The 72,089-nt window shown below is 45.1% G+C and overlaps 1 protein-coding gene across 1 annotated transcript; it reads left to right on the forward strand.

Moving 5' to 3' along the window:
- The first annotated feature begins 30,393 nt into the window (after positions 1-30,393).
- Positions 30,394-32,159, forward strand: LOC123091696 (cytochrome P450 94C1). Its single transcript, XM_044513296.1, has one exon. The coding sequence runs from the start codon at positions 30,468-30,470 to the stop codon at positions 31,995-31,997; it is 1,530 nt and encodes a 509-aa protein (XP_044369231.1). The 5' UTR covers positions 30,394-30,467; the 3' UTR covers positions 31,998-32,159.
- Positions 32,160-72,089: the final 39,930 nt, after the last annotated feature.

Raw genomic sequence — 72,089 nt, forward strand, 5'->3', positions numbered from 1 at the left:
TTCGTTAATGCAGAGGAATCCTAAAGATTCTAAGAGTCATTGAGTGGTTGACCAGTCTCTCGCTATATGATGACAGTCAGTTTTCGGCTTTCTCTACTGAGGTGCTCGCCTGGCCGAACCGGGGCACAATCGCAGTAGTTCTCCTCGTGCCGCCTTAGCCGATAGAGCGGAACGTAAGGCAGCAAAACACAGGAGCCGGGCAAACCCAACATTTGACCAAAGACATGATTCGAAGCTGATGCATATAAGGCCAAACTCGCGACGCCGAACACTCCCTAAGGTATTCGGTCTTTATGAAGACGGGCCGAACCAAAGCCCTTGGTAAAAAAGCCCCTGGTGTCCAGGTACGCGCAAAATTCTGGCGTGGCCACATGCCAAGACGCCAGCCTCCTCCTCGGTTATAGCGAAAACCGGGGGATATTATCAACAAGAGACAGTAAAAAAGGTTTACCCAGGGTCTTAATCTGAAAAGAATCCTTAAAACGGGTCCCTACTACACGTATGCGCCTATTTCTTCGTTGTGCCATATCCTGGACGGGCGTAGCACTGTGTTCGTCTGCGAAAGAGAGGAACTTAGTAAAAAATAATTGTGTGAGAAATCTATATTAAAATAAACAAAACATAGTACAGAGACATGAGCAAAATTGAGCCGTATTGTCTCCTGGCGTAAACACGCGGAGCCCCTTGTACAGGGTTATGCGGCTATTAAGCCTTTGTATGTTTACGCCGGACTCGTCAAGCCGTGTCCGGGATAGTAGGGCTGGATTAGTGTGCGGCTGTCCAAGCAGCCGCACCATTACCCGTACTTTGGGGATCGATTGATATTTCCCTTTAATGAGATGATGCCTCGTGGGCCGGGCATTTTGAGTGTAAGGGATGCATAATGCGGTATTGCGTTAAAGCGGGCGAAAGCTTCACGTCCCAGTAGCGCTTGATAGCGACTTGTGAATGGGGCGATGTGGAAGATTAGCTTTTCGCTTCAGAAGTTGTCGGGTGAGCCAAACGTGACTTCTAACGAAAGGGAACCCATACTCTAGGTATCTGGGACCGGCGTGACTCCTTGAAAGGAAGTGTTTCCATGGCGAATTATTGCTGGGTTTACCCCCAGTTTGTGGATTGTGTCCTGATATAACAGGTTTAGGTCACTGCCGCCGTCCATAAGGACTTGTGTAAATTGGAGTCCGTCAATAATCGGATCCAAGACCAAGGCAGTCCAGCCTGCGTTCTGGGCCCCTCTGGAGTAATCCTGATGATCGAAGGTGATTGGTTGTAACAACCAGTGGTGGTACTCCTCTGGGGCGGGCCGTATGGCGCGTATCTTTGTAAGCGCCGTTTTGTATTTCCCTTTTGTCATTTGAAGTGAATTTACTATTTTGACTTCTTGTGGGAACTTCTTTTTTTCTCCGGTGTTCTGCCTGTGGGGTGCGTCGTCATCCTCGCTTGGTGTGTCGAGCCCCTTGTGTTCGGCGTTGAGTTTGCCGGACTGCTTGAAGACCCAACAATCTCTGTGGGTGTGGTTTGCAGGTCTCCCGGGAGTACTGTGGATTTGACATATTTTGTCCAGGATTTTGTTGAGGTTGGATAGCTCGTCCCTGTCATCTTTGGGGGCGGCTTTTTCTGATTTTGCCGAGAGCTTTTGAATCCGGCATTGACTGCCATGCTCATCGGGCTGTTATCCTTGATCCGGCGTTGTTCTTTGTTACGGCGCGGTTTCCCGTTTCCATCTCTGAGTTTGGATGTACTCGGGTCGCTGGTGCTGCTTCTTGCCAACCAGCTATCCTCTCCTGCGCAAAAGCAGGTCATGAGGCTTGTTAATGTGGCCATTGTTCTTGGCTTTTCTTGGCCGAGGTGTCTGGCGAGCCATTCGTCTGGGACGCTATGTTTGAAAGCTACTAGGGCCTCGGCGTCCGGACAATCGACTATCTGATTCTTTTTAGTAAGAAATCTGTTCCAGAGTTTCCGGGCTGACTCTCCGGGTTGCTGAGTTATATGACTCAGATCATCTGCATCCGGAGGTCGGACATAGGTCCCTTGAAAATTTGCCCGGAAAGCATCCTCAAGCGCTTCCCAACTTCCCATGGTGTTTTCGGGAAGGCTTTTAAGCCAATGTCGGGCTGGCCCTTTGAGCTTAAGGGGTAAGTATTTTATGGCGTGAAGGTCATCTCCTCTGTCCATGTGTATGTGGAGGATATAATCCTCGATCCAGACTCCCGGGTCTGTTGTTCCGTCGTATGATTCTATGTTTACGGGCTTGAATCCCGCTGGAAATTCATGATCCAGTACCTCATCAGTAAAACATAGGGGATGTGCGGCGCCCCTGTATGTAGGTGTGCCGCGATGTTCGGATATTTTTTGTGTTGTATTGCTCACTGGAGCTTGCTTTCTTGGCCCATAGATGGATCTGGTTGGACCGGTTTTTTGATGCGAATCCTTGGGCGGATTGCGTGCTGTATTGAGTGCGGCGCCCTTTGTCGCTTCAGATCGATCGTGGGGTCGTCTATCCGACCTGGTGGCTTCCTTGTTTTTTGACTGTGGGGGCTCTAAGGCCTCTTCATCAAATTTCGGTAGTAATTTCTACTTCGGATAGCTCTTTGTGTGATGACTGTTGCCGTACTTGTGTGCGGTATTGAGTACTTTGCCCCATCTGATTCTGAGTGCATCTTCCGTTGTTTTGAGCTTCCGCTTCTGCTTTTTCAGGCTACGTGCAGTGGCAATGAGCCTTTGGTGGAGGTTCTGGTGTTCCAGCGACTTGTCCGGCGTGAGGTCGTCCAGACTATTATATTTCCTGGGGACGGATTGTTCGGTTTGTCCGCCCTGTTTGGACGGTTGCTCGATGGCATGTTCGTCTTCCGTTGATTCGCCCTGCTCTATGGCTGGGTTTCTTTCGAGGTGGGGCTTGGCGCGGCACTTACGCCGCCGCTTAGATTGTTTTTCGAGGGAGCGATCCCTGGTTGCGCCCTTTTGATCCTCGTCGTTGCTTCTTTTAGGTGTGTCCACCATGTATACATCGTGTGATGGGGTGGCATTCCAGTGCCCTATAGGTGCTGGTTCTTGGTCGTCTCCTTCATCGGCATCCATACCGTCGATGTCTTCGTAGTCGACGTCGAGCATGTCGGTTAGATCGTCGACAAATGCTACAAAGTGGGTGGTGGGTGGGTTTCGAATTTCTTTGTCGTCTGCATCCCAACCGTGCTGACCATAGTCCGGCCAGGGCTCTCCTGACAAAGAGAGAGACTTTAGTGAGTTCAGGATATCGCCAAAGGGCGAGTGCTGAAAGACATCCGCGGCGGTGAACTCCATGATCGGAGCCCAATCGGGTTCGATCGGAAGGGGTGCGGAAGATTTGGAGTCCGGAACGGAGTCTGGCACCTTGGAGTCATGGGCCTTGTAAAGGACTAGGCTGGTATTCGGCTCTATCGCCGAAGAGATTGCGGCTCCTGGGGTGGCGTCCAACCATCCGTCCCCGGCTGGCGCAGTCGACTCCGAGCTAATGGTCAGAGCAGGCACCCGAGCGGCGCTCTGGGTGCTGTCCGGCGGCAGAGCTAGATCATGCCCATCGTGACAGTGCGGCGCGCTCGGCTGTGGCTCGAATCCGTCGAAGATCAAGTCCCCGCGGACATCGGCCGTGTAGTTTAAGCTTCCAAACCTGACTTGATGGCCAGGGGCGTAGCTTTCGATCTGCTCCAGATGGCCAAGCGAATTGGCCCGCAGTGCGAAGCCACCGAATACGAAGATCTATCCGGCGAGGAAAGTCTCACCCTGGACCGCGCTGTGGTTGATGATCGAAGAAGCCATCGGGCCTAAAGGTGACAACACAGAGGAACTCTCAATGGAAGCACCAATGTCGGTGTCAAAACTGGCGGATCTCGGGTAGGGGGTCCCGAACTGTGCGTCTAGGCGGATGGTAACAGGAGACAAGGGACACGGTGTTTTTACCCAGGTTCGGGCCCTCTCGATGGAGGTAAAACCCTACTCCTGCTTGATTAATATTGATGATATGGGTAGTACAAGAGTTGATCTACCACGAGAACTGAGAGGCTAAACCCTAGAAGCTAGCCTATGGTATGATTGTTGTTCGTCCTACGGACTAAAACTCTCCGGTTTATATAGACACAGGAGAGGGCTAGGGTTACATAGAGTCGGTTACAATGGGAGGAGATCTTCATATCATATCGCCAAGCTTGCCTTCCACGCCAAGGAAAGTCCTATCCGGACACGGGACGAAGTCTTCAATCTTGTATCTTCATAGTCCGGGAGTCCGGCCAAAGGTCATAGTCCGGCCATCCGGACACCCCCTAATCCAAGACTCCCTCACTCGTCCTTTATTTTTTAATTTGTATATGGGTCCAAATTTGTTTCATGACATGCGGGCCCCTCGGTGTATAGTTTTTAGCACTTTAATTTGTGGGTCGAAATTTGTTCCATTCCAAGTGGACTATCGATGTGTAGTTTTGTGGCTTATTTATAATAATTAAAGAGAACAACATAGTTTTTTCAATAATACGATGGTGCGATGTTGAAGGCGAGAAAGGATGTGCGAGAGAGCGATGACCGAGCTAGAGGGAAATCAACCAGGGGAGTTGCGTGGGTTGCAACGGCGTTTGGAGTAGGTGTGGGCCAAATGCTACGAAAATATAATCTAAACCGACCGGAATAAATGCCTACACAAATTAATCCAAGGTTGGAGTGCCCCTCGCAATGTAAATAGCTCCGGCTTTGCGAGGGATGGAGAGGTAGTAGCTTCAACGCGTGGAAGATGCGGTATGAGAAAGCGAGGTCAATCGAGAGACATATAGATAGAGATACAAAGTGAGTGTGGTCTGACATTCATTGAACAAATATATATGCTCCAGAGAGATATTGTCCAACTGAGCTTTTGGTAAGGGTGAGGGCTGTAAGATAGAGCTTGAGAGATGATCCAGTCACAGACGTGTAGATATATTTTGTGCGTGGGAGGAAGCAAGGTCAACCGATCACATAGGGTAGCCGTGCGATCAAAAGAGTGAGACGGGTTGGAGAGAGTGACCTAGATAGATGATGTGCGTGAGAGAGTATACAATGTGAATAGGTCGAATTGGGATCAAACATGGGGATATATCGTTTTTGTCCGAGAAAGAGCGAGGTAAATAGAGACATGCAGAGAGAGAGAGAGAGAGAGAGAGAGAGAGAGAGAGACATTGAGTGAGCATGGCCCACCATGAGGTCGAAAGAGTGGTGGCGGTTTGGATGGACTGACCTAGATAGACAATCTGCGCGAGAGAGTATAGAGTGTGTCGATCGAGGCCCGAACAAGGAGATATATCATTTGTGTGAGAAAGAAAATGAGGTTAAACGAGACTCAGATAAAGAAAGTGAGATTGAGCGAGTGTGGCCCGCCGTGCGGAAGAAAGAGTGAGACAGTCTCGAGGGAGTGACCTAGATATACAACGTGCGTTCGTGCGCATGAGAGGTTGGGGGGCTAGATAGGCAATGCATGTATTTAGCGCGAGAGGGTGAGAGGGAGAGGGGGGGAGAGAGAGAGAGCTCGGCATGGGGTGCAATGGCGGGTGTGTGAGATAAATACATTTGGTAACAAGAGTGGAAAAGGGGGTTGTGTAGTTGAGAGACTTAGAGATTGAAACATGGAGAGAAAGAATGAATGTGTGTTGGAAACCGATAGCTTGCTAAGGTGGTTAGGAGAGGAAGATTGACCGATACAGGAAGTATGTAGCGTTTGTGCGCAGGGGGGGCTAAAAACAACATTTGAATGTACATAGTACGAGACTTAATATCGATGTTTCAATTCGGTGTACATTGTAAGATTTGAACCGAGGACCAGGCATACGGGTAATTATTTCGAATTCGTGCCATACTGAGTTTCAAAAAGTTGACATTGGCTCAATTTGTTATGCTATTTTGTAGGTCATATGTTTGAATCCATCCAAAAGTTTTCTCACTACCATGGTGTTCATCATATACATATGAATTTGTATTAAAAAAGTAGCGTGGATACAGTGAAATGCGAAATCCACGTTATAATTGGAGATCGCTACGTGACACACACTCTAATTCAAATAACTAACTACGTGACACACACTCTAATTCAAATAACTAATTATGTGACACACTCTAATCCACGTTAGCGTGCGTACCGTTTCAATTTTTTTCAAATAACTCCTCATTAATTAATTTGTGGTCCTCCCTCTGTTCACTTTTATAAGACCTTGAAGACATTTCAGACAATGTACAAAACAATTCATTTTAAGTTGTCTGAAACAACTTACAAAAGTGAACGGATGGAGTATCTCGTTTCGTATGACTAATTATTGCAAGGAAAACATGGGCATGGTAATACATACAGATTCGTTTGCAAATGAAAGAAGATTCATTTGCATTCTCAAATGTAGGTGCACCAGGCAGACCAGGGTCGTGTCGGGGTGGACGCTGCTTCGGTGCCTTAAAGGCAACCGCCCTTGGGTGACTAACATGTGGGCCAGCCACCTGTTGGGCCCACATGTCATGGACACAAAGGCAGGTGCCTTAAGGCACCAAAGCATAGTCCTGTCGGGGTGGTCGCGTGTGTCGGACGGACGCGTAGCACCCAGCCACCGATCCCCCCCCCCCAAAGGACGATGGCAATATAAGTTTGCGCTTCCACGTTTCGGATTGAAATATCTGGCGGCCCCAATTCCAGCCCTGCAAAATCTCTCTTCTCCATCGTCCCCTTCCGCGCCCAGATTGCTCAAATCCCTAATTCGCCGCCATCCCTCGAATCGCCCCTCGTATCATCTCTTTCCCCACTGTTCCCCACCTTTGTGCCGGACGACGACGACGAAGACGACGGTCGCGCTTCACCGCCGCCCCGGAGCTACCTCATCTACGCCCTCGTCCACCGCACTGGGTGGTCCACCGATAACGTCGGCCGCCGCAACCGACGTGCCTCACAGACACCGAGCTCCACCGCATCAGGTGTGCTTCACCGACGCCGTCTCCCAGCTCACCGGGGCTACTTCACCGAGCACATCATCACACCTCCACCCCCCAAGGCCATTGGGGCTTCACCAACGGTCTCGTCCACCGCATCGTAGCGCTCCACTGCCACTCAAGATCTGCATCCGTGCGTGGCCAGCCAATGCCGGCGCATCACCCTCAAAGGCTCTGAAGTGACCCACACTCAAGCATGCCCAAACGCCGGCCCGAACTAGGTATCCACACATCACTCCCTTGTGCACTGTTCCGACGATGTTTGGATATCCTTTCACTGCTCTCTTAGCTTACACGCCTATGCAACTCTAACTTTAACTCTTATTTCTTCTGGAGATATCATCTGAAACAAGCAAATCCATTTTTAGCGAAGCATGACGGGGCTACAGGACCTGGTACACATCCTGCACACCCGTATAACCTTGTAAGTATCCGTCCTACGGTACAACATCAAGGTCGATTCCTCTTATTTGATCAAAACCATTCGCCGTGTCAAAAATGCAGAGGGGGATGCAAGGAGCACAAGGAATGCACATCCAAGCAAGTGGTAACATGGACTTGTACATGGAACATCCCAAGCGCAAGCAGAGCTGCAGTGAGCATGTACAACGAGCTAGCGTAAGTCCCTGGATTTCATTAATTCGTACTGGCATTCGTGTATGATTTGTGTGCAGTGGATGATCCACGAATTCTAGTTACCAGGGGCGAACATTTAACTTAAAAAATACGAAGGCACTTGCACTCCGGAAATCAACATAACTTGAGAAATGTGAAGCTACATGCACTTTGAAAACCAGCTAATGATCCAAAGTAGTTCAGATTATAAACACTAAATGATGCAAGCACCCAAAAACACAAAATGCAACATGGTGTACAAGGACTACAAACATGGTTTGTACCTGCTTGAATTATTCGTTCTCTGGCTGAAAATATCAAAGTGTAATTGCACGTATAACCAACTACAAACATGGTCTGTACCTGCATATCAATATATCTATCCTGCACAAGTATGCCAATAGTTTCAAACAACATATTAGAAAACTATTTATGCTATGTTTTCATGATACGGGGACTTTCTGGTAGATGGCCTCGACGTTTCCTCAAGCTATGAAAATGCACTATAATTTGCTTGTCATCAATGCCTGCAAATCTCTGTCTCTCTCAACATAGTAGATCATCATTAGACACTAAATCCTTCAATGAGCTTGCAAAATGCTTGCACTAGATCCCTCATTAGACACTATATGTTCATCACCAGGAGCATGTAAAATGTTTGCATCAAATCCTTCATTAGCAGTCTGTTCATTAGACACTTCAGGCTCAAGAACAACATGAGCTTGTATGTTTGCACCGGAAACTTGATTAGATACATCAGATTTAGTCAGTTCAGTATTGATTAGGGGAGTTATAAAATAAGTAGAAATTGGTTTCATTTTATCATAGATTCCCTACATACAAGCAGTTTTACAACACCGTCAGGTTTAACTATTGGCCAGAAATTGAAGAGTTGAATTAGATATAATCAGGGATGTGATGTACCTGCTTGTTGCGCATGCTACTCTTGCAAGCTGCGACTGTCCGTTTGCGCAAGATCGATGCCATGCCCGTGCTGCCACTGCTGCCTCCCACGCAGGCTACACCCAGGGTTGGATCTTCATCTTCTTGTCCTTCCGTTCGCTTGAAGCTTGGCGACCGCCCTCCAACGAGGGCGCGAGGAAGTGCTGTGTCGGTCTGTCCAGCGGCGGCTAGGTTAGGAGCAAACCAGACTAGAGGCTGGAGCGAATGAATTGGGATTTTTCCTACTGTCGATCAATATGGGAGGCGCTCGTTTGGGCCGTGAGCCTGCTATAGGGCCTGCCTTGCACTTATGTTATTGGCCCATCCAAATTGAAACATTTTTATTCATTTTTTACATTGCCTGCTCGTGCGTTGGGACGAACAAAACTAGCATGGGCCAACCTGGACGACTCAAACTAGGTGCACACTTTCCAGCCACCTGAGGCGGCCGCCCATACCAGCCCCTATGGTGGCGTCGCCCCTTTTTGCATGTATGATTGGATAGTGAAAATATTCCAGTGGCGCTTTTGATTTACCCACAGAATGGTTGAATTGCTTATTTCTATGAACTGAGTTCGCCAATAATGTGAAGGATGCCAGTCTTTTCATCCTATTGTAGATTGCTTAGATCTCAATATGCCAAAAGTAATCGCATGAAATATACAGTAAAGGCCAGTGTGATGTGTTTGGCTACAACTAGTCTGACTACACGTCCTCATATAACATATCAAGGACGCACCATCTTACCAGATTAACCATTCGACTTACCCATGCAGTGTGGGAAGAAAGAAGTATTGGGACTGTGTATCCAAGCAATTGATGCCATGGACTCCTTTATACAACCTTGTAAGCGAAAAAGAAGTTGTAGTGTGCCTGTACAAAGAACTAGCGTAAGTTCAGTTACCTGCTTCTCGGAATTTTAGTTAGCCACTTATTGCAAAATTGTTCAATTACGTTGCTTGGCTTAATTTAGTTTGCTACTGATTACATAATGGCACAGCCTATTAATCATATTGTAGACTGCGCCTATCTATGTGTTTGATACTTACTGTTAAGAATTACCTGTTTGCCTTAACTTAAATATCTACTTGTTTGTTTAACTGCTTTGCTGCTGCAACAGCGGGTTACAATGATGTTAATATACTTTTCAGCATCCAATTGAAACTCTTTAATTCCTTGTTTGTTTAACTAGTTTGTTGTTATAACTCCCAGTTGAGATGTTTTGCTAACTTCAAATTTTCTGAATCCAATCGGAACTTTAATGGCAAAACGGGTTAGCCCAAGATCAAAGAGCGAGGTCCCCATGGACGTTGCATCATCCCACAGCAGTGGCACCGGCCCAATCGTGCATTATGAATTGCCAACTGTTGATGCTCTAGAGGCTAAACTAGTGGTAGAAAGAGATTCTGCTTCTGCACTTAGAGATGAAGTTGACATGTTGAGGAAGCAAACAGCACAATCACAAGCAGTACTCAAGACAACCATTAAATATTTGGTGGATTTCAAAACGAAGCAAGCTGAGACTGACCAGATTGTTAAGGTCCTGAAGGAAAATGGGAAATTAAATTCCTACTTGGTAAATCATAGGTGAAATGTTCTTTCCATAGTTGAATAACCTTTGTGTTGTCTGTTCATGTAATCAATCAACCATTTATTTTAGAGATCGTGTAATAATTGTTTTTTTTGTTTTTTGGTTTGTAATTTTATTTGAGCACAAGTCTGTATTAATTGATAAGACTCGGAGACATTTCATTTGGATTGCTGTGCCAGACCTACAAATGTGTCAATCGGGCTGAATGTGCATTCAGCAATAGTAGTAGTATAGATGGACCATAAGTGGCACGCATCGGAAAGGGCCAAGATGCTGGCTAAAAAAAGATGCCGTTGTAGCCAAAAAAAAGTACAACGGCCTGGCTTATGTATGTTAGTTGATATTATTGATCCATATACTCTATAAGTGTTTATATGTCTGTTAGTTCTGTACATTCTTGGTTGATTGACTCGGTATTTGAATCTTGATACATCACTTGTGTACATATCTAAATGGGAGTACACATTATAATGCGTGTGACATTTGAGTTGGACATGAAGTGTTCCAAATATTCGAATTCACCTTAAACTGGATACTAGTTTCTGAATTTGAGTATCGGCATTTGTAAACCATATTCATATATGACAGTGGAATACATCTTTGTCGTCCTTTTGATGATATATAAAAACACATAGAATGATTTATAAAGATTCATATAGGAATACAAAATGGATTCGAATTTAATTGCCAGGGTAAACGTGGATGCTTATTGTCCCAAAATTCGAAAGAAGCAGCAAAATGTCCACTCCCACGTTGGCTGCCCGAAGCCAAGTGTTTGGAAGATGGAAATTACTGTCTACCCATTACATGGACAATCCATCGACTCGATTTCCACTGCTCTAAATCGGGGTAGGTTAGTAACTTCAATTAGACGTGACACGACCGCCTCTGAGCCCATTCTGACACGATGGGCGTCAAACATGGGCGGCAAACCACATTTGATTCAAGCTCATTCGAAAGACCTCTGTTTCTCCCTCCATTCCCCATTCATACACGGTGGGCGGCAAAACAAACACGACTCGGACGAAATCGATGTACGCAAATATTTTCAATAGGGGCAGGTTTGTAACTTCACTCAGACGTGACACAACCGCCCTACCTGTCAGCCCCATTCATACACCGTGCGTGCCAACCATGGGCGCCAACCACCCTCTCCTCGGTTGAAATCGCTCTGGGCAAATATTGGCGAGATGCGAGATTACCGTCCTATCCCCAACCGACGAGACGTCCAAATTTTAAAAGGGGGCTAAGTTCGTAACTTTCCCATATTTCAGACAGGCGCGTCCCAAAAACATGGTTCCACGTACCTCTCCCTCCATTTTCCCATTCATACACCGTCCACGCTAGAACACCCCATCCCCACACCAGCCTCCGTCCGCCACCCCATCCATCGCCGCCGTCCTCCACCACATCCATCGCCACCGTCCTCCACCATGCCGGAGCGCCTACCAAGACCGCATCGTCCACTGCTAGAGATGGATGTTTCTCATCCACAGCGACGGACCAATAGCCTTGCATCGCGTCCACTCGCTTCATCGGCGCCGTCGTCCTCTTTGCCGGGGCCGCTCACACGACCTTCTCTTCCACCGCAACGGGACTTATCCCATGATGCACCCGTCTAACATCGTAGATCTGCTTCAACGCCACCGACAGCCATCGCACCCCCGATGCCTACACGGCGCCGCAAGAGAGGTGGTACTTCATATCTCCTCAACTTTTTGATCTCAACCGGAAAATAGATCTTAACTTGGTTACTCTACTTTCTTTTCAGCTCTTAGAATTTAGTTCTTAGTTCGAAGCAAACAATGGATGCTAAATATCATTTCTCCGGTTTGTAGCTTCAAATCTGCCATGGCACAGCCATAATATGGTTTAATTGATCATGCTTAGGGTTTAATTGATCATGTTGGTTCCGTGGTGGTTTCTTTAATAGAAATCGGAGGGGAAACCCTCTTTTGCTAAAAAAATATGCTTAGAGTTTCCCCCTTTTGTGATCACTATACGATCAGAATACGTGCTTCGTGTCATAATAACACTGCTCCACGCATCAAGCTAAACAAGCTTAGATGTTCAAATACGAATCTGATATTATTAAAACAGAGTTGTTTAATTGGTCAACAATGTTCCTAAATTAGTTTCGATAATGCATGTTCGCCGCTCGGGTGTGTATCTCTACAGGGTGCCCACGGTGGGCCGGCCCACCCTGGGATTTTGGGTCGTCCTAGGCCCCGATTCCCCTCTGTTCTATTGCGCGCTTCCGATCTCTACTCGCCCCCAGCCGCCTGCCTCACCGGTGACTTGCCGTCCCCGGACGGCATGACTCTAGGAGGAGATGCCGGACTAACAGGAGGCCAGGAGCCGCTCGCCCAACAGCGTCACCGCTGCCCGGGCGCGCCGCCGTGCCTACCTTCCCATTCCGTTCAGGGCTCAGGCATGCAACACCCACCAAGCCAACCCGATTTATCCTGAGATACGTCCTCAACACTCAGCAGCCATTCCTCATCACCCATTTTCTAATTGATTCATTACTCATTAGGCAGGACTGTCATTAGGGTTTGTTGTGTGCTCAGTGCTACCTACACTTAATGGTTCAGATGTATTTCGGTAATCTTTAGTACCTCTAAAGTTCACAGGGTTTTCAAAATTCCGGCCCTCGGAATAGAAACTAGTCATTTTGGATTGTTGGTCGTAGTGACATTGACCCAGATTACTACTGCAAGCCAGGTTTGTTGACAGTTTTACTTGTCTTTCTTACTCATTCGATATAATATCCAATTATTCACGTCGATTAGTTGCAAATGGCAAGTGCTAGAAAAACTTCTTCATCCAGATTTTGGACGGTCTCTTACTGCAGTTACAATTTTGCATACTTGTCCTAATAAGCTCACAAGTAAATGATTGATTCACTACATCTATGCTTGCCTTGTCATATTTGTTGTTAATATTCTTTTAGGGTGGACCACCCTGTTTCTAAATACTGGAACCGTAGACCTGAGTGAATAGTATTTCTCTATGTGATCTCTTCCATCATGTGTGGGTAAAGAACACTGCATTGTATAGAAAGAAAGTGTCATTTCCAGCTTTTACATAGGTTTCGATCTTTTACATGGAATACAATCTGCCTACTTGCTTTGTGTCGCACTACCAACACTCCACCCTTGAAGCTAAACATTACGCCACTCATAATTGCTTAGTTTATTTGTCCAAATACGAATTTCATATGATTCTAATGTTCCTACTTCAGTTTTGAAATGTGTGTCTGCCTGTTATAGAGACATAAGGGGTTTCTATTTCTGTGTGTGGTCTGGTCAGCATGGTTGGGGAGGTGAACTTTGCATATGCAGGGGTTTATAGGGAGACACTCTCCGAGTTGAATCTGCAATGCATTCCATAGATAATCTGACTACTTTTTATGTTTTCATGAATCTCAGATTCTGAACAGCATCATAATGATTATGAGCTTGCGCGCATGAAAAGAATAAAGCAGAACAATGACATGGCTGTCAAACTTGGCATTAAGGGACTGAAATCAAGTCTGGATGCAATGCAATGCAAATGCTCTCCACCTACAGATTCATGCTCAGAATATGATCCTAATAGTGATTCTGAGCTAGAGGGAGACCTAAGTCAATGTAGCTCCCTAGTGGAGGAGTCGGAGGAAGATGCCCTATCTTATTCACCCATCAAGGTACTTGCTCTAACTTTCCAAGGTTACATTGCTCGCACATATCTTGCAACTGATGCTTTGCATTGCTTCTACTTTGTTGAACTGCCATTAGCTTAGTTTACACATCATGTATGTGAATACGCCCTGCCTATCCATTTTCAGTACATATTCCATCTGTCATCATGCCATATTTATCCATTCAAATGATGTTCTTGTGTATCAGACGTGCAAAAGGAAGAGGGCGATTGCTGATCATGGAGGAGCACAAGCAAAGTATTTGGAAAAGGTAGTGGCACCTGATAAATCAAATAGCCCATTAGGTGTAGTTGCAATATCACCTGACCCACAAAATAGCCCAACTCTAGCAGACTCTAGCCCTACTACACTGGTCATTTCTGATGCCCCAACTCAGCAGACCCCAACTGCAGCAAACAGTATGATTATGCCAGTTGACATAGCACCAGCTGTACGACGCAAAACCCCCATTCCAGCAAAGAGTACACCAAATCCAGTTGCCAAATCCCTTTTCGAACCAGAGAGAGCACCAATTGCAGCAAATAGGACCCATGTTCCATTTCTTCCCAGTTTAGAAGATGAAGCTTATGTTGTTGTCAGGAACTTTGTGCACATCCTTCCTTCATGGAAATATTATACCGCAGACATAGAACAATTTCCAGTCTTCCTCCGTAACTTACGCGTAAGTAATGTACTAATGTTATTCATGGTCATTACTGCATATGTTTCTGCTGACAGAAGACACAAGATTTCATTCTTTTAAATAGGTGAGGAACAAACTGGATTATGATGACGAGCAAGAGTTGGTTGCGCTTTTCAAGCACTCGTTGATGAAGTATCATTCCTACCTAAGGCAAGCGCACTTCGATGGCAAGCCTCTGAACGAAATTTCTGTAAAGTCTCCAGTGCTACATTTATCTGATGGTGACTGGAATAATCTTGTTACACATTGGTCTCGGCTGCAGCGTAAGGTACTGTCTATGATATCACATCACAATTTGAACTACATTTCTGCATTTGCCTTAATGTCTCACTTGTACAAAAACTGTTAGCAAAAGAACATTCGTTCTCAAGGGACCACAGAATATCGCAACTATACTGCACACTGCATTGCTCTCGTGAGTACCTCTTTCCCTGTATGACCATACTTACTTTCATAGCTGTTTGATTATGTAGCATCACTGCACATGTTAGCCTCGTAATCGTCCATTTGGTGGACATTATAAGATCCGTATGGACTCTTACACAAATTTAGAATCAACCCAATATTTTTGAAGAGGTTTAGCTCTGCAGTCCTCTTGTAAGGACTGAACGTGGTCTATCGCTGTACTTACATTAACAGCTACTCCCTCTGTCCCATAATATAAGAATGTTTTGTACAGTACACCAGTGTTCAAAACACTCTTGTATTATGGGAAGAGGGATTGGTTCATTTTGTAGCATTCTGCATCTTATCTCCCTTGCCCACCATTTACTAAAAAAGATCAGATCTATATTTAATCTTACCAACAAGTAGAATACACAGACAATGCCACTACAGAAGTGTAGCCCATTGCTCTTGTCAGTACATTTTGTCCTGTAACGCTTGTACTTCTAGGGATTGGTAGTTGATTATGTAGCATCAATCTGCATCTTATCTTCATTATCCTCTATCCCTTCCTGTATTATCATATCTATAATTACTCTCTACAAAATGTAGAGTACAGGCAATGCTTATGAAAAAGATTTTGTGCTGAAATTCTTGAGTTATCCTTCCCTTGACATGGAGAAGGGCATTATAAAGCCAGTATTAACTGTTAATGTAAGTCAGTCCTTCTAAAGCCTTTATCCTCAACTGCTGTTTAATTTGCTCGTACTCCTTATCGTTTACTGCTGTTTAGTTTGTTGTTTCTACCAAAATGCATGTTCGTAAGAACCGTAAGTTCTAAGTTTTACTTGTAAAACCAAATTTCTTATTCATACCATGCACATTACTTAATACTCCCTATATGTATGCTTGGTTTTGTGGATCTATAATCCAGTGTGTGGTGAAGCAGCCCACGTTTGCACCTTGTCATCTCCTGTTTTATCTTACTGATGTGGCTGATGATATGAACAAATGCCATGCACATTATCCAAAATAGATACAATGATTTTCTTTGCCCTTCATCTATGCTTGTTATGTTGACATGGTAATCCAGTAGTGTGGTGAAGCTCCCCGCATTATGAACAATGCCAAATTATGCTATTGATATTTTGAACTTACTCTTTATTTTATAATTTGAAATTGGATAGAATTGACAGAACAATTATCATCTTTGTTTATACACGTGCAAAACCTGTCATCTCTCTGCTTTGTTTCAGGGTGATATGCCTTTCATCTATGATTATTCTTAGTTACTATGCCATAATTTCTTTATTGTACAGTGTAGGTTTATTCTTGGTTACTATGCCATAATTTCTTTATTGTATAGAGTAGGTTTGTTCTTAATTCCTACTAGTTACTGCCATCATTCGCTATCTGAAAAAAAATCAGATATAGTCGACCGGGCCGAAACATTCGATAACGGGCCAGGTTTTTAGCGGGCCACAATTGGGCCGGCCTGCGTCTTTCTTGGGCCCAAATGATTGGGGCCTTCACACATTGCGCCAGGCCCAAACTTACACCGCCCTATATTTTAGTTGGGCCTTTTGTCGACCCAGCACTTAGTTTGGCCCAGGTAGCGTTGGGCCATTAACAGGCTGAATATTGTATTGGCCTGTTATGGCCGAGATGAAACCACAGGCCTTTAGCAGGCCAAAATGCATGTTGGGCCTGAATTTTCACTAGTCGTCGACGGGCCTTCAGCAGGCCAAAATGTAGACCAGGCAATTATGGGCCCAGTTAGCTCACGGGCCGTTACCAGGCCGAAACATATCTCGGGCCTTAGTTGGCCCACTAATATCATGGGCCTTTAAGAGGCCAAAAGCTTAGTACAGGCATCAACGGGCCGAATTACGCGACAGGCCTTTAACAGGCCCAAAGTCACGTTGGGCTTAACTATTGCCATCTTTAGCACGGGCCGTTAGTGGGCCCGATGTCCCGTCAGACCATATATGGCCCATGGCCAGCATGGGCCATTCCCAGGCCGAAAGTCACACCGGGCTGAAATGGGCCCATATCTACATCAGGCCTCTAACAGGCCTAAAGTCACTGGGCTATAGTTGGGCCCGAATATTTGGCGAACAATTAACGGGCCTGATCTAGTTTTGGGCTGTAAACGGGCCTTTATGAAGCACGTCGTTATTAGGCTGGCCCACTAGTACCTGATTAAGTTCTATGGGCCTTTGACTGGGTCGGCTTTTTTAACCTATATGGGCCTCTGTTGGGGCCAGCCACGTGTCAACGTACCATAGGCATGTCTCCTCCAATGGACGGGCAACATCTGGCCCACTGAAGAGCTGACAGGTGTTCCCTTCGGCCAATCAGAATTTTACACGTGGAAATTTCCCATTGGTCGGGGCTGTTAACGGGTTATCGGATCCAAAATCCGACCCGATAGCTTAACGGCGTTCCATTACGGTGGATGCCATGTGTCAGTCACCCTTGACGAAAGCACTTCTGTGACGCACGATTTATCATCATGGAAGTGGACACTTCCGTGATGATAATTTTGGTAATGTCATGGAACACTTCTACGACAACACAGGTATGACTATCTTGATTCTGTCATAAATTTGTCATGGATGTACATGCATGACAAAAAACGCGACCTACTGTGACAAACACGTATCATCACGGAAGTGTATTTTTTTTGTAGTGGTAGTCAATTGCTTGGGGGCAATTTCACAACTCCTACCACCACTTTTCCACACTCGCTATATTTACTTTATTGCTTCTTTATCTAAACAGCCCTAGTTTATATTTACGTGCTCTTTATTATTTTGCAAACCTATCCAACGACACCTACAAAGTACTTCTAGTTTCATACTTGTTCTAGGTAAAGTGAACACTAAGCGTGCGTAGAGTCGTATCAGTGGAAGATAGGACTTGAGAGAATATTTGTTCTGCCTTTAGCTCCTCATTGGGTTCGACACTCTTACTTATCGAAAGAGGCTGCAATTATCCCCTACACTTGTAGGTTATCAGTCCTCCTTTCCGGTATGGCCCAATAAGGCCCATTACTTCTCCCGGTGAATTTCCGTAACTCCCCGGTACTCCGAAAAATACCAGAATCACTTGAAACATTTCCAATGTCCGAATATAGCCTTCGAATATATGAATCTTTACGTCTCGACCATTTCAAGACTCCTCGTCACGTCCGAGATCTCATTCGGGACTCCAAACAAACTTCGGTCATCAAAACACATAACTCATAATACAAATCGTCATCGAACGTTAAGCGTGCGGACCCTACGAGTTCGAGAACTATGTAGACATGACCGAGACACATCTCCGGTCAATAACCAATAGCGGATCCTGGATGCACATATTGGCTCCTACATATTCTACGAAGATCTTTATCATTCAAACTGCATAACAACATACGTTGTTCCCTTTGTCATTGGTATGTTACTTGCCCAAGATTCAATCATCGGTATCATCATACCTAGTTCAATCTCATTACCGGCAAGTCTTTTTACTCGTTTCGTAATGCTTCATCCCGCAACTAACTCATTAATCACATTGTTTGCAAGGCTTATAGTGATGAGCATTATCGAGAGGGCCCAGAGATACCTCTTCGATACATGGAGTGACAAATCCTAATATCAATCTATGCCAACCCAACAAACACCTTCAGAGACACCTGTAGAGCATCTTTATAATCACCCAATTATGTTGTGACGTTTGATAGCACACAAGGTGTTCCTCCGGTATTCGGGAGTTGCATAATCTCATAGTCTGAGGAACGTGTATAAGTCATGAAGAAAGCAGTAGCAATGAAATTGTAATGATCATAATGCTAAGTTAACGAATGGGTCTTGTCCATCACATCATTCTCCTAATGATGTGATCCCATTCATCAAATAACAACACATGTCTATGGTTAGGAAACATAACCATCTTTGATTAACGAGCTAGTCAAGTAGAGGCATACTAGGGACACTATTTTTTGTCTATGTATTCACACATGTACTAAGTTTCCGGTTAATACAATTCTAGCATGAATAATAAACATTTATCATGATATAAGCAAATATAAATAACAACTTTATTATTGCCTCTAGGGCATATTTCCTTCACCAAGCACCTTGCCTAAGGTTGCTACTAGGCAAAGGAAGAAGAGAACTTTAGAATCTGAGGATGAGGATTTTGTTGTTGAGGAGGAGGTGACCTCAAAGAAAAAGGTACTAAAGAAGGAGTATGCTGCTGGTGTTGCCTCCAAGCCTGGAATGCAGAAGAAAGCTCCTACTAAGAGGAAGCCTATGTCAAAGGCCAGAGCCTCAACTCAAGCTGCTGCTGATGCACCAAGTGGTGCTGGAGAGAAGAAGACAAAAAGAAAACGAGGAAGATGGTGCAAACTTGTAGATCCTATGGCTGAATTTGAAAAGCATTCTTCTGATGAGGATGAAGAAGAGGAGGAGGAATAGGTTGCTGCACCTCCACCAAAGACCCAAAAGCTCATGGGGGATGCTATAAGGTCTGGGGCTGCTTCATCTAAGCCCAGGACAGCTCCCAAGCCTCCAACTCAAGCTCAAGCTCCAAAACCTTCTACACCCAAGAGATCCACTAGAAACATCCCTGCTGCTGAGAAGAACAAGGACCCAGTGCTTGAAGTTCAAGAAGAAGAAGAGTCAGAGATGCTTAGAAAATTGAAGCCCAAGATTCCAGATCATAGTGATGATCATCCTGTTGCTGAAAACATGCAGGAAAGAAAGGATGCTAGTCTGAGACTCTGGAGATAGACAGATCACTATGCCACCAAGAGAAGGACTGTTATCGATTATTGGTTCCACACCAAGGAACAACAGGACTTCTATGAGACATTCTTGGTAGATAAGAAGCCCATTGTCAGTGACATGAGATAGGTTGACTGGACATATATTTATGATAATGAGGACTACTTCCCTGGTGTGCATGAGAGCTTAGGGTGAATGAGGTTGACAAGTTTGTTGGTCAGAAGTTGACCAAATGGAATGATGATATGATAATGCAATTCTACTCCACTGCTCATTTCTACTCAGATGGAAAGATTGTTTGGATGACTGAAGGCACAAGATATCAATCAACAATTTCTAAATGGGCCAAGTTGATTAATGCTCATAAGGAACATGAGAATGACATTGGTGTATATGCCAAGCCAAGAAAGGGTCACAACTCCATGGCCAATATGTACAAGACTATTCCCGATGAGGCCTTGGAGACACATAAGTTTGGATCAACATACTATTTGTTGTCAGGTCTGACCACCATCAACACCATTCTGAGGCACACTCTGTTCCCTGAGTCAGGAGATCATAGAATGATATGTGGTCACTCCATCAACATGCTCCATATGTTTGATGTGCCATAGAAGTTCAAAGTGATGAGCTTGATAGTTGAAAAAGTGAAGAGAACTGTAGCTGATCAGAAGAGATCATGTGGATATGCCCATCATATGCAGATGTTGATCAACTCCAAGATGGGAACAAGGACATATCTTCTAGACAAAGAGCATCTTCCCGTAAGGCCAGAATTTGAGGACAATGAGACTGTCATGGATGCATCTCATCCAACTAGTGTTGAAGCTCAGGAGAAGAGAGAGAGAGAGAGAGAGAGAGAGAGAGAGAGAGAGCAAAGGATACAAAAGCAGCAAAGGCAGCCAGTGCACCAGATGCTTCAACTGCGATGGTCAAGACCAAGCAAGATCAACTTAGTTATCTGCTTGAGGCTACTATGAGGATTGAGAAGGGCTTGGCAACCCTAACTCGGAATCAAGAAAGTCTTGAAAGGATCATTGAGGCTAAATTCCATGATCTAGATGTGAAGGTCACAGGGATCCAGACCACTGTAGATAAGCTCCGGGAAGAGAGTGAGGACAGGAATGACAGACCTACCACAAACACGTTTCAACAAGTGCCAAGGGCACAAAGGTCTTCAGCAGTTCCAGTTGTCAGTGACACTAGGACTACACTCTCAGCTCCTGCAGCAACTGCCGCTGTTGCACCTCCAGTTTCAACTCCTCCAACTCCACAGACATCAGCTAAAGTATTTGCACATGGTCTCCTCTCCACTCCATCTGCGCACACCGGAGCAACCAGCCAGAAGACCACTTCAGGAGCTCCCAAAGATCGTGCCAAGAGTGCCTCATAGCACTATGCATTTTCAAGATTTTTGGTAAATTATTGCCAAAGGGGGGGTGTATAGATCATTAGGCTTCGAGAGAGAGTCTTTTGCTTTTTGTTGCCTCTCTTGCTACTTTGGTCATTTCCTTTGATTGTTTTCTTGTTTGATTCATGCTACAATGTTTGTGTTATGTGTGTGAGATACTCTTCTGATCATGTGTTTGATCATACTATACCTTAATGTGTGCTTGCATGATTCTATCTATGATATTTGTGCTTGATCAATCATGTTTACCCATGGTGATGAGTGCATCTTGTTTATATCTTATCATTTTGAGCGCTCCACCAATATGTATGTGACATGGAAGAGTGACCCATGATCCTAATCGATTGTGCATTTGCATTCAAAAGCAAATCTTAAATAGTGCACAAATTTAGGGGGACCTCTTGCTTATCACATACTTCTCAAAGCGGCGATGTATTTAATTCATATTATCATTTGTCGAAGCTTTGATCTATATGTTGTCATCAATTACCAAAAAAGGGGAGATTGAAAGTGCAACTAATCCTCGGGTGGTTTTGGTAACTCATAACAACATATAGCTCATTGAACTAATATCCATTCAAGTTAAATATTTCAGAAAGTTCAATGATTGGCATGGTATGGACTAGAGATGTGGACCCCTCAAAATGCTAAGGACAATGATTGGCAAAAGCTCAAGTGTCGGTGTCAAAACCGGCGGATCTCGGGTAGGGGGTCCTGAACTGTGCGTCTTAGGATCAATGGTAACAGGAGGCAAGGGACACGATGTTTTACCCAGGTTCGGGCCCTCTTGATGGAGGTAAAACCCTACGTCTTGCTTGATTAATATTGATGATGTGGGTTACAAGAGTAGATCTACCACGAGATCAAGGAGGCTAAACCCTAGAAGCTAGCCTATGGTATGATTTTTGTTGTCTATCTCTATCGACTAGCCTGGCCTCGGTTTATATAATGCACCAGAGGCCTAGGATAACATGAGTCCTAGCCGAATACGCCGGTGGGGGAGGAGTCCTTGTCTTGATCGCCAAGTCTTGTTGAATCTTCCTTGTATGCGGCAACTGTCCGGACTGGCCCATGAGTATACGGCCATGGGGATCCTCGGCCCAATCCACCTGATCGGGAGACGACGTGGTGAGTACCCCCTAGTCCAGGACACCGTCAGTAGCCCCCTGAACCGGTCTTCAAGTTAGGGACGCTCCTCGATTCTTCTGAACTGTTCTTCATCTTCGGTTGCTAGTCTTGAAAACTGGTTCAACAAATCTTCTCATCTTCTATCTTGAGGATCGCCAAAATGCATTCGACGAGTTTACACGTCGGGTATCCGAGGAGCCCCTTTAAGTTTCCGGCCTTTATCAATGCCTTGTTATTTTTATGCCACGCCTCGGGTTTGAAGTTATTCCCAGGAGGCAGTGTCCTCTTGCGTCCGAGCTCTAACATCGTACTGCATTCGAGGTATCTTTTGCAGCCGAGCACTAACGCCAGACTGCTTCCCAGCTCTATCGCCGAACTATGTATCCGAGCTCCAACGTCGGACAGTATCCGAGCTCCAACACCGGACTATGTATCCGAGCTTCAACGTTGGACTGTATCCGAGGTGTCGTAAATCACCTTGGTTCAAAGAAGTTTGAAGGAGTTTAGCCAAGCTTAATGCCGGAAATGCCCTCTATGGAGCCAGCCACTAGCGTCCGAGCTTTGTGCCGGACTGCTTCCAAGGTGGTGCACCACCCCGAATGTGGGCCGATTTTTGTAAATATTTTTTGACTGGTGCAATTTATTCTCTGCCGAGATACATAGCCAGTAGCCCTCAAGGTGGGTATCGGTCTAAAACCCGAGATGCCCATAAAGGATGACATAAGACCGCTGATCCCCGTAGCTACTGAGACTCAAGTTGACTTGCAAAATCGGTCTGAGGATCAAGTCCTAGCTCGGTAGAATACTTCGGGACACAAAAAGCAGCGTGCTCAGTCCTCGAGACTCAGGTTGGGTGCGGCCGACCAACCTGAGGATCAAAATCTCCTCGGAAACTGTATTGCACTTAAAATTTTCTGCATTGGATAGGCAATGCAGTAGCCCCCGAGACACTGGTCGGGTGGCGACACCAGATCAGGGGATTGATGTGCCCCTTTAATATTTGTAAATAATAAGCCCGAAGCCCAGTAGCCCCCGAGCCTTAATGCGGGCACGGGAGGCCGAATTAAGGATCGATATCCATAGTAAAATCACATATTATGTGTAATGACTCTATGTATCCAAGTACTTTACGTCATTAATGCTTGGATCCGCATTGTACAAAACTTTATTGACCGACCATCGGCTTCCACCTCCTCAGCCAATAGCCGAGGAGTGTTTGTCCTACTTTATAAAGCCTTTATGAGGGCAAAGATTTACAACAAACAAGGCAATCTGGCCATACGGCTTTATAAACAAAGGTACGCGGAGAGACATGTTATATTACTGTTTAATAGAAGAAATGTCTTCCAAATAAAATAGTCCCACTATCGGTTCCTTTCTTTGGGTTGTCATGCTAAGCATGATCATGAAACCTCAGCTCCAATGTAAGAGCAAAATATCGAGGATTTAGTTTGGGAGGCCAGTTAATAGCCCCCGGTAGCGTCCGGCGACAGTCGAGGTCAAGCCGTAAACACTTCGGCCATTGTTATGAATGGCCCGTCGTTTAACGCCGTCATCGGATCGCCGACCAGTTTATGCTTATTGTGACAGTCAGTTTTCGGCTTTCTCCACTGAGGTGCTTAACCATGTGAGCTGGAAGCACAATCGCAGTGGTTCTCCCTTTGCACACCTAGCCGAACAAAGCGGAACATAGGAGGCAAGCGCAGGAGCCGGGCAACCCAACTATTGACCAAATACACAATTCGAAACCGATGCATATATAGCAATATCCGAGAATGTTTTTGCCGAATCTCTAAAGGTGTCCGGCGTTACACTGTGAGACTTGTGCTAAAAACACACAAATAGTTTAAAAGTGCCATGGGCTCGAAAAGCCGAAAAACTTATTCAAAAGGTTAATGTCCGAACTAGATCAAGTGTTCGGTGCCAATCCGAAAATTGGACTTTAGAAAAAAAAAGGTGCTTCTGCCGTGCTTTAACATGACACATCCTATCTCAAAACTTCAAGCGGGTCAGCCTACGGCTTCTTTGAGAGAGAAATTAGGCTCCCCGGCTAGTGACCGCACACTTGTGTCGAAGGAGTGATAAATAATAATAAAAACTTTGCAACGACTAAGAAGAAAAACACTTATCATAAAACGGCTCATATAAATTTAAGAGCCCCCAAGTGACTTGGGTAAAAGAATGATTGCATGTACCGAAGTACTTATATCATATCTATGTTCAACCGAACTTTAAACGCGTCTTAACCGACCATCGGCTTCTCCCTCTTCGAAGAAAATAGTACCCCCGCCGATACCTTTCTTCGGTGCTCATTGTTACTATGAGACTTGTGCAATAGATTTTTTTGTACACATGAGTTCCGTTGTGTGCCGACCATGATTGAAAACAATAAGAGCGCTAGCTTTCGGCTTCACCCAGTCTGAGGTCCGGCTCGGTTGACCCGATCATGACAATCGCAGAGGTGCTCCCTTTACTTCCTAGCCGAACAATCGGGAACGTAGGCGTAAGCACAGGAGCCAGGCAACCCAGCTTGCAAATCTCTTAAGTCAATATGGTGCATATTGTGGCGTAATACACGAACAAGGAACGAAGCCGTACAAGTATAATCATATGCAAGAGGAAAAAGCTTCATGAAGGAAGCCCCCAAGTAAACGGGGTATTTGAATTTGCGCGTCACAAACAAAGTTTGGACAAGGAAATTTTTACAAGCAACTTTTTTCTGAAAAAGTATAATGCTTGGTCAAGCCGAACACAAGTTAAAAATTTAAAACTTAGAGCATGAAGACAACTTAGCTGGTTAATGTGTTCGGTATTGATGACACGGTCCGAGCTTGATGCGGGACAAGGTTCTATCCCCGAGCCGGTCCCGAGGTGGCGGAGCAAAGAGCTCGGCACTCCGAAGTGGTGACATAGCACGGTCAATGCAGGACGACAGGGTGATGCGGAAATCCCCGACATGGGGTAATGAAGTGTTGACGAAGCCCCCCGTCCAGCCGAGGTGACGCCAAAGGATATAGTCCGGCTGGATCATTTTCCTGTGCACAAAAAATAGTGCAAACCGAAGATAATAGTAATAATAAAAAAAATTCGTTGCATAACAAATAATTTATGCAAAGTGAGTATTAGCATGGCAAGGCCTAAATTCACAGGTCGGTTCGAGTTCCAGATGCGGCGTTCGCCGGACAATGTACGGAAACCGACCGAACCACCATGCGACCATCGTTAATGCGGCCACCATTTGATAGACCTGCGTACATATGACGGACAAACCAGAGTAATAATTCATTGGGAAAAATGAACCCTAACAAGCAAAAAATACTAGGATTAATAGCACCTGGCTTATTTGTTGTAGCAATCCGAAGAAAGGTGATTCCCAAAATTGGGACTCGATCCGCGCACCTATCGCCTGATGGGCGATAAAGCAACGGCATGGCGATGCTGGCAAAGGTTGGCTCGCCAAGGCAAAGCCCTCGGTCCAGCTAACGTGACGGAGCTGGTCGGCCAGCGACGCCGAAGTCTCCGGAGTAGGTTGATGAAGAGATGACGAAGCCCCCGGTCCAGGGATGCAGGTTGTGACGTGGTCGATGCCGGCTTGATGAAGTGATCGTGTGGCGATGCAGGTGCGCCCGCTCCATGTAATTCATGGGGCGGTGATGTTGGTGACGATTTATCCTTCGCGATGCCGAACTATTGTTCGGCTGGCCGAGATGATGATCCGAAGAAATTGAGCTCAGCTCAACAAAGTGACGACGTGTCTAACGCAGGTCGGCCACCGTGGAGTGATGTTGTCGGGCTGGTTTCACACCGGCGCGACGGTGAAGTTCGTATTGCAAGAATACTTTTAATACTACTGGGATGTGTTTGAGAATAAAACACAACACCCCTTACGAAAACTTCCTTCAAAAAGGATGTCCGAGATCCCGTTCATAAAGAAGATGAATTTGGGTCGGATTCGTTCTCGCGCAGCAAAAAAGATCCAAAAAGTGATGCACTAATCGGAAGTTTCCCGAAGTTTGGACGGTCGGATCGAGCTGAATTTTTGGCAGGTGGTAGATATGGGAATTCCGCAGCAAATCAATGGTTGGATCCTCCAAAGGAAATCCGAGCTAGATGCTGGATACCACGCCCTAAACTCGTCCGAATTCTCGTCCAGATTCAACAGGGCTCCGGTATATCGGAGATTGCCGGAGATTCCTCCATCGGAACTCGACGAAATTTTTGCAGGGTTGTTGTAGACTTAATTCCGCATAATTCCACCGAATTAATCGTTTAAGCGACACTCGAGGAGGTGGTGGCGGCGGATACAAATTTGTTGTCCAGAAAAACAGCACGGTCGCCTGAGGGCAATGTTGACGTTGAGCCCCTGAGCTCCATGGATGACTCCTCCATGATCTTGATAGAGATCGGAGTTGGTGTTTGATGAAGGCCTTCATCCGAACATGACGATCGGAGGTAGGGCGCAGTCCTCGGTCAAGCCAAGGTGACCAGTCGAGATGGTGACAAAGAAGCCGACGTCGCAGTTGACCCGCAGTCGAGCCATTGATCCTTTCGCCGATCACACATCGGAGCTCCCAATGAAAGCACCAATGTCGGTGTCAAAACCGACGGATCTCGGGTAGGGGGTCCCGAACTGTGCATCTTAGGATCAATGGTAACAGGAGGCAAGGGACACGATGTTTTACCCAGGTTCGGGCCCTCTTGATGGAGGTAAAACCCTACGTCCTGCTTGATTAATATTGATGATGTGTGTTACAAGAGTAGATCTACCACGAGATCAAGGAGGCTAAACCCTAGAAGCTAGCCTATGGTATGATTGTTGTTGTCTATCTCTATCGACTAGCCTAGCCTCGGTTTATATAATGCACCAGAGGCCTAGGATAACATGAGTCCTAGCCAAATACGCCGGTGGGGGAGGAGTCCTTGTCTTGACCGCCAAGTCTTGTGGAATCTTCCTTGTATGCGGCAACTGTTCGGACTGGCCCATGAGTATACGGCCATGGGGATCCTCGGCCCAATCCACCTGATCGGGAGACGACGTGGTGAGTACCCCCTAGTCCAGGACACCGTCATCAAGACTCTTCATTTTAATTTTAGTGATCCAAGATCACATTGAGTTCATAGGAAAGCCAATACTATTTTAAAGGGGATGATGTGTTGCTTAATGGTCTACTTGCTCAAAGTGCTTAGTGATATTGCTCCAAAACCCTCAACCACTTTCTCATTTCCACATATGTCCAAAACCCAAAGTCAAACTCGGCCCCATCGATTTGATCTATCCGGCGCCACCGAGTACAGTTGACATAGCCACTACCAGAAACCCAAGATAATTCGGTCTCACCGATACAGATCTCGGTCTCACCGAGATGGCATTACGAACTCTCTGTTTCCCTTCATAACACTTCGCTCTCACAGAAATGAGTGATCGGTCCCATCGAGTTTGCATGACAAACTCACTGTTTTCTTTCATAACATTTCGGTCTCACCGAAATGAGTGATCGGTCCCACCGAGTTTGCCGGACCAACTCTCTGTTTACTCATTGTTGAAACCGGTCTCACCGAGTTCATGAAATTGGTCTCACCGAGATGAGGTTTTTCCCTAGCCCTAGCACATCAGTCCCACCGAATTGATCATGTCGGTCCCATCGAGATTCCTAACGTTCACATTTTGAACTAAATCGATCTAACCGAGTTCTTCTATTCGGTCTGACCGAGTTGGGTCAAATGTGTGTAATGGTTGGATTTTGTGTGGAGGCTATATATACCCCTCCATCCCATCTCCATTTATGAGAGAGTCATCAGAATGTGCCTACACTTTCACTACTCATTTTCTGAGAGAGAACCACCTACTCATGTGTTGAGACCAAGACATTCCAATCCAACCACAAGAATCTTGATCTCTAGCCTTCCCCAAGTTGCTTTCCACTCAAATCATCTTTCCACCATAGCCAAATTCGTGAGAGAGAGTTGAGTGTTGGGGAGACTATCATTTGAAGCACAAGAGCAAGGAGTTCATCATCAACACACACCATCTATTACCTTTTGGAGAGTTGTGTCTCCTACATTGGTTAGGTCTCACTTGGGAGCCTTCGATAAGATTATGGAGTTGAACCAAGGAGTTTGTAAGGGCAAGGAGATCGCCTACTTCATGAAGATATACCCAAATGAGGCAAGTCCTTCGTGGGCGATGGCCATGGTGGGATAGACAAGGTTGCTTCTTCGTGGACCCTTCGTTGGTGGAGCCCTCCGTGGACTCGCGCAACCACTACCCTTCGTGGGTTGAAGTCTATATCAACGTGGATGTACGATAACACCACCTATCGGAACCACACCAAAAATCTCCGTGTCTATATTGCGTTTGCCTTCTCCAAACCCGTCCCTTTACCTTCATATGCAATGTTTTACTTTCCGCTGCTACACTCTTAAAATTGCCCGTGTAGGTTGATTGCTTGACTTGTGCTGAGTTGCTAAAATCTGCCAAGACTTAAAAATGGGAAAAGGCTAGATTTTTATTTGGTCAAGTAATCTAATCACCCCCCTAGACCTACTTTCGATCCTACAACATCACCCTTCCTCTTTGAGGAAATCCCAATGCCTATCACAAGTAGCACGCCATGACACACCCTAAGACACCTAAGCTCCACGACAATGCCCTCGGGAGGGGAAACAAAAAGCTAAGCGTCGTTGTCGCACAGTTCGAGACGGACATGGATCTTCACCCAAAACCCTTGGCACGGAGAGGAGAACCACAACGACATCCTGGAGTGGATAGCGGCATCGTGGGTGACATCACCATTGGTGCCAAAGCACAGAACTTTCACTCGGCAGCTCACCCGTGGCACCATGAGGCACCCAGGATAACCGCGACGAGTACATGCCTCCGGATCTAGATTTGGGCGACGCCCTCCTAACGACAGAGAGCAAGCTCGAGCCACCCCCCACTACACCCCTCCCCACCAACATGATGATGAGGCATAACCACCACCGCCGCCATAATGCTCGTTGGAGAGCCAATCATGAGGACTACCATCCTTGGACACCGCCAACCGTCCGCATCACAACGCACCACCCACGGTGGGAAAAGCGGACACCTCCTTCCACTCCTAGCCAGGCATCAACCATCGGGTCTGGGCCAACGCCTCCACGGTAGGAGGCGTCCACACCTGCATACCCAACCAGCTTCGATAGGCCAGAGGAGAGGGACACAATTGAGTGGCCACCGACGGTCGCCTTTGAGCAAGCCCGAACCAAGCCCTCTGGCCGTTGCCTAGGGAAGCTCGCACGACACCACGCCCGTGGCCATCAGCGCCAATCCGACCGACGACATTGCTGCGCCACGGGAGCCCGACCCGGACCGACACCACAACCGAGACACTCAAGGAAAGCATAACGCAAAGGCTTGCATCAGCGCAGACAAGCCAGTCCCTGAACCCGCGAGTCGACGGACGTCCTCCACGACCTCTGGTCTGAACTATGTCGCCCATCGCAGGCACCCCGGACACCGACAACCTGGATCACACCTCCGCCACCGCAACCGCGCCACCCAAACCAACCTGCCCGGCCGAACAACCATTCCTGTCATCCCCCAACCACCACCGACCAGATCTGGGCAAGGAAACTAGATCCGCCGTGTTGTCGGCAATAGTAGGGGTTTAGATCGGGGTTGAACCGCCGACAAAACCACCACCAGCTCACCCCGCTGCCACACCCCCTTGCAGCGACCACGTCGTGCCGCTCCCAACACCCCGCGCCGCCTGCCATGGCTGGCGCCGAGAAACAATGCAAAACGCCACCAACGACTGGCTTCGGCGGTGATGTTTTTTTCGATCTTTTTTCTCTGGCAAGTACTCCAGACAAAACAAAACGATGATGTGAGTATGATTAAAAATTGTCAAAAAAATGCGAGTATGATTAAAATCTAACGGAATCAACTGTGTTATTTATTTTTTCAAGATTCAGGCGACTGCTAGCGGCAGCAGCCCTTGTATCATGGGTTCGGTGCTGTTTTTTTTTTGTTTTTTTAGAGGGGTTCGGCGGTGATTTGTTGGTCGTACGTACCTTGGACAAGTTTTGGGGAGCTGCGTAGCGATTGTATGAGCTGTGCACACACTAATAAATGGCAGGGAACCAAGTTGTTTAAGTTTTGGCGCACGTGTGGCATGTGCTTCCTCCCCGTCCACCCACATTATATACGCACACGCCTCCTCGACTCCCCACACCCAAAATAAGATCACATTTTTTTGCTCTTCCCTTCTCCAATTCAAGGAGCCGGGGCAGCCATGGACGCCGCCACGGGCACGGGCATGGAGGAGCTGTCATGGTGCGCGCGGTGCGTCGGCCTGGCATTCCTTGTCTTCTCCGTGTGCGTGGTGGCGCTCGGCGCGGCGCTCTTCCTCGCCCGCCGGTGGCCGTGGTGCAGCTGCCACGTCTGCCGTTCGTACCTCACGGGATCGTGGGCGCGGGACTTCACCAACCTCGGCGACTGGTACGCACACCTGCTCCGCTGCTCCCCGACCGGCACCGTGGCCGTCCACGTCCTCGGCTGTACCATCACCGCCAACCCGGCCAACGTCGAGCACATGCTCCACACCCGCTTCGACAACTTCCCCAAAGGGAAGCCCTTCGCCGCCGTCCTCGGCGACCTCCTCGGCGGCGGCATCTTCAACGTCGACGGCGACGCCTGGCGCCACCAGCGCAAGATGGCCAGCCTCGAGCTCGGCAGCGTCGCGGTGCGCTCCTACGCGTACGGCATCGTCGCCGAGGAAGTGGAGGCGCGCCTCCTGCCACTGCTCGCCGACGCCGCCGACAATGGCAGGGTGGTCGACCTGCAGGACGTGTTCCGGCGTTTCGCTTTCGACACCATCTGCAAGATCTCCTTCGGACTAGACCCCGGCTGCCTCGAGCTCGACATGCCCATGTCCAAGCTCGCCGCCGCGTTCGACACCGCCTCGCGGCTATCCGCCATGCGCGGCGCGGCGGCGTCGCCCCTGGTGTGGAGGGCAAAGCGGCTGCTGAACTTCGGCTCCGAGAGGGAGCTCAGGAAGTCCATCCACCTCGTCGACGAGCTCGCGGCGGCCATGATAAGGCAGCGCCGGAAGCTGGGCGTCGCCGGGAGCCACGACCTCCTGTCCCGGTTCATGGCCTCGGAGGCGCACGGCACCGCCGTCGACGACAAGTACCTCCGCGACATCGTGGTCAGCTTCCTCCTCGCCGGACGGGACACGGTGTCCTCCGCGCTCACCACCATCTTCATGCTGCTCTCCAAGAACCCCGCTGTGGCGGCCGCCATGCGCTCGGAGGCCGCCGCCGGCGAGAAGACAAGGACATCGTCGAAGACCACGTACGAGCACCTCAAGTCCCTCCACTACACCCACGCGGTGCTGCACGAGAACATGCGGCTGTTCCCGCCTGTGCAGTTCGACTCCAAGTTCTGCGCCGCCGATGACGTGCTCCCGGACGGCACGTACGTGACCGCCGGGGCTCGTGTGATGTACCACCCCTACGCCATGGGGCGCATGCCCCGCATTTGGGGCGACGACTGCGAGAAGTTCCGACCGGAGCGGTGGCTGACGGGCCCCGGGGGGACGTTCGTGCCGGAGAGCCTGTACAGGTACCCGGTGTTCCAGGCCGGGCTCCGCGTGTGCCTCGGCAAGGAGCTCGCCGTGATGGAGATGAAGGCGGTGACCGTGGCCGTGGTGAAGCAGTTCGACGTGGAGGTGGTTGGGCAAAAGGGCGCCGTGCCCAGGTTCGCGCCGGGTCTGACGGCGTCCATCAGCGGCGGGCTCCCGGTGAGGGTCAGGCGCGTCTAGAGACATGTTGAGTACTGTAGTAGCTAGACACTGTTTCTGTACTGTACATAGGGATATTATAAGAGAAGAAATTAATGAGAAGGGAAGTTGTTTGTGGCGACAAAAGAAGAGGAGAAATTTCTTCAAATCTGTTTCCAGAAAAGAAGAAACAATTGGTGGTTACTCTTTTCTTTTTTCGGGAAAAATTGGTGGTTACTCCATGGTAAATAAAACATCCGCCATTAAAATATGGCTTGAGGTTTAGCTCCATGGTAATATCATACAGTACTAGTTTAGATGCAAACATGAGCCGCAGGTTAGCCTTTCAGTGCAGCCTGGACGAGGAAACTGAGCATAATGAACATTTGATTCGAGCAGGGCATGGGGGACCTGTCCTGCCTGGTTGTTTTGCCGGGAAGAAGCAAGGTAGAGCTGGTGCAACCGGGGCCGCTGATGCAGCAAGCCTCCGTAGCAGTATTGTGATTTTCACCCATTTTTCTGAGCTGGTGTTTGATTTTCACCTGAAAGAGTGCCGACCAAGAAGGGTTTTTTTTTTTGGAACGGAGCAAAAGCTTTGCCTCATCCATTAAATAAGAACGAAAAAACTAACGCCCACACGTGTGGGTGTTTGCAGATCACCCGCACGCCTCCATCACCATCCATTTTACCACGTATGAATAGACGACATCAGCAGAAATTTTTTTGGTTTTCGGCTTAAAAATGTTTTATCTCCTAAATAAAAAATCAAACTAAAAATCCATTTTCACCATTAAATCCGTCTTGACGAGATCTTCAAAACTAGACCCCATGTTGATATGTTTCGATGAAAATTTTTTTTGCCCAGAAGTTGCCATGATGTTTACACTATAGTTGCCATAGTGCTTAATCTAAAGTTGCCATGTGGCAATTTTAGTTTGTAGATCATGGCAATTTTAGTTTTTTGATGATGGCAATTCCAGTACTTTGACCATGAAAATATTTTTTTATTGAACCATGGCAATTTTAAGTGCATGTATCATGGCAATTTTAGTTTATGGTGCATGGCAAGTCTAGTTTCTTAATTCTCTGTTTTATAATATGTTAAAATTTAATTTTAAATGTAAAAGAAAATAGTTGAAACATATTATGGCAACTTCAGTGCAAATATCATGGCAATTCATGTGCAACACACATGGCAACTTTTAACCAATTTTTTTTCCCGAAATATATCGATATGAGATCTAGTTTTGAAGATCTTGTCGCCAGGGATTTAATGGTGAAGACGGATCTTCAATCGGATTTTTAATTTAAGAGATAAAACATTTTAAAAACTGAAATCCAAAAAGATTCTCGCATGCATGCGTGCGATGACGTGGCAATCTATTTGCATTAGAGACGTGTGGTGCGACTCCTTTCCTGCCACACGTGTGGCAGTTATCGACGTCCAATAAGAAAGAATAGAGTTTGTTACAAGACACCCAAATACACGGCATGCGGATTACTCGCGAAATAAAAGACCCTAATTTTTTTGCATCGGCGATGACCCGAAGGTTGGCCTCAGTAGAGATGGAGGATAGCAAGATTGGAGGTGAAGCACCCTTGCACTCCCTCCATTCCACAATGTAGTGCCTATAGATTTTTGTTGAAGTCAAACCTTGTCAACTTTGACCAAGTGTATAGAGAAAATTGTCTACATCTATAATACTAAACATGTATATTCTGAAAATATAACTCATGATGTATCCAGTGATGTGCATTTGGTATTCCAGATGTACCTATTTTTCTCTATAAATATGGTCAAAGTTTGTAATGTTTGACTTCTGCAAAAATCTATAGGCACTACATTATGAAACGGAGGGAGTATGTTTAAAAACTCTTGTGTTTCGCTCGTTCCATATTGTCCATGAGACAAGCATGGTGAGGGAGGCCTTGGCTTGTCGGCTTTGCATGCGGTCGGCGCAAGTGCTTGCCCACCGCTCTTCCACCGAGTCGAACAAGGGCCAAGCAGATGTGTCGGTTCCGAGTATGAGGAATTTCTCAATGACCAAAGACCAAAGCCACCGGGTGTAGCGGAACTTGTAGAAGAGATGATATCCGCATTCTTGCACCCTCTTGCAAAGAGGGCGAAGATCACAATTTGGCCACCCTCGCTTTTCCAATCTATATGTCGTCCAAATTCTATCTTTAAGGGCCAACAAAGCAAAAAAAATTGGAGGTTCCCAAAACCTTCCAAACCATCTTATCCATGGGTGAAAGGTCATCATAGGAATTGCACCTTGTATGCGGGATCCACCGAGTATTGCCCACTAATTGTATGTTTCCATAGGATTTCATCCTCAGTGAGATCGTCAAGATGGACCTCATTTAGTAGCATCCAAAGAGCAAAGAATTGCGTGATGTGCTCTACGAAGACGTTGATGGGGTTTTTGATCTTGAGGATCCATGCGTTGTGCTTGAGGGCCTCCCTCGCCTTCCAATTTTTTCTCTTGGAAGCTTCATAGATGAGCAGGGCAATGTCTTTCGGCTTTCTCCCAAGAAGCAAAGGAGAGTCCCAAGATGGGGTCTTCGCGCCGTTACCAACGATGATGGCGGTGGAAGCATAAAAGAAGTTGAGGTCCTCATCATCACATGGGTTTCACATCCCCACACACATCTTGGTGAGCTCCTTCCATTCATACCCTGGTTAGCGCAACCGGAGAGCCCTTGCAAACTTGTTGGTGTTGAGGACCCCGAGCACTCTGTACTCAAGTGGCTGGAAGACATTCTCCCAATTCACCTTGCATTTGGCCCTCGATGTCTTGTCCGATCCGGACCATAGGAAAGCTCTCTGGAGCTTGTCAACGTTGAGGAGGATGGTTGGCGGGATGACAAACATGGTGGCGGGGTAGACTACTTGGGATGTGATCACGGACTTGACAAGAGCCGTTCGCCTGATGGTGGTGATGTTTCGGTCGTCATACGTTTATAACTTGCTTGCCACTTTGTCCACGAGAAATTGGAGATCCATAAATTTTAGCTTCGAAAAGGAGAGGGGGAGTCCCAACTATCACAACGGGAAAGAAGTCCGTGCTGCCGGCAAACTTTGAGTTAAGTGACCCAAATCAAGGTGGTTGCAACAAATGGGCACCATCGAGCTCTTTTAGAAATTGATGCAAAGGTCCGTGACTTCCTCAAAACCCCTCAAAATGCTTGCAAGGTTGTCAACATCCTTTTTGATTGGAGTGAAGAGGATGGCCACGTCGTCCGCATAAAGAGCGGTCCTCATCATGGCTCCCCTTCCCCGGATTTTATGGAGGAGCCCCTTCCTTGTTGCCACATCTAGAATTTTTAGAGTGGATCAATGGTGACGAAGAATTGAAGCGAGGAGATGGGGTCTCCCAGACGAAGGCCCTGCCCATGCTTGATTGGACAACCGGCAATACCATTGAGAATGATACTCGAGGATGAAGAGCTAAGGAGGGCCGCGATCCAATCCCTGAATTTACATGAAAATCCTTGCCGTTGGAGGAGATCAAGCAAGTACTCCCACTTAACAGGGTCAAAGTCCTTGCGAATATCAAGCTTGAAGAAGAGGGAGGGGGTCTTCCTCTTGTGAAGGCGTCGGCAAGATTGCAAACATAGAAAAATTTGTCGTGGATGCTTCTTGTTTTGGTGAAGGCGCTTTGGGAGTTGGAGATGAGTTTATCATATGTAGGCCAAGCCTCATGGAGAGCACCTTCGCAATAATCTTCGCCATCGCGTGGATGAGGCTAATGGGTCTACAGTCGGTGATCCCCTCCGCCCCTTGCTTTTTAGGCAAGAGGACCACATTGTAGAGTTGAGCCACTGGAGATTTGAAGTGTGCATGGAGTCAAAATGCATAATGACCCTGATAACCCACAAGTATAGGGGATCAATTGTAGCTTTTTCAATAAATAAGAGTGTTGAACCCAACGAGGAGCTAAAGGTAGGATATATATTCCCTTCAAGTTCTATTGACCATCGATACAACTCTATGCACACTCAACGTTTACTTTACCTAGAACAAGTATGAAACTATTTTATAGGTGTAGGGATAAGTTTGCGAGGATAAAACTAGATGTACTTAGTGAGAAAACTACGAGTAATTTGCAAGATAATAAAAGTTAGTTGTTTAGTAGAAAGCTTTTTGTAACACAAGAGAAGGATTTATCCCTAGGAAATCGATAACTAGACTTGTAATCATTATTGTAATTTTATATGAGGGAGAGGCATGAGCTAACATACTTCCCGTACTTGGATCATATGCACTTATGATTGGAACTCTAGCAAGCATCCACAACTACTGAAGATCATTAAGGTAAAACTCAACCTTGGCATTAAGTAACAAGTCATCTTTACTCCCATACGCAACAACCCCTTTACTCGGTTGTAAGCTTTTGTCACTCCAGCCACCCACTATAAGCGAATCATGAACGTATTGCAACACCCTACAGTGGGAAAACCTCATGCTTGCGCGACACGGAGGGCACCATAGGACAACACCAAAATAAAACATACAACTCAAACCAATTACGATCATCAATCAACCCATAGGACAAAACGAATCTACTAAAACATCATAGCATGGACATACATCATTGGATAATAATATATATCATTAAGCAGCATGTTTAAGTAGATATTATAGTGGGGAAAGAGCTATTACACCACTGCATAGAGGGAGAGAGAGTTGGTGATGACGGCGGTGAAGTTGTTGGTGTAGATCGCCGTCACGATGGTTTCCCCGGTGGCTCTCCGGCACCACCGGGAGAGAGGGGAGAGAGCCCTTTTCTTCCTCTTCTTCCTCAGCCTCCCCCTAGATTGGAGGAGGGTTTCTCCTCTGGTCCATGGCCTCCATGGCGGCGGAGGGGCAGGAGCCCCTCCGAGATTGGATCTCTCTCTCTCTCTCACACACTCTCTCTCTCTGTGTGTGTGTGTGTGTGTGTGTGTGTGTGTGTGTGTGTTCTCTTCTGTTTAGCATTCTGGTTTTCTGCCATTTCACTGTTTCTAAAATTCCTGGAGATCCATAACTCCGATTGGGCTGGAATTTTAACACAATTTTCTTCTGGATATTATCTTTCTTGCAGCAAAAGAAGGGAACCAACCGCCTTACAGGGGCTGCACAAGCCTGCTGGGCGCGCCCAAGGTTGGGGGCGCACCCCTCGAGCTTGTGGCCCCCTTGGGAATCTTCTCTCGTTGATTCTTTTTCCCAGAAATCACGTATATTCCAAAATAAATCTCCATAAATTTTTATCGTGTTTGGACTTCATTTGATATGGATTCTGCGAAACGGAAAACATGCAACAAACAAGAACTGGCACTGGGCACTGGATCAGTATGTTAGTCCCAAAGATAATATAAAATGTTGCCAAAAGTATATAAAAGTTATAGAATATTGGCATGAGACAATCAAAAATTATAGATATGACGAAGACGTATCATCATCCCCAAGCTTAATTCATGCTCGTCCTTGAGTAGGTAAATTATAAAAAGATAATTTTTGATGTGGAATGCTACCTAGCATAATCTTGATCATATAATCTAATCATGGCACTAATATTAAGACACAAGTTATTCAAAGCAATAATCTATAATTTGATATAAAGACATCAATACTCAGGCATCCCAACAAACAATCATGCCTTTTAGAATAAAAATGCTAAATAATGATATCCGTACAAAATCATATAGCCTTGTCATGCTCCATCTTCTTAACACAAAATATAAATCATGCACTACCCTGGTGTCAGCCAAGCAATTGGTTCATACTTTTTAACGTGCTTTAGATTTTTCAACCCCCACACAATACATGAGTGGAAGCCATCAATATAGAACTATGGGTGGAATAGAATATCTCCCATTGACGCGGCTAATCAACGGGCTATGGAGATGCCCATCAATTGATTTCAATGCGAGGAGTAGGGATTATCATGCAACAAATGCACTAAGAGCTATAAGTGTATGAAAGCTCAAACTGAAAACTAAGTGGGTGTGCATCCAACTTGCTTGCTCATGAAGACCTAGGGCATTTGAGGATGCCCATCATCCTTTTTTTCATTTTGTTGGGCTCTTTTTGGCCTCTATTTTTTCCTCTTTCGTCCGGAGTCTCATCCCGACTTGTGGGGGATCATGTTGGAAATATGCCCTAGAGGCAATAATAAAAGGATTATTATTATATTTCTTTGTTCATGATAGTTGTCTTTTATTCATGCTATAATTGTATTATCCGGAAATCGTAATACACGTGTGAATACTTAGACCACAACATGTCCCTAGTGAGCCTCTAGTTGACTAGCTCGTTGATCAACAGATAGTCATGGTTTCCTGACTATGGACATTGGATGTCGTTGATAACGGGATCACATCATTAGGAGAATGATGTGATGGATAAGACCCAATCCTAAACATAGCACAAGATCATGTAGTTCGTTTTGCTAGAGCTTTTCCAATGTCAAGTATCTCTTCCTTAGACCACGAGATCGTGTAACTCCCGGATACCGTAGGAGTGCTTTGGGTGTACCAAACGTCACAACGTAACTGGGTGACTATAAAGGTGCACTACAGGTATCTCCGAAAGTGTCTGTTCGGTTGACACGTATCGAGACTGGGATTTGTCACTCCGTATTACGGAGAGGTATCACTGGGCCCACTCGGTAGTGCATCATCATAATGAGCTCAAAGTGACCAAGTGTCTGGTCACGGGATCATGCATTACGGTACGAGTAAAGTGACTTGCCAGCAATGAGATTGAACGAGGTATTGGGATACCAACGATTGAATCTCGGGCAAGTAACATACCATCTGACAAAGGGAATAGTATACGGGGTTGCTTGAATCCTCGACATCGTGGTTCATCCGATGAGATCATCAAGGAGTATGTGGGAGCCAACATTGGTATCCAGATCCCGCTGTTGGTTATTGACCGGAGAGCCGTCTCGGTCATGTCTGCATGTCTCCCGAACCCGTAGGGTCTACACACTTAAGGTTCGGTGACGCTAGAGTTGTATGAATATGAGTATGCAGCAAACCGAATGTTGTTCGGAGTCCCGGATGAGATCCCGGACGTCACGAGGAGTTCCGGAATGGTTCGGAGGTAAAGAATTATTTATAGGAAGTGCTGTTTCGGCCATCGGGAAAGTTTCGGGGTCACCCGGTATTGTACCGGGACCACCGCAAGGGTCCCTGGGGTCCACCGGGTGGGGCCACCTATCCCGGAGGGCCCCGTGGGCTGAAGTGGGAGGGGAACCAGCCCCTAGTGGGCTGGTGCGCCCCCCCTTGGCCCCCCTGCGCCTAGGGTTGGAAACCCTAGGGTGGGGGGGGGGCGCACCACTTGCCTTGGGGGGCACTCCACCCCCCTGGCCACCGCCCCCTTGGGAGATTCCCATCTCCAGGGTCGGCGCCCCCCCAGGGGGCCTATATAAAGGAGGGGGGAGGGAGGGCAGCCGCACCCTGAGTCTTGGCGCCTCCCTCCCCCTGCTACACCTCTTCCTCCTCCCGCAGTTGCTTGGCGAAGCCCTGCCGGAGTTCTGCTGCATCCACCACCACGCCGTCGTGCTGCTGGATCTTCATCAACCTCTTCTTCCCCCTTGCTGGATCAAGAAGGAGGAGACGTCACGCTGACCATACGTGTGTTGAATGCGGAGGTGCCGTCCGTCCGGCGCTAGGATCTCCGGTGATAGGATCACGACGAGAACGACTACCTCAACCCCGTTCTCTTGAACGCTTCCGCATGCGACCTACAAGTGGTATGTAGATACATCTCTCTCTCTCGTTGCTAGATGAACTCATAGATTGATCTTGGTGAACGTAGGAAATTTTTTATTTTATGCAACGTTCCCCAATAGTGGTATCAGAGCTAGGTCTATGCGTAGTTCTCTATTGCACGAGTAGAACACAAATCTGTTGTGGGCGTAGATCTTTTCAACTTGCTTGCCACTACTAGTCTTTTCTTGCTTCAGCGGTATTGTGGGATGAAGCGGCCCGGATCGACCTTACACGTACGCTTACGTGAGACAGGTTCCACCGACTGACATGCACTAGTTGCATAAGGTGGCTAGCGGGTGTCTGTCTCTCCTACTTTAGTTGGAGCGGATTCGATGAAAAGGGTCCTTATGAAGGGTAAATAGAAGTTGACAAAAAATCACGTTGTGGTTATTCGTAGGTAAGAAAACGTTCTTGCTAGAACCCAATTGCAGCCATGTAAAAGATGTAACAACAATTAGAGGACGTCTAACTTATTTTTGCAGCAATTGTCATGTGATGTGATATGGCCAGAAGTTGTGATGAATGCTGAATGATATATTGAGATGTATGAGATCATGTTCTTGTAATAGGAATCACGACTTGCATGTTGATGAGTATGACAACTGGCAGGAGCCATAGGAGTTGTCTTAATTATTGTATGACCTGCGTGTCAATGATTTAACGCCATGTAATTACTTTACTTTATTGCTAAGCCGTTAGCTATAGTAGTAGAAGTAATAGTTGGCGAGTAACTTCATGGAGGCACGATGATGGAGATCATGATGATGGAGATCATGGTGTCATGCCGGTGACGAAGATAATCATGGAGCCCCGAAGATGGAGATCGAAGGAGCTATATGATATTGGCCATATCATGTCACTACTTTATATAATTGCATGTGATGTTTATTATGTTTTATGCATCTTGTTTACTTAGAATGGCGGTAGTAAATAAGATGATCCCTTATAACAATTTCAAGAAAGTGTTCCCCCTAACTGTGCACCATTGCTAAAGTTCGTCGTTTCGAAGCACCACGTGATGATCGGGTGTGATAGATCCTTACGTTCACATACAACGGGTGTAAGACAGTTTTACACATGCAAAAGACTTAGGGTTAACTTGACGAGCCTAGCATGTACAGACATGGCCTCGGAAGACAAGAGACCGAAAGGTCGAACATGAGTCGTATGGAAGATACGATCAACATGGAGATGTTCACTGATGATGATTAGTCCATCTCACGTGATGATCGGACATGGCCTAGTCGACTCGGATTGTGTAACACTTAGATGACTAGAGGGATGTCAATCTGAGTGGGAGTTCATTAAATAATTTGATTAGATGAACTTAATTATCATGAACTTAGTCTAAAATCTTTGCAAAATATGTCTTATAGATCAAATGGCCAACGCTCGTGTCAACATGAACTTCAACGCGTTCCTAGAGAAAACCAAGCTGAAAGATGATGGCAGCAACTATTCGGACTGGGTCCGAAACCTGAGGATCATCCTCATAGCAGCCAAGAAACATATGTCCTAGAAGGACCGCTAGGTGAAGCACCCGTCCCAGAGAACCAAGACGTTATGAACGCTTGGCAGTCATGTGCTGATGATTACTCCCTCGTTCAGTGCGGCATGCTTTACAGCTTAGAACCGGGGCTCCAAAAGCGTTTTGAGCAACACAGAGCATATGAGATGTTCGAGGAGCTGAAAATGGTTTTTCAAGCTCATGCCCGGGTCGAGAGATATGAAGTCTCCGATAAGTTCTCTAGTTGTAAGATGGAGGAAAACAGTTCTGTCAGTGAGCACATACTCAAAATGTCTGGGTTGCACAACCGCCTGTCCCAGCTAGAGATCAACCTCCCGGACGAGGCGGTCATTGACAGAATCCTTCAGTCGCTCCCACCGAGCTACAAGAGCTTTGTGATGAACTACAATATGCAGGGGATGGTGAAGACCATTCCTAAAGTATTTTCAATGCTGAAGTCAGCAGAGGTTGAAATCAAGAAAGAACATCAAGTGTTGATGGTCAATAAGACCACTGAGTTCAAGAAGGGCAAGGGTAAGAAGAACTTCAAGAAGGACGGCAAAGATGTTGCCGTGCCCGGTAAGCCAGTTGCCAGGAAGAAGTCAAAGAATGGACCCAAGCCTGAGACTGAGTGCTTTTATTGCAAAGGGAAGGGTCACTGGAAGCGGAACTGCCCCCAAATACTTAGCGGACAAGAAGGCCGGCAACACTAAAGGTATATGTGATATACATGTAACTGATGTGTACCTTACCAGTACTCGTAGTAACTCCTGGGTATTTGATACCGGTGCCGTTGCTCACATTTGTAACTCACAGCAGGAGCTGCGGAATAAGCGGAGACTGGCGAAGGACGAGGTGACGATGCGCGTCGGGAATGGTTCCAAGGTCGATGTGATTGCCGTCGGCACGCTACCTCTACATTTACCCACGGGATTAGTTATGAACCTCAATAATTGTTATTTAGTGCCAAGTTTGAGCATGAACATTGTATCTAGATCTCGTTTAATATGAGATGGCTACTCATTTAAATCCGAGAATAATGGTTGTTCTATTTATATGAGAGATATGTTTTATGGTCATGCCCCGATGGTCAATGGTTTATTCTTAATGAATCTCGAACGTAATGTTACACATATTCGTAGTGTGAATACCAAAAGATGTAAAGTTGATAACGATAGTCCCACATACTTGTGGCACTGCCGCCTTGGTCACATTGGTGTCAAGCGCATGAAGAAGCTCCATGCTGATGGACTTTTAGAGTCTCTCGATTATGAATCATTTAACACATGCGAACCATGCCTCATGGGAAAAATGACCAAGACTCCGTTCTCCGGAACAATGGAGCGAGCAACCAACTTATTGGAAATCATACATACTAATGTGTGTGGTCCAATGAGCGTTGAGGATCGTGGAGGATATCGTTATGTTCTCACTCTCACTAATGACTTAAGTAGATATGGGTATGTCTACTTGATGAAACACAAGTCTGAGATCTTTGAAAAGTTCAAGGAATTTCAGAATGAAGTAGAGAATCAACGTGACCGAAAGATAAAATTCTTACGATCAGATCGTGGAGGAGAATATTTAAGTCACGAATTTGGTACGCACTTAAGGAAATGTGGAATCATTTCACAACTCACGCCGCCTGGAACACCTCAGCGTAACGGTGTGTCCGAACGTCGTAATCGCACTCTATTAGATATGGTGCGATCTATGATGTCTCTTACCAATTTACCGCTATTATTTTGGGGATACGCTCTAGAGACAGCTACATTCACTTTAAATAGGGCACCGTCTAAATCCGTTGAGACGACACCGTATGAATTATGGTTTGGGAAGAAACCTAAGCTGTCGTTTCTAAAAGTTTGGGGATGCGATGCTTATGTCAAGAAACTTCAACCTGAAAAGCTCGAACCCAAGTCGGAAAAATGCGTCTTCATAGGATACCCTAAGGAAACCATTGGGTATACCTTCTACCTTAGATCCGAAGGCAAGATCTTTGTTGCCAAGAACGGATCCTTTCTGGAAAAAGAGTTTCTCTCGAAAGGAGTAAGTGGGAGGAAACTAGAACTCGATGAAGTACTACCTCTTGAACCGGAAAGTAGTGCAGCTCAGGAAAATGTTCCTGTGGTGCCTACATCGACTGAGAGGAAATTAATGATGATGATCAAGGTACTTCGGATCAGGTTGCTACTAAACTTCGTAGGTCCACGAGGACACGTTCCACACCAGAGTGGTATGGCAATTAAAATGAGAAAGGCCATTAAAAAAAGAGAAAGGCCCAAAAAAATGAGAGAAAAAGAGAGAAGGGACAATGTTACTATCCTCTTACCACACTTGTGCTTCAAAGTAGCACCATGATCTTCATGATAGAGAGTCTCCTATGTTGTCACTTTCATATACTAGTGGGAATTTTACATTATAGAACTTGGCTTGTATTGAGATGATGGGCTTCCTCAAAATGCCCTAGGTCTTCGTGAGCAAGCAAGTTGGATGCACACCCACTTAGTTTCTTTTGTTGAGCTTTCATACACTTATAGCTCTAGTGCATCCGTTGCATGGCAATCCCTACTCACTCACATTGATATCTATTAATGAGCATCTCCATAGCCCTTTGATACGCCTAGTTGATGTGAGACTATCTTCTCCTTTTTGTCTTCTCCACAACCACCATTCTATTCCACATATAGTGTTATGTCCATGGCTCATGCTCATGTATTGTGGAAGATTGAAAAGGTTTGAAAAATACTAAAGTATGAAACAATTGCTTGGCTAAAACCGGAGTTGTGCATGATTTAAATATTTTGTGTGATGAAGATAGAGCATAGCCAGACTATATGATTTTGTGGCGATAGCTTTCTTTGGCCATGTTATTTTGAGAAGACATGATTACTTTGTTAGTATGCTTGAAGTATTATTACTCTTATGTCAATATGAACTTTTATCTTGAATCATTTGGATCTGAACATTCATGCCACAATAAATGAAATTACATTGAGAAATATGCTAGGTAGCATTCCACATCAAAAATTCTGTTTTTATCATTTACCTACTCGAGGACGAGCATGAATTAAGCTTGGGGATGCTTGATACGTCTCCAACGTATCTATAATTTTGATTGTTCCATGCTATTATATTACCCGTTTTGGATGTTTATGGGCTTTACTTTACACTTTTATATCATTTTTGGGACTAACCTACTAACCAAAGGCCCAGCCAGAATCACTGTTTTTTTGCCTATTTCAGTGTTTCGAAGAAAAGGAATATCAAACGGAGTCCAAACGGAATGAAACCTTTGGGAGCGATCTTTTTGGAACAAACGCAATCCCGGAGACTTGGAGTGGACGTCAAGAAGCAGCCGAGGCGGCTACGAGGGTGCAAGGCGCGCCCTAGGGGGGTGGGTGCACCCCCCACCCTCGTGGGCCCCTCGTGGCTCCCCTGATCAACTTCCTTCACCTATATATACTTGCATACCCTGAAAACACCGAGGAGCACCACGAAACCCTATTTCCATTGCCACAACCTTCTATATCCGTGAGATCCCATCTTGGGGCCTTTTCGGCGCTCCGCCGAAGGGGGAATCGATCACAAAGGGCTTCTACATCAACACCATAGCCTCTCGGATGAGTTGTGAGTAGTTTACCACAAACCTTCAGGTCCATAGTTATTAGCTAGATGGCTTCTTCTCTCTCTTTGAATCTCAATACAATGTTCTCCTCGATCTTCTTGGAGATCTATTCGATGTAACTCTTCTTGCGGTGTGTTTGTCCAGATCCGATGAATTATGGGTTTATGAGCAAGTTTATCTATGAGAAATGTTTGAATCTCCTTTGAATTCTTTTATGTATGATTGGTTATATTTGCAAATCTCTTCGAATTATGAGTTTGGTTTGGCCTACTAGATTGATCTTTCCTACAACGGGATAAGTGTTTAGCTTTGGGTTCAATCTTGCGGTGTACTTTCCCAGTGACAGCAGGGGAAGCAAGGCACGTATGGTATTATTGCCATCGAGGATAAAAAGATGGGGTTTATATCATATTGCTTGAGTTTACCCCTCTACATCATGTCATCTTGCTTAATGTGTTACTCTAATCTTATGAACTTAATACTCTATATGCATGCTGGATAGCGGTCGATGTGTGGAGTAATAGTAGTAGATGCAGGTAGGAGTCGGTCTACTTGTTGCGGACGTGATGCCTATATACATGATCATTCCTAGATATTCTCATAACTATGCACTTTTCTATCAATTGCTCGACAGTAATTTGTTCACCCATCGTAATACTTATGTTATCTTGAGAGAAGCCACTAGTGAAACCTATGGCCCCCGGGTCTATCTTCCATCATATAAGTTTCCAATCTACTTTATTTTGCAATCTTTACTTTCCAATCTATATCATAAAAATACCAAAAATATTTATCTTATCTTATTATCTCTATCAGATCTCACTTTCGCAAGTGGCCGTGAAGGGATTGACAAACCCTTTATCGTGTTGGTTGCGAGGTTCTTGTTTGTTTGTGTAGGTACGAGGGACTTGCGTGAAGCCTCCTAGTGGATTGATACCTTGGTTCTCAAAAGCTGAGGGAAATACTTACGCTACTTTGCTGCATTACCCTTTCCTCTTCAAGGGAAAACCAACACAGTGCTCAAGAGGTAGCAGCAGTCGAGCCAAGCCACGACAATGTTTGAGCCAAGGAGCATCGCCTCCTAATGCATGGACAACATGGAGTGGATCACCTTAAACACCTCAGTCGACCACTACGAGTGGTCCCCAGACCAAGCCATGTCGCGGGAGGGCCTTGGGGACAACACGGAGCCATGGGCGGTGCCGGCTCAGGAGCCGCACGCGCGGGGAAGGGACAACTGGGCATACGAGGGAGGCGCCCGGGCAGAGGTGGAAGGCAGGTTTGTTGAAGAAGCTCCTCGCTTTGTGGCCGGTTTGGAAGCGGCGGTGACCGGTGATTTGGTTGCAACACTGATACATCCATTTTGCATCATGTTTTCCTACTGTTATTTATTGTGTTTGGAATGTTATTTCACTTTATGATATGATTCTAATGCCTCTTCTCTCTTATTTTGCAAGTTTCACCTGAAGAGGGAGATTGCCGGCAGCTGGAATTCCGGACCGAAAAGGGCTACATCAGAGATACCTATTATGCACAACTCCAATGACTTGAAATTTTATGGAGAATTATTTTGGAATATATGGAAAATATTGGCAAAAGAATAACCAAAGGGGGACACACCAGATAGCCAAATGCCTGGGAGGTGCGCCCTACCCCCCCAAGGGCACGCCCCAAGCTTGTGGGGCCCCTGGGAGGCCTCTGAAGCCCATCTTCTGCTATATGATGCCATTTGACCTAGAAAAAATCAAGAGGAAGGTTTCAGGACGAAGCGCCGCCGTCTCGAGGTAGAACCTAGGCACGAGCACTTTTTCTCTCCAGCGGAGCAATTCTGCCGGGGAAACTTCCCTTCGGGAGGGGGAAATCGAAGCCATCGACATCACCAACGATCCTATCATCATGGGAGGACAAATGTTCATCAACATCTTCACCAGCACCATCTCATCTCAAACCCTAGTTCATCTCATGTATTCAATCTTTGTCTCAAAACCTCAGATACGTACTTGTGGGTTGCTAGTAGTATTAATTAAATCTTGTAGTTGATGCTAGTTGGTTTATTTGGTGAAAGATTATATGTTCACATTCTTAATGATATTCAATACCCCTCTGATCCTTAACATGAATATGATTTGTGAGTAGTTACTTTTGTTCTTGAGGACATGGGAGAAGTCGGTTACAAGTAGTCATGTGAGTTTGGTACTCCTTCGATATTTTGATGATATGTATGTTGTGTTTCCCTTAGTGGTGTCATGTGAATGTCGACTACATGACACTTCACCATACTTGGGCCTAAGGGAAGGCATTGTGGAGTACTAAGTAGATGATGGGTTGATAGAGTGACATAAGCTTAAAACTGTTTGTAATTTCCTTCTACTCCTCGTTGGGTTCGACACTCTTAATTATCAACAGGACTACGATCGATCCCCTATACTTGTGGATCATCAGGCACTCGGCTTGTCGATGGCAAGGGAACAGGCAGCAGAACCAGCCTCCTTTAATCTAGTCTGGGACGGGGTGACGCGGCTTCAATGGTGTCGCAGGAAAAGGCGGCCGATGGGGCAGACAGGACGCGACGGTGACCCAGCCGTCCATCACCTCGAGCCCCGTAGAGGGGGTGAAGGAGTGGCCAACCTCCGATCCAAATCCAAATATGGAGAATAGTGGGGGTTCCTAGTGAGCGTAGAAGACGAGAAATCCCACAACATAGAGGGCGCGGTAAAGCCATCGAGGTGGTGCTAGGAAGAGCTTGGGTGGGTGGTTCTAAGTCTGAAACCGGATAGGTATTTATGTTGAATGGTGGAGCGGTCAGTTGGTACAGTTCTAACCAGAGCGTTGTGGTGGGATATACATGTGAAGCAGAGTATATATCTGCTTCCGAAGCAGCGCAAGAAGGAGTCTGGATGAAGGAGTTCATATCCAATCTAGGTGTAATACCTAGTGCATCTGATCCAAGGACTATCTTTTATGACAACACTAGAGTTATTGTCATTGCTAAGGAGCCCATGTTTCACAAAAGAACCAAGCACATCAAGCGCCGCTTCAACTCCATTCCTATTTATGTTAATGATGGAGACATAGAACTTTGCAAAGTACATACGGATTTGAATGTGGCAGACCCGTTGACTAAACCTCTTCCACGGGCAAAACATGATCAGCACCAAGACTCCATGGGTGTTAGATTCATAACTATGTAAACTAGATTATTGACTCTGGTGCAAGTGGTAGACTCTTGGAAATATACCCTAGAGGAAGTAATAAATTGGTTATTATCATATTTTCTTGTTCATGATAAATGTTTATTATTCATGCTAGAATTATATTGACCAGAAACTTAAATACAAGTATGAATACATACACAAATACTGTGTCCCTAGTGAGCCTCTACTAGACTAGCTCGTTGATCAAAGATGGTTAAGGTTTCCTAACCATATACATGAGTTATCATTTGATAATGGGATCACATCATTAGGAGAATGATGTGATGGACAAGACCCAATCGTAAGCTTAACATTTGATCGTATCACTTGAGTTTATTGATATAGATTTCTTCATTTCAAGTATCTATTCCTAAGACCATGAGATCATGCAACTCATGGATACCCGAGGAATACCTTGTGTGTTATCAAACATCACTTCATAACTGGGTGATCATAAAGATGCTCTACAGGTATCTTTGAAGGTGTCTGTTGGGTTGGCATGGATTAAGACTGGGATTTGTCACTCCGTGTGACAAAGAGATATCTCTGGAACATCTTGGTAATACAACATCGTAAAGAGCTTGCAAGCAATGTCTCTAATGAGTTAGTCACGAGATCTTGTATTATGGAACGAGTAAAGAGAGTTGTCGGTAACGAGATTGAACTAGGTATGGAGATATCAACGATCGAATCTCGGGCAAGTAACATATCGCCAGACAAAGCACTACAAAAAAATACACTTCCGTGATGATACATGTTTGTCATAGTACGTCACATTTTCTGTCATGCATGTACTTCCATGACGATTTTATGACAGAATCAAGATAGTCATACCTGTGCTGTCGTTGAAGTGTTCCATGACATTACCAAAATTATCATCACGGAAGTGTCCACTTCCTTGACGATAAATCACGCATCATAGAAGTGCTTTCGTCAAGGGTAACCGACACATGGCATCCACCATAACGGGTTGCCGTTAAGATATCAGGTTCCAGTTTGGATCTGATAAACCGTTAACAACCCGAACCAATGGGGATTTTCAACGTGTAAAATTCTCAATGGCCAGAGAAACCATGTATCGGCTCACCGTTGGGACATATGTCATCCACTCATTTGACCGAAGGCGCCTATGATATGTCGACACATGGCACGGCACAACAGAGGCCTATTCGGGTGAAAAGGCTGGCCCGTTTGACTTGCTCAAAAGGTAGCGGGTCGGCCCACGGAAAGCATGTTAACCGCCTGTTTGCATATAGCCCATTTATAGCCTGCTAACTCACGGTCCGTTATAGCCTACCCGAATTAGGCCCAATAGCATCATCTAGGTCGTCCAATATGATTCCAACCCGTTGTAACTTCTGGCCCATTTATGGCCCATGGCGTCTTTTGGCCCATAGGAGGCCCTTTGTAACTCTGGGCCCATTAAAGGCCCAAGATGAAACTGCCCACAATGAACAGTGTATCGCTTTATACCCATTAACGACCCATTATTCCTTCGGTCGTTTCCAGCCCGTGTTAACTTTCGGCCTTCTAAGGGCCCATTTATTCTTGGGCTCATTTCCAGAATTCGGTTACTTATGGTCCGTTACTGGCCTGTTCTGCTTGTGGGCCAAATTCAGACCGTGGTTACAGTCGGCCTGTTAACCCATTGGGATGTTTTCATAGCGTCATCAAATATGTCCTATTAATGGCCCGTTATGGCCGGGCCATAAAATAGACGATTTCCACTCTAGCCCATTTACGGCCCATTTTGTAGACTGTTATTTGTCCATGAATAGTATGGCCCTTGTTTGGCGAAACAATTATACGACCCATAGAAGGCCCATAGATTAGACAGCCTGTAGAAGGCCCATGGATCCTACGGCCCATAGAAGGACCATGGATCCTACGGCCCATAGGAGGGTCATGGTCGCTACAGTAGGTAGCAGGACCATGGTTAAAAAAAGTCCATGTGTTGCCATGGTTATTGTGGCCTAGTTATAAAAATAGATTATTGTGGCCACTAGAAAAACACAAAAAAATAACTACAGTTACTACTAGCAAACAAATAAACAAGACAATAAGGAAATAAATAAGCAAGCAACTAACGTTAGGCTATTACGACTATTACACATATTACATCCACTGGGCATCAAAGTTCGCCACAAGTGCAAATATAGGGAACAAAGCAGCATATTACATACGCTGGCTGTCTGAATTGGTCACTAGTGCAAATAAACATGGCAACAAATCAAGTCCATAAATGAAACAACTTCAGAAGATCTCAAGAAACGTCACCCTGGGTATTCACCATGCTGGCAATAAGCTTAGCAAGCTTATTAGGTTTCTCTTGTTTGGCGCTAAAATCTTCCAATGCTTGTTGTTGCACTAGAAAGTATGCATCTGAATGCTCCAGGGACTTCCGCAGTCCTTCGGCTTCTTGTCCTAGCACAGATGATCGATGTCTTTCAGCTTGTAGTTGAGACTCAAGAAACCGAACTGATTAAGAAAGTGAGTTTGAATAGCTTGTGCCAACAGTAGTGGCCAGTAACTCGAACACTACACCAAGACAGGACTTTGGGGTTGTCTCACTGTCTTCAAGATAGTTTTCCTTAGCTGTTTTACTAGCTTTGTTGGAGACCAACAAGGATGTCTCACTATCCTGAACCTTATCTACATTACTTCCTTTACCATTGCTTAATATGGCACTCTTCCCCAATATTATGGCATATGAAACTCATTTCAGTGAACTAATTCATTAGTAAGGTGGACATGATTAAACTACCAAGTCTTCTATTGCCAAGTAGTACATAATAAAAGCATCAAACAAACATATATCTATGTCCTAATTGCATTATCTTGCCAAATCAAAATAGAAACACGGTTCAAATCATATCAGGTCAAGACAAAGCAGCACTGAAAGAATACAAAGCGTGGGAAACTACACGACACAATAAGATTTTAGATGGGTACCACGGGTCTACATGTACAACAACACTATTAAATCTGTTGTGATGCTAGTAATGTGCATGAAATGAGAAGTCAACTATATACACAATTGAAATTGAAATAAACAGAGCTATTTATAAGAGCAAACCTGTTAAAGAAACATGCGTAAACATACCTGTTGTGCCATTGGAGTTTCGGTTGGATCCTTCATTTTTAAAATAAGTTTCTATGAGTAAATACAGTGATACAAGAGCAAAGCAATATGCATGATAACAATGGAATCTTAGATGAGAACAGTTGTTCTTCAGGTTTAAGCACTTGTTCTACATGAACAAAGTACAGTAGGACGCATGTATATAGTACTTCAAAATAAAAAATGATCTCATAGACCTTACCACATTCTTGGTTCGGGACCAGTACAGAACAAGGCGTTCCCAGTCATCGTCTAGTAAATGTGTCTCAGGAGAACGTAAGGGAATTTGATGAGTTTCTTTGCCAGTGAAGTACGTTTTCTTTAGGTAATTCCGATACTGCCACCAAACATTCTTGAAGATAGCAGAGGTATTACCACAGGTTACCTCATCCTGAGTTTCCAAATCGGTCCTTTTCTATAGAGAAAAATGGGAAAATTTGCTGTATTATAACCATCATGGAGGTAGAATGTATGGGACAAAGCAAAGTAATTTTCATGAATAACATTACTTACACATAAGTCCTGGACAAACACCTACAACTGGCATTTTCCTTCATATTCTTATAATATTTCCATGATGGGAAGATACACACATAGGATTTAACAACATCAAATGCGATAGATGCTAAACTACGAATGGCTGGTTGTGCTTCCTCCACAGGAATAGGTGTACTAACTGGTGGAGTTGGGGTTCGCCGTGGTAGTACTGGCGCTTTGGGCACTAGAGCTGCCTTACTAAGTGCTCTTGTTTGGGAGCTCTGTGGTGGAGATGGTGCTGTGTCAATAGGAACTGGATTACTATGTGCTAGGGTTGGGGTTAGATTGGGTGAAGCTGGTTCTTTGTCCATCGCAGTAGGGGTAAAATCTGCGAGAGTATGGGTTATGTGTGGTAGGGCTGGTTCTCGTGCATGTACAACCGGGGTGCTATATCCACCAAGAGGTAGCACTGTTTTATTTGAAGACCATGTTTTTACTCCGCTAGATACTGCCGTCACCCGCTCCAATTCAAATGGCTGATAAACATGAAACATAGTTGACTGTACAGACATTGTATGAGAGACAGATGCAATAGATAGTGTGGAAAAAAGAGGGCATGAAATAGTTGACATGTATATTGTTTAACTAAAAAGGATAGCATGACATAGTTTCACATATATGATGTCTACCTAAACTGGATAGCATAGCATGACATAATTGAAAGATATGATGACTAACTAAACAGGATGGCATGAGATAATTATATGATGTCTTTAGTAAACAAGTTCACATGACATAATTCACATACATTTTATCTACGTAATCAGGAACACATGATTTAGTTCACATATGTGATTTATATGCTAAGCAGAGGGCATTCACATATATGATGTCTGAACTAAGAACATGGTGTTGAATATTGTGTATATGATGTCTAAACTATGCAATGCAAGACACCATATGCATGATATGAGCAGCATTACTGTGCCAAGTTAGAGCATACACCTCAGTGGGGGAATAGGACTGGTCATCTTTCTCTGAATCCATCTCTGAGGAGCTATAGGGACCAAGCAAGAGATCTGCTTCGACGGGTAGCATTGTCTGCTCTGAAGACCTTGTTTTCATTCCAGATTTTTCCATTACCCACTCAAATGGCTGATTCACAGGAAGAGTAGTTTAATGTACAAACATTATCGACAAATGAAAATGTAATGAAGAAAAGGATGGGCAAGATATCATTCAAATATATGATGCCTGGTTAAACATGATGGCATCACATATTTCACATATATTATGGCTGGCTAAAAGAGATGAGACTGCACAATTCCTATATATGATATAGAAACTAAACATGTGGCATTATAGAACATGTCTAAACTAAGAAGATGACATATATGATGTCGAAAGTAGGCACCGCAAGGCAACATATGCATGATATGACCAACATCATCATGCCAAGTTAGAGCGAACACCTTGGGGGTAAATAGGAGTGGTTAGCTGCGTCTGAATCCACCTCAAAATAGATATCTTCCTCTGGATTACAATCTGGAGAAGGGGGAGGGTTAGCCATTGAACCCACCATGGAGCGATCTCTACATGACATTGTATTGCCGCGCAAAACTCTTCTCTTTTTCTCTACATGTTCAGCATGACTGTGTACAATATCTGACTTGCATACTAAAAAAATATAGTGAGATTATGTAAGGAAAGCATGCAGAAATCTAGAGTGATGGTAACAACTAGTGGATGGATTCAAAAATAATGATAGCAGGCTGATGATAGCTTTAATTTGATTAAAAAGACAGATGCTGATTGAATTACTATCTGTTTCCCACTCAAGATGAACAACATAGGCATACCCTAGGTGAACCAGATAATAGACAAAGATACTATTCATTGCTGCCTCGATATGTGCCTCACAAGTAATTTAAAACTCAAGTTTGAACATTAATTTGGACCTGACTTGGAGTCTAAGAGGTTAACAGGACGATAAAGTAGCAGGTAATATTAAGCAATGCATAACATAAGCAGAAAAAAAGAGTGCGACCTCTCTTATGGACCCGTGTACTCCTCAGGTTCATCTGCTGAGTCGATGATGGTGATGCAGTTGCGGTGGGTGCCGGCGGCAGGGAAGGAGATCTGAGGCGGCGAAAGACAGTCAGGAGTCGTGATGTCTGGTTTGGTGGATGCTTCTGTTGATGAGGCAGCTCAGGTGAGGTGGACGACGTCGCGACAGGAGCAGGACAAACCACACAAAATTTTCTTTGACACCTACCTGTAACTGAAGTAATTCCGTAAGGGCTCCTTTGGCTTGTAGGATTCTAAAAACGCGGGGATAAGAAAAACTCTAGAATAGGATAGGAATGCACGTGGGAAACATAGCGTTTGTAAACACGAGATTTCTATCAACTTGGGTGTTTGCTTCACAGGTATTGGAAGAGCAGAGGAATGCAAAGAAGCATGGCCAAATTAAAGTGAAACCATATGAAAGTGTGTACAGTTAGAATGTTATGTTGCCACTAATGCACTTGGTCTTGTTTACATGCATAGGATTTTGGAAAGTAGGTCCAGGTGGATGTTTTGCTCCATTCCTTTCAAAAAAATACATGAATAATTGAATAGTAGAGTGCCATAGGAACATTTCCTATTGCTATGTTTTTCCTTAAGTTTTTCCTTTGAACCAAAATAGCCCTAATGGATCGACTTGAATGTAGAGTAATAAGTGATGCAACAAGTGTACAACCTCTTTGCCGTAGCCGTGTCGACCTCAACATCATTGGGTTTGTCGCTGAAGAAGTTGAGGCAGAGGTGGCTGTCGGAGGTGTGGAGGAAGATCTGAGGAATCTGTGGAGGGCATCCAGGGCACTGCTGTTGTGATGGATGGTTCCGTCGTTGGAGCAGCTCCAGCGAGCCGTAAGACGTCGAGGCTGAAGCAGTACAAGACGGGCATCGTTAATCTCAAGTGGGATTCTAATAGCATCTCCAATAGATGATGTAAAATACATTACCAAAAAGTGATAGATGTAAAATTTACATCACCAAAAACACCTGATTACAATAGATGAGGTAAAAACTGTTGACTCTGAACTTAACTGTCAAAACTGAAATGTCGAATCTGAATGTTACTGTTCAAACTGAATGCACTAGTAGCAGAGAGGCACTTGACATGTAGTTTATGCCGCTCGAGCACTAGTAGTATAGAAATAGTGATCTAAATCAGTAGGCGATCAACGGGGAACACAGTAGCAAATAGCAGCCGGAGCAGCAATGCCTAGAGGAGCAGCGCGAACTAGAGCTAGAGCAGCAACTAATGTAGCTGCAGCAGCCCGTGTACCAGCATCAACAGCACAAGCAAGAGCAAGAGAAGAGCAGCAGCACGAGTGAGCAGGAGAGCAGAGCAGCAACACGAGCGAGGGGGAGAGCATAGCAGTAGTGCGAGCGAGCGAGAGCCGGAGCAGCAGCAGCGGATCCGGCTGGTATGGACGCCACCGTTGAAGGGGCCTCACACTGGGTGAGAGCCACCATGGAGATATCACCCACGACACCGACTTCTAGGTAGCCGCGCCATGGGGGTGCGGGATGGAGCACCATTGGCGCCGGGAGGTCAAGTTAAGGAGAAGGTGTGACACGATGAGTGTACAACCTCTTTGGTGGCGCCGAGTAGGCCTCGACTTCGTCCGAGGAGTCAGTGAGGATGCTGCGATTCCGGTGGAGAAGGTTAAGGCGGCGTTGTGGGGATGGAGCAGCCACAATAGACGAGGCGATCGTCTGAGCAGCTCCTTGGAGGTGGAGGACGGGGCGGCTGAACTGGCAGGATGACAAGATCGACAACGGGTCCTTATCCGGGGAGGTGGATGAGGGTCTTCGAGCTGTTGCGGTGGACGACGTCGTCGGGGGAAGAGGCTCCGGCTGGGCAGCGGTGACATGGAGGACGGAGGAGGGTGGGGTTTTGCAGCTGGATCATAGAGGTTATGGCGGCCTGGAATTTTGAATGGCGAAAAGGAGGCGATGGGAGGGGGAACCATGACTTAGGGACATGCTTGTCCACAATGAAGGGTATGTTACAAAAGTACCCCCACCAATTTGAACTAGAGGACCTTTCGACTCTGGGTTAGAAGGGGGATTTCACGTGTCGGGATTTGGCAGCTCGAGGGAGTTTTCGCGTGTGTTGTAATTTTGGGATAGCTAGGCGCAAGTTTTGGGAGCACGATATGTGAATTTTCGGGATATAACAAGGCGCGGGTTGAATTTTAGGGACAAGCCTAACGTGTAATATTGTACGTACCAAATCAATTCGCACTTCCCTCAACGAAAATAACGAAAAAAATAAAACTATTCGCACCACACAAAGAGAGAGTCTTGTCCCATTTTACTATACAAATGCTATTCAAAGCTATGAATCCAAGTTATGTCCAATTAATTTTTTATGGCTGTATAATGCATGTAACCTACTCATACCAACATTTTAGTGCATTCCAAATGTCTATACTAGCGCTGCAATTCAAACTGAATTTGAATTCGTTTCTCTATTTGAATAAGAATCTACAATCATGATTGTTGCCAACTTAAACCATCATTCATGTATTATCTTAACAACACACCACATGATTACTTTAGAGATAGATATGAACTACGTGTACTATATGAACTCGAATTCAAATTTTTGAATACCCTTGATGTTGATTCCAAATAATAGTACATTTGATGTACTAACTAGATATTCATAATCTAAATCATGTTCCATACGTACACCATGTTTATCACAAAAACTATAGTGCCCCGCCTCCTACATTATGAAAAGTATCTATCCCTAAGCTGCAAAAGCCACACGCATTATCCCAAATTATAATCAATGTTCTATATGTTATATGCAGTATAACATGTTCACAACCACACCATGCATATCACCATTATACATATTTATTCATGCATGCGTCGGTTTAAAAAACTGTGATATCTTCTTCAAATATCTGCATCCACTTTTTTATAATGAATTATGATCTCTGTTCGTCTTTTACATCTTCACGATCCACTTATGTTTGTAGCTAGCGCTAACTTTCTATCATGCATGCACACGCCTGCCCCACTCTCACCCTTTCTCAGCGCCCTCGGCTCCTTCTTTCCGGCACATACCAATCGATATACCTCTCTAGCCAAGTGTGCCTACCACAAACACACACTTGGCCTCTTCTCTTCTCACCGTCCATGCCCCCCTATGTCCAATACGGTTCCATGCAGGTGCACACTCCCGCCCCTCTTTTGATCGATCTCATACCCGCACACTACTCCTCCCTCGACATAGTAGGCCTCTTGCACCACCTCCTAGCCGCACCCCTCTCCCCCTGCCTGTCTCTCCAGACCTTATTTGCTTCTAACACATGCATGCATGTATACGTACCGATCTCCGTACATATAGGTAGGTCGACTATGATTCTTTTTCCCCATGCACCGATCGACTTACCTCACTAGTTATGTCTCTCCCTTTCTTGGACACACGATGATTGATCTTCCTATGTAGTTACGTCTGCTTACCACAACCATATAATCCCCCTCACCATCCTTGCATACCTCCCGACCCGTCTCTCACACGCACGTGCATAGACAGATAGACATCCCCTCTCTTATTGATATTTGAAAGTGCAACTATCCCTAGGTGGTTTTGGTAATTCATAACAACATATAGCTCATTGAGCTAATGCTATTCCAAGACTATTATCTCAGGAAAGCTCAATGAATGGCATGGCATGGATGATGAAAGTGGATCCCTCAAAATACTAAGGACAAAGGATTGGCTCAAGCTCAAAGGCTCAAGACTCTTCATTTTATATTTTAGTGATCCAAGATCACATTGAGTCTATAGGAAAAGCCAATACTATCAAGGAGGGATGAGGTGTTGCTTAATGAGCCTCTTGCTTCATGTGCTTTGTGATATGCTCCAAAACCCTCAGCTACTTTCCCACATCCACAAATGACCTAAACCCAAAGCCAAAATCGGTCACACCGATTCTTCCAATCCGGCGCCACCGTTTCCAAAAGTCATAGCCACTGCCACAAACCCTAAGAAAATCGGTCCTACCGATAGGGATCTCAGTCTCACCGAGATGGGATTATAATCTCTCTGTTTCCCTTCGTAATGTTTCGGTCTAACTGAAGTGAGCGATCGGTCCCACCGAGATTGCAATGTAAACTCTGCGTTTCCCTTTTGTAACATTTCGGTCTCACCGAAAAGAGCAAATCGGTCCCACCGAGTTTACCTGACCAACTCTCTGGAAAGCTTATTACCAAAATAGGTTTCACCGAGTTTGTGTAATCGGTCTTACCGAGATTACGTTATGCCCTAACCCTAACCGAATCGGTCTCACCGAGTTGCATGTCAGTCCCATCGAAAATCATTAATAGTCACTAGGTTTACTAAATCGGTCCGACCGAGTCTGTTGAATCGGTCCCACCGACTTTGGTAAATTGTGTGTAACGGTTAGATTTTGTGTGGAGGCTATATATACCCTTCCACCTCCTCTTCATTCGTGGAGAGAGCCATCAGACTAAACCTACACTTCCAACTTACCATTTCTAAGAGAGAACCACCTACTCATGTGTTGAGGCCAAGATATTCCATTCCTACCATAGGAATCTTGATCTCTAGCCTTCCCAAGTTGCTTTCCACTCAAATCCTCTCTCCACCAGATCCAAATCCTATGAGAGAGAGTTGAGTTCATCATCAACGCACCATTTGTTACTTCTTGGAGAGTGGTGTCTCCTAGATTGGCTAGGTGTCACTTGGGAGCCTCCGACAAGATTGTGGAGTTGAACCAAGGAGTTTGTAAGGGCAAGGAGATCGCCTACTTCGTGAAGATCTACCGCTAGTGAGGCAAGTCCTTCGTGGGCGACGGCCATGGTGGGATAGACAAGGTTGCTTCTTCGTGGACCCTTGGTGGGTGGAGCCCTCCGTGGACTCGCGCAACCGTTACCCTTCATGGGTTGAAGTCTCCATCAATGTGGATGTACGATAGCACCACCTATCGGAACCACGCCAAAAACATCCGTGTCTCCAATTGCGTTTGAATCCTCCAAACCCTTCCCTTTACTTTCTTGCAAGTTGCATGCTTTAATTTCCGCTGCCTATATACTCTTTGCATGCTTGCTTGAATTGTGTGATGATTGCTTGACTTGTCCCAAGATAGCTAAAATCTGCCAAATTCTAAAATTGGGAAAAGGTTAAGTTTTTAATTGGTCAAGTTGTCTAATCACCCCCCTCTAGACATACTTCAAGGTCCTACAAGTGGTATCAGAGCTTTGGTCTCCATTTTCTTTGATTTCCATAGCTTTTGGTGGTCATAGTCTTGGTTTCACAACCTAGGAGAGTATGGCGTCTAGCGAGGGAAATTATCACCGTAGAGGTCCTTACTTTGATGGTACTAATTTTGCTAGTTGGAAGCATAAGATGAAAATGCATATTCTCGGACATAACCCCGCCGTTTGGGAAATTATTTGTATTGGCTTGCAAGGTGAATTCTTTGATGGGAGAGAACCGAACCGTGAAGCGAATGCGGAAGAATTGAAGATGCTGCAATACAACGCTCAAGCTTGTGATATCATCTTCAACGGATTGTGCAACGAAGAATTCAACAAAATCAGCCGTCTTGAGAATGCAAAGGAAATTTGGGATACTTTGATTGATAGGCACGAAGGTACCGAATCTGTCAAGGAATCCAAGTTGGATGTGCTCCAAAGTCAGCTTGACAAGTTCAAAATGAAGGATGGTGAAGGTGTCACTGAAATGTACTCTAGGCTTGCACTTATCACAAATGAGATTGCCGGCTTAGGGAGTGAAGAGATGACCGACAGATTCATCATCAAGAAGATCCTAAGAGCATTGGATGGAAAGTATGATACCGTGTGCACATTGATCCAAATAATGCCAAACTACAAAAATCTCAAGCCAACGGAAGTCATTGGAAGAGTTGTTGCTCATGAGATGTCACTCAAGGATAAGGAGGAACTTCACAACAAGTCAAGTGGTGCTTACAAAGCCTCAAGTGAAGTCCCCACATCATCAAGTGAGAAACAAACCTTCAATGAAGAATTGAGATTAATGGTGAAGAACTTCAACAAAATCTACAAGAGTAGAAGCAAAGAAAGAAGCTCCAAGTCAAGGTCTTATAATGACAAAAGATCTTCTAGTCGAGAGCGCAATTGCTACAATTATGGGAGACCTGGACACTACTCCAATGAGTGTACGGCACCCTACAAAAGAAGAGAAGATTCTCCAAAAAGAAGAAGCAAAAGAGAAGAATCACCACCAAGAGAGAGGAGGAGTAGAGATGATCGTTATGAACGAAGACCCTCACGGAGAAGCAAGGATTCAGAAATGAAGGACAAGTCATCAAGGAGCTACACAAAATGAAGACATCAAGCTCATGTTGGTGAATGGGTATCCGGCTCCGACTCCGACAATCACTCCGAGAGAAGCTATCACTCCGACTCCGAACATACTCAAGATGAAGGTGTTGCCGGTCTAGCACTTGTGTCAACCAATTCCTATGACATATTTGATTCACCAAATGAAGGAATTGGAAGATTCTTCATGGCCAAAGGTCCAAAGGTAACACATCCTGAGTATGTTGATTTCAATAGTGATGAAGATGACTTGCTTGTGGATGATGATTTACTTGTTGACAACTCTAGTGATGAATACTATGATGAAACGTCAATTAATCATGCTAATCAAATGAATGACAATGATAAGGAGAAAATTGAGCTTATAACTAAAGAACTAAACACTCTAAAGTTGGCTCATGAAACTATCTTCAAAGATCATCGAGAACTTTTAAGGGCTCATGAGAAGTTACGCTTTGAAAAGCTCAATCTTGAGCAAGAGCATGAGTTCTTAAAGGCAATCAATGATGATCTCCGTAAGAAAAGTTCTTCTTACATTGCCAAGTGTTTACTCTTATCTACTTACATGCCTCAAGTCAATTCTGGTAACAAGTACAAGAAAGATACTTCCTCTAGTAGTAACAATAATAATGTTAAATCCAATATTGTTGCTTGTAGTGGTTCTCTTGATTCCACTAATGATTATCTTAGCCAAGTTACACTTGAGCAAGAAAGTAGCTTATTGAAGGGAATTATAGAGAAATGTGTTTACAAGAGCCTTGCCGGGAGTAAGCAATTCGAGGAAATTGTACGCAAGCAAGGAAGACACCGGAAGAATCAAGGTGTTGGTTTTGAACGAAAGTTCAATGCCAATGGAGTTGAGTGGGAAGAAGATCAATACGCCAAGACGAAGTTTGTTCCTCAACAAGAGAAGTATGATCCTACCTCCTTCAAGGGAACACAAGCTAAAGATGATCTTCCTCCACAAGACCACAAGAACAATGGCAAGGATAAGCTTCAAGAAGAGATTGATGCATTTGAAGAAGCACCTAAAGTCTCGGTCAAGTGGATTCCCAAGACTACGTCAAGTCCTACTTCATCAAGTACAACTACAACTCCAAGGATTCCCATCAAGATGATGTGGATCTCGAAGAAGAAGAACTAGAGAGTTCTTGAGGGTGACTCCGCCAACATTCTTCACTCATATCTTTATGGCAAGGACAAGTGCAATCAACTTCCACATCTTGCACTAGTTCAAGGAGTCACAAACCCTCATGTTGGTAAGGCAAGGGACAAGGTAACCTAATGGTTTCATGGACATCATCTTGTGAGTGCATCACTCTATATCTATGGATATTCTTGTTTGTTCCTTGTGGGACTAACCCATGTAGGCAAGTTGAAAGTGCAACTCACTCCAAAGGATTGCTCCAAATGATCTACTTCAACATTGAGCATCCACATCTTCAACACCTACATGAAGTCATCATCGACAAAGCCAAGGTTAGTTCATCCCTCTAAAGGGGGGATCTCACATCTAGGGGGAGCTTAACTCAAAAAATTGAGTCAAAGCAACTCTAATGGTGTGAACACATAAATGCATTATGTAAAAGTATTAACCCCACTTGAGCTTAAACGATGAGTATGACCTATGATCAAATGTACTCATTTGACTCCTAAGTCAATATACTCATATATAGATGACCTAGTCATTGCCAATTGTTTGATAGATGCTAGAATTGGTTGTGCTTGCTTTGCCACATATTTCATTTGCCATTTTATTGTGTGAGCATGTTGGTGCATATTTTACTCTTCAAGGACATCCACTTGTTGTTTTGATTGTTTGGTTCATTCTTCTTTTGGCCAAGTAGATGGACAAGAATGCCTAAGAACCCTCTCTAGCTATCTATGCTTTTCTCGTCTCAAACTCTATTCATGCTACATCACAAAATTTGATCAAGTCAGATTCGAACCACTCTGTGTGAGGAGCACTCGGAGTCCCCGATTCGTCATAGACTTAAATTTCCAAAACCTCTTTGTGATTCTCGGTCTGACCGATTCCTCCATTTTGGTCCTACCAAGATCATTAAGTTGATCTGAGTTTTCAATCTCGGTGCAACCGATTTGAACTTTCCGGTCACACCGAGTTGTTGTAACTGAACACAGTTATACATCTCGGTGCCACCGAGTTGTTCCACTCGGTCACACCGACAGGGTCGGGCTATATATAGACACGGGCAAAATTTTGGAAATTTCTCCGAACCCTTTCGCCCGCGCAATAGCTCGCTCTGCCATCGAAGGTCTCCAGATCGTCTCCTCGTCGCCAGCCGCCTCCTGTCGCTGGTCTCCGCCGCCGTCAACAGAATTCATCCCCACCATTGCCACCGTAGTGAGTTCATCGCCGCACTAGGGTATGGACTCGATCTTTGTGCTATCCACATCTGATTCCTAGAACATTGTACTCTTATTGATTCTTGCCACGATTGAAACAATCCTATCCAGCCAAAGTAGTATGTAAAGTAGATTAGATTCGAATTTTAGGGTTAGGTTTCCGCCGAAACCATCTCGGACCCACCGAGTTGAAAAACTCGGTCTCACTGATTTGGCATATGCCATTGCACTAGTGACTCTCGGTCTGACCGAGAATTACTAATCGGTGCGACTGATTTTAGGATTCTGTGAAACCCTAGCAGTCTCGGTGCCACTGAACTATGACTCGGTCCAACCGAGTTCATCAGTTTAGGTTCCAAAAACTACTTCGGTATCACCGAGTTTGAAAATCGGCTGATCCGAAATGCTTTCTGTGGAAAACTAAAACTGAACTTTTGAATCATTCTTTTGAAAATCTCTGCATTTTGTGATGCTCATCCACTCTATCTCATCTATAACTCTTCACAGGGTCAGCAGTCAGCTTTTGCAGCATGTCAGACCAGAGTGACAGTCAGAACAGGTCAGCAGAGCAGATTCACATGAGTGAGGGCACTAGTCCCTCCAGCACTTCAGATGAAGGGAGCAGAAGCACTCCTAGCAACCTGCCTAAGGCTGCTACCAGGCAAAGGAGAAAGAGAACCTCAGACTCAGAAGATGAGGACTACAAAGCTGAAGAAGATGAGGCTACATCCAAGAAAGTGGTGCTCAAGAAGGAATATGGCTCAGCAAAGGATATAAAGCCAGGCATGAAGATTAAAAGGCCTGCAGGAAGACAACCAATGTCCAAGGCCAGGGCATCAACTCAACTGCCTGAAAAGCCCGATCCCAAAGAGCCAGCTGCTGAAGGCAAGAAGACCATGGCCAGAGTTGTTGGGCAACCTTCCATGATGGAAGAGGAGGAGCTTACTGCACCAGCACCAAAGGCACCAAAGCTTATGGGTGATGCTATTAAATCTGGGGCTGCAATATCTAAGACCAAGGAAGCACCCAAAGCTGCCCCCAAGGCCAAGTCTGCACCAAAGAGGAATACCAGGAGTATTCCAGCTGCTGAGAAGAACAAGGCTCCATTGCCTGAGGTTGCTGAGGAGGAAGATGAAGAAGCACATGTTCTAAGGAAGCTCAAGCCTAAGATACCAGATCACAATGATGCCCATCCTGTGGCTGAGGACATGAACATCAGAAAAGACTCAGGATTGAGGCTATGGAGGATGGCAGATCCATATGCCACAAGGAGAAGAACTGCTGTTGATTACAGGTTCCATACAAAGGAACAGCAGGACTTCTATGAGACAATCTTATTGGACAAGAAGCCCATAGTTTGTGATATGAGGTGGGTCGACTAGACCTACATGAAGGAAAATGAAGAGTACTATCCTGGAGTGCAAGACAGCTTTGTTGCTTGTGGAGTTGCAGAATTTGTTGGGCAAAAGCTCACAAACTGGAATGATGAACTTATCATGCAATTCTACTCCACATCACATTTTTACCCAGATGGAAGAATTGTTTGGATGTCTGAAGGTACAAGGTACCAATCCACTGTTGAAGAATGGGCAAAACTGATAAATGCCCCAAAGGAAAATGATGATGATCTGGATGTATATGCCAAGAAGAAAATGGGACACAATACCATGGCACACATGTACAAGGAGATCCCAGACAAAGCCCTAGAGACTTTCTCTTTTGGATGAGTCCAATTTCTGTTGTCAGGGCTGCCTACTATCAATTGGATTCTAAGGCACATTTTGTTGACCAAGTCTGGTGACCACAACATGATCAGAGGGCACGCCATCAATATGTTGCATTTATTTGATGTGCCACAGAAATTCAAAGTCATGAGCCTTATAGTTGAAACCATTAAGAGGACTGCAGCAGATCAGAAGAGGAGCTGTGGTTATGCACCTCAGATTCAGGAATTGATCAACTCAAAGATGGGAACTGGCAAATATCTATTGGATAGGGAACATTTTTCAGTCTATCCATACTTTGAAGATAATGAGGTTGTCATGAATGAGGATGATCCATCATCAGTTCAAGCTCAAGAGAAGAAGGAGAAGGCAAGGAAGGAGAAGGCTGCCAAGATGCCAACTCAAGAGGAGGCATCTGAGTATTTCTTGAAAAACAAGCAGGAGCAGCTTGGTTACTTGATAGCATCATCACTGAGGATTGAGAAGGGGTTGGCCACCTTAACTCAAAACCAGGAGAGCTTGGAAAGAATCATGGAACAAAAATTCTATGATCTAGATGTCAAAGTAACTGAGATTCAGTCAGTTGTGGAGCAACTGCAGGATGACATGCAGGAGAGGAAGGGGAAGACAACCACTAATGTCTTTGCCAGAGTGCCTATAGCTCAGAGGTCAGCTGCTGTGCCAGTGCCAGACACTAGAGCAACATCTTCAGCACCAGCTACTGCCCCTTCAGCTCCAGTGCAACCAGCTTCAGCATCAACTCCAGCACCCACTACATCAACTGAAGCCTTCGTCCAAGGAGCCATCTCTACACCACGAACTAAAGATCAAGCTTGAGAGTCGATCTAGCACTATGCATTTTCTATGAACTTTTTTGTAACTTGTTGCCAAAGGGGGAGAAAAATGTATAGATCATAGGCTTCGAGAGAGAGTGTGTTGCTTTTGTTATCTCTTGCTTTGTTGGTTTAAACTTGTTTTCTTTTTGATTGGTTGAGATACTATACTTGTGAGACATTGATGATCATGTGTTTGATCACAAGCTACACACATAAGCTACACTTATGCATGTTTGATGATATTATCCTATCTATCTTATGCGATCATTCACTTTGCTTGGTGATGAGTGCATGTATTCAATACTTATCATTTTGAGCGCTCCACCAAGATGTATGTGACATGGAAGAGTAACCCATGAGCCTAATTCCTTGTGCATTTGCAGTCCAAAGCAAATTTTAAACTATGCACAAATTTAGTGGGAGCTCTTGCTTATCACATACTTCTCAAAGCGATGATGTTTTTATTCTTATTATCATTTGTCGACGCTTTGATCTATATGTTGTCACCAATTACCAAAAAGGGGGAGATTGAAAGTGCAACTATCCCTAGGTGGTTTTGGTAATTCATAACAACATATAGCTGATTGAGCTAATGCTATTCCAAGACTATTATCTCAGGAAAGCTCAATGAATGGCATGGCATGGATGATGAAAGTGGATCCCTCAAAATACTAAGGACAAAGGATTGGCTCAAGATCAAAGACTCAAGACTCTTCATTTTATATTTTAGTGATCCAAGATCACATTGAGTCTATAGGAAAAGCCAATACTATCAAGGAGGGATGAGGTGTTGCTTAATGAGCCTCTTGCTTCATGTGCTTTGTGATATGCTCCAAAACCATCAGCTACTTTCCCACATCCACAAATGACGTAAACCCAAAGCCAAAATCGGTCACACCGATTCTTCTAATCCGGCGCCACCGATTCCAAAAGTCATAGCCACTGCCACAAACCCTAAGAAAATCGGTCCTACCGATAGGGATCTCGGTCTCACCGAGATGGGATTGTAATCTCTCTGTTTCCCTTCATAACGTTTTGGTCTAACCGAAGTGAGTGATTGGTCCCACCGAGATTGCAATGTAAACTCTCTGTTTCCCTTTTGTAACATTTCGGTCTCACCAAAAAGAGCAAATCGGTCCCACCGAGTTTACCTGACCAACTCTCTGGAAAGCTTATTACCAAAATCGGTTTCACCGAGTTTGTGTAATCGGTCTTACCGAGATTACGTTATGCCCTAACCCTAACCGAATCGGTCTCACCGAGTTGCATGTCAGTCCCACCGAAAATCACTAACGGTCACTAGGTTTACTAAATCGGTCCGACTGAGTCTGTTGAATCGGTCCCACCGAGTTTGGTAAATTGTGTGTAACGGTTAGATTTTGTGTGGAGGCTATATATACCCCTCCACCTCCTCTTCATTCATGGAGAGAGCCATCAGACTAAACCTACACTTCCAACTTACCATTTCTGAGAGAGAACCACCTACTCATGTGTTGAGGCCAAGATATTCCATTCCTACCATATGAATCTTGATCTCTAGCCTTCCCAAGTTGCTTTCCACTCAAATCCTCTTTCCACCAGATCCAAATCCTATGAGAGAGAGTTGAGTGTTGGGGAGACTATCATTTGAAGCACAAGAGCAAGGAGTTCTCCCAACCTTATTCCTCTGCTACACATATGCATGGATGCCAACCGATCTCCCTCAATACATAGCTAGGTCTCTCTCCTTCTCCACACATATACTAGTCGATCTATCTCTCTATAGTTAGGTCTCTGCCCCCTCCCCTCCCACACACACACACCGATAGTCGAACATTGTAGGTAGGTATCCATGCCACAAAGAAAAACTGCACCTCTGCCCTCTCAAATTCCAGTAGGCCAGCCGCCCTATATCTTTGATTCGGGCAAACAAAAATTTGATGGCACTCTTTATCGATTGCGCACCCACACACTTCATCCCTGTTTTCGATTCTATCAATATCTCACGCTGATGATCCCTCCACTCTCTTCTTGTGGATTGCTCCCTCTATATATGTGATATCGATGACTCTGTTTCACACACATTGCATATGTTACGTTTTTTTGTTTGAGATATCATTGACACATTGCCTATGTTTCACACAAACCATCTCTCTCACACCCACCCATGTACGTACCTGCACCTAAAGAAGAGGTGCACACACGACGCATGTACTCACATCTCTTTCCTGGCCACACCCGCTCGGGTACTTGGTGGAGTTCATTTGTGTATGAAAAGGAAGCCCACATGATAATTTGACGCGTTTAGTGGTTGTTTACTCGAAGGATGGTCATGTACCACGCGTAGACGGAACAAAGTTTGACTTGACGCGTTAGTATTAAATAAAGTTATATTCCTCAATGGCACGTACAAAATATAATACGATTGCCATCGGGAAAAAAGAAAAATCCGCTCCACTATATACAATGGAGCCTGCCTACTAGAGTTTGTCTCTCGTCACACTATCTCACACAAGGAGGCGGCGACTTCTCTCTCTCACCGTTGGTCATCGATTCGGCGGCATCCCGTCCATCAGCGGGAAGGGAGGATGTGCATCGTTTCTCTGTTCGATGGTATTGAGGCAGCATGTCCCGATCTGCGGTACCCGCCGTTCTCTCTGACCAAGCTTCGGTGCGGTAGGGCCTTCGCCACTTGCTCGCTGCCGCAGTATCGGCAGATCCAGGCCACCGGTGCCCTCCTAGTTACATCCCGACGACCCTCAGATACAGATTCCTCCGGCCTTGCTCCACTGCCCATCTTCCCACGTTGATGCATGTGGAAAATCTTGCATGTGGATCTTCTTTAATTGTTTGCTTAAAACGTATCTCAACCGGCGTACTCTCCATCTTGCTATCTCGTCCTCAAACCATTTTTGATAAACCACCATGCTACTAGCTTTCCCTTATTACATGGAATATGCTTCTTTTTTGTCGGTGTACATGTCTTCAACTCGTGTTATTGGGCAGTATTTTTTCCTTTCTACCTCCTTTTGCAAACAGAGCTATCCATTTCACCTCGTTGCTATTGCGACCTTATGGTGAACTACAGAAATCACTTTTTTCTTAAGAGTATTTTGTGCAGTTCCGCCAAAATGTCACACAGACAATGTTTTTACATTTCTATGGGACTGCAGAAAGGGAGATTGGTTTTTGTATCCTCCTCATCCAACTCTGTGCCCAATCTTCTCCAACAAGTAGTTAGTCCTAAAGAGAGATCGCAGAGGTGATCGGCTTCTATTTGTGTGTGTTATGTTTCATCATCTAGTTCCACTATTATTTTAATCACACTGACTGAATATCTTTGCAAACAGCGATGATCAGCTCGATTTTAGTGGAGCTGCACAAAATGATCGGATTGTGATGTCCTCCATACACCTCCTTTTTGGCGATAGAGCTGGGTGAAACTAGTTGCCAACTAATGAACATTGTGCCTAGGAAATGGAGCAATGCCTGCAAACAGCATCGATCAATTATATATTTTTATTTATTTGTACACCTTCTCACCACTTTGTCTTTAATAGTGATGTGAATATTGGCGCTGATCTTCGAACCATTGAGATGCATTAGCGGCCATGGTAGTTTCATTTGTATTTGATGGAATGTTGTAACAAGACAATCATGAGGCAAGAGGACACATGAATCCTAAGTTGAAACCTTTTATTTCTCTGGGAACCAAAGTTGAAATCTTCATAGCATCACAGTACAATTTCATTATGCTGGAAAATTAGGCGTACATATAAATAAATCCTGAAGGATTGATAGCAATGCCAGAAACAATTCAACTTTGTTTCGCCGGCATGTGGGACATCCTTCATCCGGCTCCACCTGCCATGCAACAATATTGAGTGCACAACTGCAGGGAAGATTCACCCTGGTTGTTGCGCCGCAGTAATAATGACTAGTGAGCAGTCAAATCACAGAGCCCCACCTTCGCCACAGAAAGTTGGTCGGATGAAGCAACCATCATTTCTCTCTTTGTTGAAACTTCTAGTACTCCAATATTCACAAAGTAATAAGTTGCTTGGGCGAAGCAACCATCACTTCACCTTTCCCACAGTAAGTACTACCTCCTTTTTATTCTAGAAACAACCACACGCGAATATTGGACAGTAGCAGCACAGGAACTGAATTAAAAATTGAAACCAACCAATGAACTACTACTAATGGTGAGCGTTTGCTATTATCATGTACTCAGTCTGTCCATGTATATAGGGCTTAATGCGTTTCCTAAGACTAACTTTGGCCCTGTTTGGATCCATGGGTTGGAGTTAGTTTGAGCTAGTTGGGGCTCAAATAGCCCTAACGTATCCAAACATGAGGATTAAATTGGAGCAAGTTGCACCAAACCCACCAAAAAAACTATCCCACCCAAGAGGTGCTAATTGGAGATAGTTCTCATTGGGCTCACTGAAAAATCACTTTTCTCTCTATCCCGCTAGCCAAGTGGTGCTAATTGGAGCTAGTTCTCATGGGGACCACTGAAAATTCACTTTTCTCTCTCCATCAAGTGCATTTATTGACAATCTAACCCTATTACCAAACACCACTTTGGCTAGAGTTAGTTCAGGGTTAGTCATGAGTTAGCCTAACCTCTACCTAAGTTGGAGTATCCAAACATGAGCAGTATAGGACATGCAAGTTACTCAAAGCATACCGTCAAATTTGTATGTGAAAGGATCTTTTTTTTAAATGGAATGTGAAAGGATCTTCGAATGATACAATTTTCAAATTATATAAAATCTTATCAATAGTCAAAGGCAACCCCGAAGAATACATTAGGCCCTATATAAAATCTTATCAATAGTTAAAACCAAGTGTTACTACTACACCAAACAAGTTCAAAATGAGAAACTGGACCCACTCACGGCACGGCACGCCTGTCTCGTTTGGTCCATTGGTCAAAAAGCTTCCTCTTCTTGGCATAACAATAGAGTATAGTAATTTTTTAAGAATGCTCTTGGCATGTCGCTAACATGTGATGAGTTAACTGACCTCAATAGATGGCAAAATCGCCAGCCCACCGCACTATGAGAGAGATGAGGAGCGAGAAGCGATAAGGGCTGGTGGATTATTAGAGCTAGGTGTCGCATGAAGGCCATGAAATATGGTGATAGCATGGGTTGGCCATGTATGATGTTACTACACTGGGTTGTCGTCTTTCATACTCTTCCGATCTACGGTGGAGAATATTGGGTAGATTTTATATCACCGAATAAAAATATTAAAGAGTCTAGACGCTCCACCGCGAGGTTTCTTGCTCCTTCTCGGTCGTCGAAAAGAGTTCTTCAAAGTTTTGCCGACACGTGGGACATCCAGCATCCAGGTCCATGTGTCATGCAAGAAAATGGAGTTTAGTATAGTAGGAGAGACTCACCAACGGCCATGAACGTAGGTGGAGTACGTGCACGAATCACTCGAAAAAAGGAATACGAGCACGAAGAGAAGAGGTGCATGCATCGACGCAGGTACTCTTTGCCTCTTTCCCTAATGCTCACGCGCGGGTACACGGTGAGCTCATTTATGTACGAAGAGGTGGCTCACCTAATAATTTGGTGAGTATAGTAGTTTTTCATGGGAATGACACGTGGACGAATCAAAGTTCGATCATGATGCGGTGGCGCGTTTTTTATAAATTAAGTTATTCTATTCGATGGCACGTACGCAACATTATTTTCTCAATGGAACGTGAATCATGCACGCACTGAATGACGGAGCACAGGATGGTAGCCATGGACATGGTCAGCCCTTTTTCGAGACTAATACACTACTTTTGATGTGTCCCGTCAACTCACAAACGAGGAGAAGCTTTGCTTACTATTACAACCTCTCCCTCGCTTAGAGCAAGTACAATAAGGTGACTGATTACCTCCATGCTGGTTTTGACTACTCAATTTAGAAATGAACCACATGTTTTCTTTGGTAACACAAAATTAGTAACTAAATGGTGATTGGACACGATGTCCTGCCACGTATGTATATGCAGCAAGCAAGATTTATTCATGTTCCTTCTTGACGTGAGCTTTGCTCATCCTTTTGCCAACATGCAAGACATCTAGCATCAAGGTGCACGTGTCATGCAAGAAAATGGAGATAAGTAGTGCGTGGGTGAGTCGTGCACTTCGATGGCATGTACTATGCAATATTTTTTCTCCTCGATGGCACGTGAATAGTGCATGTACTCAATGAAGGAGCACGGGATGGTAGCCATCGACATGGTCGGCCCTTTTTGGAGAGAGTAATAAATAACTTTGATGTGTCCCGTCAACTCACAGAACAATGAGAATCTTGCTTACTATGCCTTCTCCCTCGCCCGCATGTGCGCGGTGGCTCGCAGCAGAAGGAGAAACTTTTGCTTACAACCTGTGGACGTGCAGCAGTTCATTTGGTGTTAGATTGCCAGAAGTACTACTATAGTACTATCAATATTGTTCGACTTCTATAAGAGGCGAAGAGCCAAGCGCAAGCTCACCTACTAACCTAGTAGAGTATCTACTATAGCCAAAGCTGGTCCACCTTTTAGAGCATGGTTAATTTATATAGGCGGCCCTTGCAGTAGCACATCATTTAGAGCAAGTACTCTCTTCGTAGGAACTTAAAATGCATGAATAGGAAAAATAAAGGATTGGAGTGGCATGTTCACTTGAATCCCATAGCATTAACAAGTGTGCCCCTAAAAAAATCCAGAGTGTTTGACACAGGAAAAACAATGGAAGTGAAAAAACAGTTGGAGTGGATGCTGGATTGCCAATTAGCACATGATTTCATAGGAAAAAAAATCCTATAGCATTCTATCCTATGAATCAAATGATCAATGTAGGAAAATTATGAGGGGGTCTCTCCAACAGTGTTCCTCGGCTCGCACCTAAGCATCACGGTGGTCGAACTTGGAGTCATTCATCTGGTACACGTGGTGTCTCAGATCTAGACACAAGGTGTACACCGTCAAGGTCCAAGCATAATGTTGTCCTCAAATCCGGACCTACACAGTCAAGGTCCACGATCAAGGGGGTCAGGGCGGACCTGACCTCTCGCTGCGTCCGCCATTTGAAGCGGCGGGCCGGTCGAGGGTGCCGCCCACTGCACTCCCAGTTGTACCCGGCT

The sequence above is a fragment of the Triticum aestivum genome, chromosome 4B (assembly GCF_018294505.1).
Source record: "Triticum aestivum cultivar Chinese Spring chromosome 4B, IWGSC CS RefSeq v2.1, whole genome shotgun sequence".
Taxonomy (NCBI): domain Eukaryota; kingdom Viridiplantae; phylum Streptophyta; class Magnoliopsida; order Poales; family Poaceae; genus Triticum; species Triticum aestivum.

Excerpts from the sequence above, each read along its gene's own strand:
- LOC123091696 (XM_044513296.1), top strand. The coding sequence starts at position 30,468 with ATGGACGCCGCCACGGGCACGGGCATGGAGGAGCTGTCATGGTGCGCG.